The following is a 57,020-nucleotide window of genomic DNA, read 5'->3' on the forward strand; positions in this document are numbered from 1 at the left end:
TACACTAGCCTCTTTAGGAGCCGCCATTGTTGTGAACGAACAGTCGCTTCTCGCTGTCGTCACACCTAAGCCCCGCCCCCAGCTGCCCTCATTGGACACCGATTGGTCCAAACCACTGTGGTTTGGCCACAAACGCAGAACCTGGATTCTCGCGTGATCGTGAACGTGAACGTGATCTCGCGAATCCAGCTGCCTCGCAAGGTAACATACATGAACCATATCATGATATATATTGATATCGAGAAAAATCCTTATGATTATCATGACATTGATTTCAACCACATCGCCCAGCCCTATGTGAAAACTATTTCCATTTAGCGGTTTGTTTGCAGATCCCCCTCGAATTTCACTCGAATGTAAACAAGACGTGTGTTTTATGTCCGTTCACGTGCCACCATCTGATTGGTTTAGCCGTCAGCTCATGCCGCACACTCTTAAAAAAGTAAAGGGGCAGTCATAATGTTGTGAATTAAGTTTAAATAAAAATCTGATTATTGAGTTACCACAACATCGGCTAATGTACAAACTGACCGGTGCATTTGTTACGTTTCACCACATCAACCGTGACATAAACTCACTCCCAGCCTCCATCTTCTCCAGTCATGTCAGCCTTCCTCTCCACGGCTGTTAAAGTGATGGATGCCTTTCCCTCCCTGCATGTCACTGCTGAAGCTATTACAGCTAATAGGGCCACACACGTGCAGGGATCAGGTGATAGATTCCTAACATAGATTAAGAGGAAACTGATGTGGGGATTTAACCTCTTTTTTAAAACCCATAGAAATGAAAAACTGGACGAGGCTGACGAGATGCACGACAGTTTTCAGTCGTGATTCAGAATTGATCGAGCCGGATGTGTAGCTTTGCTCCGTCTCGGCTTGGGGCGGCAAAAGATAACTGAGATGACGCTCGCTGAACTTCACTGAACTCCAGAAATCTTCAACCGCCCCATTTGTCACGGCATTATGACGGGGCAGCAGCCGCCTGGAAGGGAGAGCCGGGGGGGGCGGGGTTAGACTGGAAGATCAGCGGCTGGACTCTGCAGAGCGGCTGGGAAACTGCATGAGTAACCCCGCCCCCCCCCCCCACTCTTGATAAATGGCATTCAGAGCAGAAGGCAAAGGAAGAATTTCATTGTACGGGGAAACTTGTTTTTAACTATGCATATGACAATAAACGCTTTGACTTGACTTGACTGAATCTAATGAACAGAGGTTCTATAGAGCAGATGTTCTCAACCTTTTTGGCTCATGACACCTTAAAACAAAACGATACCTACCTGCCCCCCCATCACAGGCTGCATATGCAGAGCCGTGAACAGTCCAACCTGAGAATGATTTTCCCTTTTCAGGTTTTTCATTTGATTGATCAGAGGAGGCAGAGAGGCTGAAAACTATTCAGGATTTCATTTTTTTTTTCCTATCACATGAATCATCATGGAAGCCCCCCACAATTATCTCGCGACCCCCTGGGGGGCCCCGAGAACCACTGCTACAGTCAGACAGGACTGGAGGATTATACTTAATGAGGGAAGCACCATCTTTACATTGCTAAAGATTCAGGATGATTGTATTTCTCACATTGTACAGAGAAAGATGTAACAATGTGGTATTCTACATTTGTATAAATCTGGTGTCTTTTTTTTTTACTTTGCATGTTATTTTGTTTTATTTCCCCCTTAATATTTATTTATTTCGGGTTTTTTAATGTATTTTGTCTCACTTCTTTTTCCTTGTTTAATGTACTGAATCCTGGGTTATATTATTGTATGTATGACTGTCCAAAACTGGAAACCTCAATAAACTTTAAATTATATCAAAAGAAAAGGTGCATGTATCAGAATATTGAATATAGTTGAAGATGTCCAGACTCTCATCCTCATGACAGAAGGTGTGGTTTCAACTCTTCTCCTGACACTGCAGCATCACTTCCTGTGTTCCTCTCGGCTCCTTCAGGTTTCACCCTGAGCAGCACCAGGGGAAACACCGGGTCCCTGTGTGCCGCTGAAGGACAGGAGGAGGAGGAGGAGGAGGAGGAAGAGGAAGAGGAGTGCTGTTTTTTCACACTCCTCCTGCCGCAGTCGGCCCTGTGTGTGTGCTCACACACTCTCTCGTCTCGCTGCAGCTGTGAGGCGGAGGTCCAGACTGCGGAGGCGGGTGGAGAGGGAGAGTGGGCGTCAGATGACTGTGGAGAGCGCTGGGCTGAAGAGTCACACTGACACACTTTTATCTTCTGTTATGAAACAGAACAATAAAAAAAATGGATGTGTTGATGTGCAGACAGAAGATTTTGAGCCATTATTTTTTCATTACGGAGGAGTAGAGAGTTCTAGACACTTCTACTCCAAGCAGCAGAGAGTCTATGGTTCTGTTTTTAGTGACGGAGCGCGGAGCGTGACGGGGATCTGCACCGCCTTTTTCGTTGCTTGGTAGTTTGGTGGCTTGTTGTGAACTGAAGTGGGAGGAGAGGGGCAGTAGTGGGGGGGTCAAGGATCACCAGGATTTGCGCTTGTACCACCTGCCTGCTCAGACCGGAGCCTCTCGAAGTGCCTGCACTGATCTGAAACCACTGATCACTTCACATTCACTCAGTATGGTCTTGAAGGATAAACTGACCCCGGATCAGCAGCCCCGCTCTGAGATGCTTGATAACTAGCCGCTCAGGTGAAAAGTGCATGGAGCGTGGAGCAGCTGTGTTCTGTGTTACTCTCATGGCTTCACCCAGCGATGTGGTGCATGAACAGATCCGATTCAAAAGCTTCACATCCCTCTGAGCAAAAGACGTGATTTCAATGTCTTGTCTATGCTTTAGCTCTCATATAGCCCAGGATCATTACGGCTATGTATAGACCTATTTTAGACCAAGCAGTAAATACATTATTACAATGAATAAACATCTGTAAATACCAAAAATATGCACCAGAGAAGTCCTGTAGACTAGCCTACAAGATAATTATCTGAGCACAAGAAGTAATTTCAACATTGCGTCTATGCGTAGCTCTCATATAGTCCAGGATAATATTGTCTATGTATAGACATCTAATAAACTTTCACTTTTCAACCCCATTTAAACTTAATTTAGCCTAGACGGCTATGGGCCATTTAGACGTGTTTTAAACGTCTAATCATCGTAAAAATTGCTCAGTGGGAACCCTCTCTGTGGGTGAGATGTTGCCAATTTGACTTTGATATAAAGAAAAATATAGAAAGAAAGAAAAAAATAAGATCCAACCTTTTTCATTCACTCCAACTATATACACACATGGTAGAGGTTGAATGATTGTCATCCAGCACAGAACTATCAGCACTTTTGAAAAGTGCTGTTTTCAACACTTTGTTACAGTGGATTTTCTCGACAGATGATTCTTACACTGTGTAGCTGGTAAACCGAGGTGAGGCAGAGACACACACACCTAGACCAAAGGCTTTCTCAAAGAAACGTCAGTAAAGCTGAGATGGAGGGGGAAAAAAACGTGGTGATTGAAAAGCAAGAGGCTGGCAGAAAGTGGCAACAATTAGAACAATAACTATCATCAGTGTGTGGAGATGAAGAGCGCAGCCTGTCCTGACCCGGGCCAGACCGCAGAGGCGGGGCGGAGAGGAGGAGTGGGCGGCTTCTGCCTCTTGTATTACAGTGTATTACAGTGGAGAGGACGCTGCCAAAGAGCTGCTCTTGTGCTGCAGAGTCATCTCATTTACAGTCAAAAGCATAAGTACTGGACTATGAGCTGAAACTGGTCTTTTTGCTCGTGTCATGGATTACAAGGAAGGCCAGAAAAGACCCAGAACAAAGCTGAAAGTCTGTTCCTTTGACGTTTTCCATTACTTTTTTTTCTCTTCTCTCTTCATGTTACATTGTGAAAATCCAAAATTGTATTACACTCCAGACCAGTAACAGAAAAATAGTGCTGCCCTTATATGATGTGCAGTGGCAGCCTGTTTGTCTCTATGAAACCAAATACAAAGCCTCTAATGCAGCTTATTGGTTACTTCACATACTTATTAGTTATACAGTGCAAAGATACATCCATAGTGAAGTCATGCATACTGGCTTCATCACAGTTATCATTAAGGCAACTTTGGGATCAATAGATGTAATAAGAAGAAAAGAGGAAGGTGCCTCAGTGACATCAAGGAGCCGCCACACATCTCAATGCGGTTTCAGAATCAATAGTTTGGACCCTGACGGCAGAATTTGAACAAAATGTCTATTTAGCAAACACTTTCAAGTCACTCGCTTCTTTGCCATCATACCATTATGATTATTGCTGAGAAGCTTCCTTAATTGTGTCAGAGTGTGTCAATACCTGGTGTGTCTGAAAGGAAGCTGAGAGCTTTTCCTGTAACTGCTGCAGTTTTCCGAACGACGACCTGTCAGTCATCTGTAGCTGTTCCGGTACCCAGAGGGAGCAGCTGGGGGTTAAGTGCCCGACTCAAGGGAACACCGACTGTCGGTATGAAGGGGGGGGGGGGGGGGGGGGGGCGATGCGGCTTCACTTCCCATACCCGGATTTCCCCAGCCGAATCGGGGAATCAAACTGCCGACCTTTCCATCACAAGCCTGCGTGTTGAACCCACAGCAGAGGGAAGCTAAGAGCAGAGCGAGGCCCAGAGGAGCCTGCTGTAAACACATACACAGAAAACACACTGATACACATACAACACACTGATACACACACAACACACTGATACACACACAACATACTGGTACACACACAACACACCGATACACACACACAACAGCAAACCAAGCCAAACCAGCAGCAGCAGCAGCATGGCAAAATTCCCACAACTCCTCCTCTGTTTGCCTGGTGTCAATACTGACTGCAGGGCTAAAAACAACAAACACTGTTCCAATACACCTGACAACACTCCATCTATCTATCTATCTATCTGTCTATCTATCTATCTATCTATCTATCCATCTATCTAAAGGCATTTCTGTTTTAATAGTGTAAATGTGAGAGTGACAGGCAGGAAATCAAAGCCTGTCAGTTGATTGCAGTAGTTTAGCCGCTGACACCCGGCCGCCTCACATTATCGTAGCGTTCATCAGTCCCCCCCCCCCCCCCATTAGATCGCCTCCATGGTTCAGTCCCAAATTGTCCATTTGGACACTCGGCTCTCGACCGAGTGCTCTCTGTGCTGGAGCGGTGCTAAATGGTCAGTGGAGTGCTTTGGTTTTTTGGTTAAAATGAGAATTGAGGCCGCGGACACATTTCCAACTGTCATCTGCCAGCCCTCCAAAACGGTCAGTAATAACACTCAATTATGCATTCTGAATGGCGTTGCTAGGCTACGGAGCGGGCTAAGTGGCTGATGGGACGTCCAGTGGTCAGTCAGTGCTGTGGGCTGATGGGAGTCCAGCGGGCCACTCAGCCACTTGGCTTCAGGCCTTTGAAACACGCTCCCAAATCCACAGCTGCTGATTAGGATTCGCTAATCAAGTCCTGGAGCGACAGTTCCTCAGCTCAGCCTGGGACCAGGCAGTTACTCTGCCTTCCAGATTCAGGAAAACATAATGCTGTTTTTGATATGACCCAACATATTTAATGATATGTGCTTCTAGAGATAACTGAAAATGTTATGCTGCTCATTTCTTCCCCCAACACAGGCATTGATAAGCTATTTATGGTTAAAGAGAGAAAGATCTACTATTAATGTATCTGTGTATCTGCATCTGTGTATCTGAGAAAGATGTATGTATGTATATATATGTACTGTATGTATTTATCTTTCGTTCTTATCGTTCTTTGTCTCTCTCATTTGCATTGCTGCACGTTTTATACATATTGCTGTAAATTCACATACATGCTACATCAGTTTTCACACATTGCTATACACATATATAATGACATTTAACTGTTATAAGAGTTCCACTAGTTCATACTGTTTTCCTATTGATATCTTTTACATTTTACAATATTGTGTTTATGCATACCTTCATTTATATTTACATCTATACCTTACATCTACGTATATCTAATCTATATTCTATATATCATATATCTATACTTGTATACTTTACTTTTTACTGGACACTTTACTATACGCTGCACACTTTTAATGTCTATTTGCTGCATTGTTTTTGTCCCTCTGGACAAATTTCTACATATTCTCCTTCTGCCTGAAATTGCTGAAATTGTCAACAGCATATCTGCTCAATTGCTTATATTCCATTTTGCTTCTTTGTTGTTATCAATTTATTATTTTGACTAATCTTATTGTATCTATTGTTTTTTATTGCCCACTTTGTATTCTATTTTCAAAACTCTTCACACTGTTGTCTGTACCAACACGCAGCTTGGCACAACAGTTCATTTCACAAACAAAATACACCAAAACTACCAAACACCAAACTACCAAAACACTGCATACTTGTGTCAAAATCAAATAATTCTACCAAAACACCGGCACTAGTTTTCTTCAACAGCAACACTTTGTCACTCATAACACAATTACCTAAAAAACACTAACAACAGGTAGCATTACAGTAGATGTGTCATTTTATGGCAATCTTTGATGTAGTAAATCGTTTTGTGCTCTCTAGTTTTTTGTTGTGTGAAAATATATTTTTTGTTGTTATTGTTAATTGTATAAGAAATGTGTACATTGTCTTATTTTACAGTAAACAAAGTTCCCATTACAATATACAGTAAGAATGGTTCCTCTTTATAGAATGTACTACAGTATACTACAGGAACAAGTCATAGGAATGCAACAGGAAAACAGGAAAAGCTTCAATGTGCTTTTTTTTTTTTTTTTTTGCCATAAAGTACTTAAAAAATAAAGTAGAGTAAATGCAAATTGTTGTAAGGAAAACAAAAGTCAATACTGTAATAGTTTGCTCAAAAAAACAAAACAAAAAAACAAAACATACAAATCTCCACCCGGTCTCCTGCGTTTGGCCACATGTTTTCCTCCACATCACACCTGCTGTATTGGTGGTAATGAGATGGGACTGAGATGGGAATCACCTGTGGTTGGTCTCATTTACATAATTTCAATCAATAATTTTTCACTATTTGTCTCCATAACCATCTTTTTTTTAGGATTTTGAATGTATTTCAATGGAATGGGATGGCAAATTGCTGTCCACTTGAATGTATATTAGGTTTTGAACTTGTAAATTTAAGTTTTGAAAAGAGTATGTAAGCATGTGCAGAATGGGCTGTAGATACACATGGTTCTGCTGGTGGTTGACTTTGAGTGAGAAAAGAATTCAAGTATTTTGAAAGCTGTGGTCATTGAATGTCTTTTGTATTAAACCAATGCATTTTGTGTTAAAGCAAGGCAAGAGTCAGTCACAGTTTGGTCAGCATAGACTTCTGTTGTGCTAACAGTGTGAAGAGTTATGAAAAAGTGAGTCTAGCATTGAGACACGCTCGTAACCAATTGTAAAAAAAACTGTAAGTGCTTATATTGTAGTTTTCTTTTTCCCTGCTGAATCTCACCACTTCCGCTGCTGCAGAGACCTGATTTCCCGCGGGGATCGATGCAGCTTCACCTTATCTCCTCTTATCTTAGTACCGTTCCTCTGTCTGAACCTGTCCGACGCCTCCGGCCCCTCCCTGAGGTCTTCACGGCCCTCCTGGGGGTCCCGACCCGCCTCTCTTCCCATGCCCGTGCTGGGCCTGCAGCTCCAGTCAGTGTGATCGATACCCTCCATGTACAGTGGAACAGCAACGAGACAGAGACAGAGACCGAGCGGCATGGCGGAGGTGAGGACGTTACTCAGCTCCGGGACAACCACATCACCACAGTGTAGAAATCCACTGTTCATAGCGCTGGATCCCAAAAAAAGAATCCAACCCATGAATTATTAAAGGAAAACTCCCCCTCTGATACTGTTACACTGTTAGATATCATCAATCTCCGATGTTCAATATATTCTGGGAGTAATTTTGCGATGAAGTGTTGCAATTTATCGTTTTTGTGAACCCACTTTCCGTCAACCTGCCTCGTCTACTTCTACTGCGGTTGATGATTTCCTACGGTTCCCAGAATACCTTTCAACAACCCCCAGAGAAAAGCGTGTCAGCTGGTTGCAGCTGTGGGTTACATGTGTAGGTGGAGAGAGAGATAGTGTTGGGGATGCTAAGGGCAAGAGAGCAAGAGTTTTTCCAGGCAAGAAAAAGTCATAGTCGCGGCCCTTACTGAAACCCCCAACCTGTCTCTCTGCTGCAGTGCATTCTGGTCTCTCTCCTGCTCCTGTGGGTGGAGAAACTGGTCTCTCTCCTCTTCTACGATGGATCTCTCCCTGTGTGATTGTTGAGCGTCTCTCGGTGCAAAATGGCGGCTCTAGAAAGAAGAAGCCCTCGCTCTTTGATTCTGAGGGACTGACACCAAAACCTGACGTTTACCGCTGAGGTTTTACATCCTGAAACATTTTCTCATATCAAACTCCATTGGAGCTGCTGGAGATACAGTGTCAACATTACCATGTTTTTCAAGGATTTTTGTGAGCTCAGCAAACAACAACAACCTCAACAACGTAAATTAAAGTAGCTGTTGTGTTCTAGTCTGCTAGTCCCATGCCACCTCATTGAGCTGTTCACTTCCAAAAACCTGAACAGCCTCCTACATGAGGAAGACCTTGGTGATAACTACCCACACAGGGATGGTGTGTGTTTCTGACATATGGAGCAGAGACAGACAGACACACACACACACCCACAGACACAAGCGCACTGACCCACACACACACACCCACTCTCACTAGCTTGTATCGTGGAAGGAGCTTTTTCTGTATCTGATATGTACAAACACACAAACACACAGTGAAACACACAGACATCCAACCAACCTGCCAAGAAGACAGAAGGACAGGTGGGCAGATACACACACACACACACACACACACACACACACACACACATACAAACTGAATGTCTCATCTGCCAGTAGAATTACTAAATAGAATCTGGTAGCCTACACACACACAGACAGACATTGTATGTCACTTGGCCACATGGCTGTTATGCATCTCCTGCAGCTGAATATATTTAAATCTGTCTGCCTTACTTTTTCCCTTGGTCCCCCTCCATCTCTCTACATCAGGCTACTTGTGTGTGTATTGTGGCTGGATTCTGTCCAGACTCTGTAGAGGCTTTGTAGCTGTGTCACAAATCTCCCAGCAACCACAGCTGGTGCCGAGTCAGCTTGTTGTGGTGTGGCTGTAGATCCATTCAGTAACGTTCTCAGTAAAAGTGAATAGTGTGATAAGGTGGATTTGTGAGGTTACCGTGACACAGTAAACTGTCTTGTCTTTAGCCCTAGTCTCTACTCCAAAACATGAAGAGTTGTAGCTTGAGAAGAGTCAGCTCAGTTAACCTGAACAAACTGTTAGCTAGCTAACTAGCCAGCAAACACACTGATGTTAATGTGAACATGCTAACGCTAGCTGCTACTCGCTACATTAGCTAGTGTGCTAATCAGATGTGTTAACAACAAGACAGTGATGGTTAGCTGACCAGATACTATGGTTAGCTAGCTAACAAGCTGACATTATCTAAACACTAAATCAATCAGATGGATCAGTGATGAAATGATCAGTTCAGTCACAAACAGACAGAAATTAACCGTCTGTTCAGTTCAAGTTGTACGTTTAGACACAATCAGCTGTTCACAGCCACTGTTGCCCAGGAACCTCCAATATGGCCGCCACAAGGTGTGTTACCTCACCTGAAAGCCCTCTATTCAACTCACAATGCCAGGCTGATATCTGGTTTTCAGATGTAGAAGATTTCTTTTGTGCGTCAAGACCTTTCACTTAATGCATCCTGGAAGATGATAAGTTGCATCAAAATGACAAATGTAACCGTAACTATGCAAACACACACTCTATCTCCCCGCCGCCACCCCACCGCCACACACACACACACGCACAGAGCATGTTTCTTACCTGTATATGAGTATATCATCAGTGGAGCTATTGTATTGGATCTGGTACATGCGAACCCCTGGTATGTGGTTCTGCGGAGGCCATCTGATGGTGGCAGAGCTGGAGGTCAGGTCCGACACGCTGACCCTCTGCTGGTCGGACCGGGCCTGGCCCCCGCTCACGTTGGACTTGATGGAGGTGGGGATGTCCGAGGGCCCCGGGTCGGGGTCCAGCTTGGGGTCAAAGTGCGGCGAAGGGTTGACGACTAACTCGACGGGAGCGGTGGCTTCCCCCGCCGCGTTGGACGCTATGCAGGTGAACTTTCCAGAATCCTAGATGTCATCAGAATAGATTCAGCTTTTATTCTCCATTTTGTGCATGTCAATCAATCAATCAATCAATCAATCAATCAATCAATCAATCAATCAGTAAGTATGAATCACATTATAAAGTACATTCTAAAAAGTTCAGTACACTGATACATGGCTCTTCAGGGTTTCTTTGTTCTCTGTTTGTATCATAGGGACATTTTTCAGTTCTTTATAAAACTATCTATTGGACTAGAAAAGTTCAATAGATTATTAGAATGAAAACTTAAAAGTTACAAAAATTATTCCCATGTTTGCCATTTTGAAGTTTCGTTGCACTCGGGGTAGGGACATGTCAGAGCAAGTACAGTCCAGCTATGACATACTGCCGTGTACCAAGATGTGCATCATACAAACAGGGGGAATTGGACAAACATTTATCATTTCACAGATTCTCTACTGAAAAACGTATTAAAAATGAATGGATCTCAAGAATCTGAAGATCCCAGGTAGCTAACTTAGCTAATATGCTAGGTTCCCTGCGTTGTAGTTGTTGTAGATTGCTAGCTTATTTGATAACTGTTAGTTTTATCTGAAGTCCTCACTTAGTTTTGTATGCCAATCTTCCAGATGGAGTGATGTAAATTCAAAATGGCCACTGTGGGAATAAGGTCAATAAACCAGTTTGTAGTGCTATATACAAAATGTATGTAGGTTCTATATAACAAAAAGTTTCTAAGATCACAGCCAACGAACCATTCACTGCTGCTATACAGAACCATTTGGTATTTGATGAAAACCCAGTGTTCAAGTTGACCAATAACTTCAAACTAGAAGAAGAACACACTCATATTACAGCCACATTCCCAGAACATTCATGACCCCACAGCTCATCCGCCCTCTACCTTGACGGAGGCCTTGAGGATATCCAGCGAGCCGTTCTCGTAGCAGACGGTTCTGGAGGTGTTTCCGATCAGCTTCCCGTCGGGGCTCACCCAGTGGGTGGAGGGCTCCGGGTCTCCGATGGACTTGCAGCGCAGGCTGACCTCCTGGCCCTCCATCACAAACATCTTGGAGGTGTGACGAGTTATCATAGGTGGCTCGCAAACAAACTCCTCCTATAATAGGAGATAAGTCGACAAAATAGGAGTCAACGTAATGTAATCATGACAGTTGAAGTATAGGCTGACTCAACAATACAAAACAGATCAAACTTGGATATGTGGCAGGTTATTATAGATGGTTCACACACAATCGCCTCATATAATGAAACGCATTGATACACTATTGGTGAAATATTAATATTAACTACAGGAGAGTTCAGAGTTTATTCACGGCATTTCAAAGCCGTTCAAATTTGCACTCTGAAAAAATCTTTTTCTGTTCACATGGGTTCTGAATGGTTTCTAGTGGTCTTTCCCTCACTGGAGTTTCATAATGGACTCCAATCATCTTGTTTTCACATGGAGGTCTCTGTGTGGAGAGTTTTCAGCCCCTGCATCTCCATGTAAACCTCCTCACTGGCCCTGAAACCTGTGTAAAGCCAGGTAAAGCCCTGGTGAAGTGATATGCAGGGCCAAACAGGGCCGACCGAGGCTTAGCAGGGCTTACTCCTCCTCTGGGCCACTCAGCGTCCCCCACACTTTGTGGTTCCTCTTAGCTCTTGTTACCAGCTGAGATGATTGCTGACTTGATGACCGCTGGACTGCAGCTTCAAATAAAACGTATTGCTTTCAATCTCGTGTTACATTCTAACCCGCAATTGCTCCAGTGGAGCCGCTCTGTGAGCGTAAAAGATTGTAGTTGAGCTGGGCAGCTCCCAGGTGAGACTGTAACTGAATATGTGTGAATGTGAAGTTGGATATGGAAGGAAAAGAGCATCAGTACTCAGTCAATATTCCTTGGATTAATACATATTTGGTTTGTTTTGCCCTGATAATCCTCAAATTCTATTTGCTGCTCCAAAGAGTGCATTGTTCTGAAAGAATAACAGAGGGAGAAAACACCTGGAACATATTCATCAATATGTATAAGTATGGCTTTGGTATTCACAAATGCAAACAACATCTGAATTGAAACAAACTACAATAAGCCACACACTGACACCAGACATTTTAGTAGGTTACAGTTATCTGCTTTTGGAAAGTTTGTCTCTTTGAAAAATGTATAGAAAAATGTTTTTAATTGAACTTAATAACCTTTGCGGATTGCCATTCATTTTATGATTTTTGACATACGTCAATACAGCAGAAAACAACCAATACCAACTTTTCATCCTCAATGCACTATATGAGGATTAATGTGTGAATTTGGACTCTTCCATCAGACAACAGCAGCACAACACAGCAGTGAAGCAGCTTCCATTGATTTCACAGGAGTCTTTCCCTCGGTGGCTGATGGCTGATGGTGACTGCGATGCCCGACACCTGCTGGCTGTACTGGAGCTCCAGTTAGCTCCACTCGTCCTCGCTGTGGGGAAGAGGCTATTATGCTCCCTGGTTGTACCTCTCTAAGTATTAATGTGCTCAGACAGGTGTTCAGGTGACACAAAGGTCTGTAGATCGACCTCTTTTACGAGGTTAATCCTCTTATAGAGATCCTACAGCACCTCTCTGAAGGAGGTCCAGGACTATTACTCAGCCTCATCTTGAGGTGAGGCAAAGGTCTCTACACCATCCTCTCTAAGCTGATAACAATTAATCCCATCTTTATCTCATAGCGCACCTCCACTTATCATACCGGCTCTCAAACGGCCCGGCGGTATTGGCTTTAGCCCTCCAGATCGCCCTCTTTATGTTAACGTGTTGAACCGCACCATTTAATTCTGTTATTATCTCTCCCAGTATCAGCTGTGTTATGGTGCAGAGGTATTATCCCAGCAGGTCTCTAGATGAAGTGCAGATCTCTAAGTGGTTCCTTCCACCTCTTGACCCACACCAGCTGACTGTAGTGTTCAGCAGTAAGCCGCTTGGGGCCGTTTCACATCATGCCTAACGCCTCTTAGCTGGTCTAACACTGTAACGCATGGCCTCCTGTGGCTTTTTGCTTTAATACAGTGGCAGTAACATACCACTGCAATAAAAAAACATACACTACCAGTCCAAAGTCTGGACACCTGACTGAATGTTCTCTGTTTCTCATTCTCTTAAAGCCATTTTGATCTAAAGGCTTCTGCTTAAATGCTTGAAATGTGTTTCTTTGACAAATATAAATAGTGAAGTTGATCCTATGTATGAATTTCTTTCCAAAGCCTTTTTGCCTTTCCATCAAGGCAAAGAGCGGCTACTTTAAAGAATGTAAAATATAACATAGTTTTGATTTGTTTAACACTTTTTTGGTCACTGCATGATTCCATTTGTGTTATTTCATAGTTTTGATGTCTTTACTGTTATTCTAAAATGTGAGAAAATAGTAAAAATAAAGAAAAATGTGGTATGTCCAGTCCACACTTTTGACTGGTACTGTAAATATTCAATATTTTTTAAATTAACAATAACACAATTGTACTGTACTTTATTATACTGCACTGCCACAGAACAGTATAAGCAGTATAATCACTGACCTTCCCCTCTGATGGTTCAGAAAGATTTCCCAGTGAGATCTTGAGGCGATTCGCAGGTTTCAAAATGATTCTTTTACAACATACCATTATGATACTATGACTGTTATCTTACTGTATTGTAGACTTAAAGGAATAGTTCACCCAAAAATGTCATCAATTCTGTCATCATCTACTCCCCCTCATGCCAAATGAAACACAGGTGAAATGTGTTAGTCCATATAACACACAGGGAGGCTGCAGCACAACTTGGTAGCAGCCTTCTCCAAAACAACTGAAGTCAATGGGGACCAAAACAAAAACAAAAACAGCCAAACAATCACACTGTGAATAGAAAGACCTATACACCATTATTTGTTGCAAATCAATCAGCTGTAGTTCAGATTTGCACTAAATGATGGTGTAAATATACTGTAGGTCTTTGTGGAACTCTGAAGAACTGGTCCCCACTGACTTCAGTTGTTTTGGAGAAGGCTGCTATGGAGTTGTGCTGTGTGTTATATGGACAAACTTCACCTGTGTTTCAACTGGCATGAGGGGGAGGAGATGATGACCGAATTTTCATTTTTGGGTGAACTATTCCTTTAATGCAGTAAAATCATGGACTGACCTCTCTGATGGTCCAGAAGTATTTCCCAGCCAGGTCTCTGGGCGAGGCGCAGGTCTCCAGGTCGTCCTCCCTGGTCAGCCTGCGGAGCCACACCAGCTCACAGTTACAGTGCAGAGGGTTTCCGCCGAAGCTCAGCACCAGCGCGGTGAGAGGGGAACCCTTCATCTTGGCATAGACCGGGATCCGCAGGAACAGAGGGTCCGGAGGAATCTTCTTCAGCTTGTTGGATGTCATGTCCAGTCTGGAGACGGGGAGAGACAGGGAGGAGGATCAGACATTTTAATTCCATGTAGCTGACGCAGAGGGAAGGAGAGGGCGGGGACACATTCAAAGATTTTTACAATCATAACTGACAATGAAAAGATTGAGCAGCACAACATTTAACAACTTAAATTTATAGATTTTCAGTCTTTAGGGACGCACACATAACGACATCCCACAAATCGAGGAGCACAAATCTAAAGACCATATCTGTATAAAAAAGACAGAGAATAAGTGGACACAGTTCTCTTGTGAGAATGTGATGTTTTGTGGTAAACCTGCACTCACAAGAATACATTTTTTTTAATTTCTTATATTTTTTTTGATACCAAAACAAACATGGAGCCCATATGGCTTGCAGCAGTCGTGGTTTATGCTGCGGTTTGCACAGAAAAAATGAGGGAGAAGACGTTCAAGTTTCTTTTTCTTTCCCAGTTCATAAAGTAATTAAAGGAAATTTTGCACACCTAAAAGTCTTTGAGTGACAGGGTTAGGGTCAACCACTGCTCACATTGGATCTTGTGTTTCCCCTCTTCCTTGCTCTGTAGCAAACTCAGTTTTCATCGGCTGTTCCCGTTTAGATTTGAGTCTGTGACGAACACACGCCACAGGATTACGCAAAGACTGGCCCCGATAAAATCAAACATGCTTGAATTATTTGTGACGTTGCTGTTTGGGATCGTCCGAGAGAGACTTTAACACGTATAATGATTACAGGCATCGAATGAATGATCGATCAATCAACCAACCAACCATTCAATCATTCAATCAGCCATTCAGGCAGTAAGTCAGAATTGTCTTCAGGTTGTTGGATGCCATGGCTGCGGTCGAATTGTCTTTTTTGCTTAGGAAGGTTCCTAACTGAGTGAAATGACCTGGAAGTATCTAAGTGTCAGCCATGATAAGAGCTGTTTGAATTCTCTAAATGCTAAGGAAAGGTGCTTCAATGCTTCCTTACTTAGCTCCTTTAGCATAGGATACACTGGACCATCCTTTACGAAAGGAAAGGAGATAATGCCGTCCCACAATTCCTTGCGGCAGCAACATTCGGCCGTTCACGAAAAACAAACGATCAACATGACCGACAAGGGATGCAGATCATCATGCAAGTTACTGTTGCTTATCAAGCATTTTCCATCTTATGCCATAACTTGCTAATATGCTTATATGTTTTGAACAACATGTTAAACCCAGAGGCGAACTATGAACATTATACTGCTGTTGTAAAATGATCAAAGTGAAGTTAACGTTGTAGCGTAACCTCTGCTCAGTTTGCATTAGTTATTTCATTCTGAGCGTTGTTGTATTGCAGCCTTTAGGAATATCATTCATTCATTTGACTTCAGTCACAGATGCTGAAGCCCTTGCCTTAATAAAGGCCTGGATCAGCCAGAACTACTTCAAAGCATGAAGTCAACATTTCAAGGTGTTTACTGAGTCGTGTGGTGGTTCTTAAGATATTATATGCATATAGGCTTATAATCAGATCATAATCAGCATATTAACCATAACACAGATCACACTAATTGGGATTCATGTGGATAAGCAGACCCACGTCATTAACATCTGACCTCATGACCTTTTCCATCGAGGTCAAGGAAAAGTGGTTAGGAAAAGACATAGGACGTATTTTTTTTGACTATTCGACCGCAGCCCATGTCCAACCCAGAGAAACACAGAGGGAGGGACATGAGCCAGTGCAGCAGTTGGTCGATTAGTGAGTCAATCAATCATCCTGAACCTTCAGCCCGGGTGTCGTGTTTCTGTCCGAGGGCAGGTGATGTTTCTGAGTCACCGAATTAGTCGACCGGTCCGGTCCAGAGGGAGAGCGAGGGACTCAGAGGGAGAGAGAGAGAGAGAGAGAGAGCGGTTAATCAGTCAGTAAATAAGCCCGTCGGTCAGAGAATCAATCAGTCTAAATCTTCTGCGGCTTGTTGGCGGCCATGTCCCGTCTGGACGGAGAGGGAGGTGAGAGGAGGCGGGGCCTTTCAGTTAGCGGACCGATCGATCTGAAGTCTGAGGGTGGGACGCTGTGTTTAGAGTGGAGACAGAGGGAGAGAGAGAAGGAGACGATTGTCCTGCATCCTTCTTCCACTCTCACTCTGCTGCTCGCTGCTCCCACTGGTTTCAAGGTGCAGATTAGAGCTAAGTGAATTATAAATGTCAAGGTGTATAAATTTGAAAAGTGTTTCCATTAGCCACCAGTCACTTTTTTAAATGAACTCACCGAAAGGTCTGAAAAGTTCCTATTAAGTAAACCTCCATGCTCTCTCTCTCTCTCTCCTCTAAATTCAGTAAATGCAGATGGATCGATGACTTCTTAGCCAGCCTCCCCTCAGGCTTTTCAGTGCCACACAAACACGAATGTCCTGTCCTTTCTTAAAAAAGGAGATGAGGCATTTTCTCCATTAGCTGCGTATGGAGAATTACCTTCTTAACCCGGTCACTCAGGTAACCTTTTTTGGTTCGAGGCATGTGAACATCATCGCTAAAATGACCACGCTTCATCCTAAAATAACTCCTGGAATGTTTTACAGGCTGAAGATATATAAACAGTGTAAGAGAATCTAAGGGTGGAGTTTTCCCTCCGCCGCTACACCATCTCTGGGAATTGAGCAGTAATTTCCTGGCTGAAACACTGGACCTGATGTCTGGTAATAATGTGGTGGATTCAAGCATTCACTGCTGTCAGCAACAAACCCAGGAAAGCCTATTTTCCCCGAAGCCCCTCCAGAGCCGTTCAACAACAACGATGACTTAACAAGAAGTTAATAGCTGTTGAGAGAAAGCGAGCATGCTGCACTTTACAAATTTCAATTATGTTATTTCATGGGCAGCAGCCTTGTGGCAGATTAATTTGTGAGTGTATGAACGTGTGTGTGTGTGTGTGTGTGTGTGTGTGTGTGTGTGCACATGGACAAATGAGGAGTTGCGAGAATAAGTTGCTCCGTAACTTTTTTGGCCCCAGGGCAAAGGAATCTGCTGCAACCCATTATACATTTTCATAAATGCATGTCTGCTTATCAGAAAATAGAGCTGTTTCTTCTTAATTCAATGATTGTTGCTCTTCGGGACGGAAATTGATATTGATTACTGTTAATGGGGTTATTCAAACATCATTTTGCACCAGTAGAGTGAAATCACTGAGCACACACACTCTCACACACGCACACACACACACACACACTGTCTATGAGCATGTCTCAGCCCAGAGCAGCAGTGGCAGTCGGCGGAGCAGCAGTCTGAGGTTTAGAGAAGCGAGCCTGAGCCTGGAAGGTCGCTGTTTCAAATCCCCCTTCAGTCTGGAAGGCAATGAGATCAGTAACCTTTCCCATCACCTCCCATCAGCTCGGCCCGGGGCGAGACGCTGCCCCCCCCCCCCCCCCCCCGCGCGCGCTCGCCGCCCGACAGAGGAGGACCTCGGTTGTACCTAGTGTGTTTAACTGTGTAAGTGTGAAGCAAGGTGCTGCTGCAGGAGCGAGCGTGCTCAGTGAACTGAAGCTCAGCCTCCCTGCAGCAGGGTCTGCCATCCGGTCTGTGATTTCATGTCAGCCGTGTCCCGCGTCAGGCTTCACTTTTATGACTAATTGGTTGGAAAATCAATTAAATGCAAAAGCAGCTCATCGGGGGAACAAAACATAACCTGAAACTGTTTAAACCTCCTTATTACAGCTGCATCAAAGTGTTTTACTCTTGAGCCACACAAACATGTCTGGCAACCTGAAATATGGAGTTTGTGTTCTTTAAATGTTCATCCAGTAATGATTAATTGCTATATTCCAAACGGTGTAATTCTTTGTTTGTTTCATCACACATCTCTCTCTGGTAGACTCACAGCATTACAGGCTTCAGTTTCTTGCTCAAGAGCGCTTCAGCAGGGATAACACTTTGGCCATCGTGGGGTTCAAACCTGTGACTGTCTGGTTATGGCAGTGATTCTCAACCTTTTTCACACCAAGGACCCTAGTAAAGTCCACATTAGACCCACAGACCCCCATTTGATGAGATTTTGTCTCTCGGACACAAATCTGAGAATATTTTTATTGTTAGATATGATTTTGTCCAGAACTCCATCACTGTCTGTATTGTAGGTAGAGAGATAACAGAGAAACTATGATCAGAACAGTCATTCTTCTACATTCTCTAATTCTGTTAACGTCTTATAAACTAAGTAATGGTAAAGTTTAATTCATCAGTTTGTGGGGATCCCCTGGAACCTTTTCAAGGACCCCTGGTGGTCCCCGGACCCCACTTTGAGAACCACTGGGTTACGGGACGGTCACTCAAAGCACCAGGTCACCGTCCTGCTGGCTGAAAATACCTTCAGAATACTCTAATACTGTAATTACATCATGTATTATTGAGCTTTTCATCAAGTGCTTACACAGTACTATGATAATACAGAGGTTCATAGGTTCATGCAGTAGAATAAGGCCGTTATAAAGTGTCATATAATGTTAACATGATTCATATGTTGTATTGATGCACTCTGCTGTAACAACCTGATCTCAGAAAGTTGTGAAATGAGAACAAGTTTAGGAACTGAAACAGCTTGGTTAAGGTTTGGGAAAGGCTTTGGTCGGGTAAATAAGAAAAACTTTTGCTAAAAATTTGAAATTGACTCACGGTAGAAATTTCCCTCATACAAGCTGGGAATTGAACTCCGGTCGGCGGCATTGAAGTCAAACTCCTCCGCTGATCCACGACACCCTGACTGTCCACTGAGACTCTACTGCCTGTTACACTGAACTACACTGAACACTTTAGGTGCCACCAACACATAATTTAGTGTTAACAAGTCGTGTTCACTTCATGTATTTGTATGGCCAGTTTCTGTTTTGTGTCGGTTCAGTACAGAGACACTGGACAACATGCTGGTAAGATATCTAAATATATTTGGTGCTGCTGCGCTAAACTTTACACTATAAGTACCAAAGAGTGATTGATAGTGTGCCACAGCATTTATAGGCAGTACAGGCACAACAAAGTCCATTTGCAATGGAAAGAAGCCTTTTGGTAACAGTGCACCAGATTTAATTTGCAGGTATGTCAGCCAGCAGGTGCTGCAGTATGTGGTCCAGAGCAGAAACACTCCGGCTCGGTTTTCCAGTGGAAACCAAAGTTTATTAGTGCTCTGGCATGGTGAGCGTTTCTCTCACTTCCATCCCTCCTTCCCTGGAGGGAAACTGAAACTGGCAACCCTCTGCTCACTGGCCTGCTCCTCTGCTTCTCTCCTCCAGGACAGTCGGTCTCAAACATTTTCATATCACCGACTCCCAGATAGACACATATTAGGGCCATGGACCCCTGTTTAATAAGATGTTGCCCCAGAGGCAAATGATTTAGTATTGAATTGTGTAACTGTCTAGCTTACTTTAGTTTAGTTTCTTAAAGAAAATAACAACAAATAGACAAAACCTGCCGCACAGATAGTGCAGGTGAGAAAAAAAAGGGCTTATAGTATCTCACCTAATTACCATAAAATGAAAACAATATACTATAACAATGATATAAGATGATAAAAAAACTGCACATGGGGAGATAACAAGGTGAGAGTGAAACCTCCCACTGAGCAAAAGACGTGATTTCAACGTTGCGTCTATGCTTTAGCTCTCATATAGCCCAGGATCATTACGGTTATGTATAGACCTATTTTAGACCAAGCAGTAAATACATTATTACAATGAATAAACATCTGTAAATACCAAAAATATGCACCAGAGAAGTCCTGTAGACTAGCCTACAAGATAATTATCTGAGCACAAGAAGTAATTTCAACATTGCGTCTATGCGTAGCTCTCATATAGTCCAGGATAATTTTGTCTATTTATAGACATCTAATAAACTTTCACTTTTCAACCCCATTTAAACTTAATTTAGCCTAGACGGCTATGGCCATTTAGACGTGTTTTAAACGTCTAATCATCGTAAAATTGCTCAGTGGGCTGGGACTACAGTAGTGATACTTATACATTCTCCAACTGCGCGAATCCTTAGTGAATTAAATTAGAATGAAATCAAACTGTTCCTCATTTTGCTGTGGACCCTCTGGAACCCCCTCAAGGACCCCTTGGGCGTCCCCCGGACCCCAGTTTGAGACCCCCACCCCCACGGTCCTGACCTGGCCAGCTTGTGCAGGTTGGAGAAGATTCCCTCGGGAACGCTCTCGATGAGGTTGTGGTCGAGGCTGAGCGTGTTGACGCTGACCAGCAGGGCGATGGTCTCCCAGGGGATATCTACCAGGTTATTGTAACTCAGGTCCAGGTCCTCCAGGGTCTCCAGGAAGTCCTACGGGGGGGGGGAGAGAAAGAGAGAGAGAGAGATCAAAGGTTGAGCTTTCACCTCGATGTTTTGGCAACACTGTTCTCAACTTTCATGCCAGTAAAGCCCGTTGGATTGAGCTGCATCGAAGATTTACAAAGAAAGAAAGGATGGGTGGGAGGTGGAGGAGGGATAAAGAGATAGACAGAGAAAGGAGGGAGGAGAAGGACAGAGAAAAGGAGGAAATAAGAAAGAGGAACAAAGGAGAGAAGAAGAGGAGGGAGGAGGGAGGCAGCGATAGCAAGGGGGAAGGGAAGGAGAGAGAAGGAAGGAACGAAGGAGAGGTAGGGGAATGGAAGGAAAGAGGGAGGCAAGGAAGGAAGGAAAGAAGGAGGGAGGGAGAGAAGGAAGGAAATAAGGAGGAGGGAGGGAAGGAAGGAGGGAGGAAGGGAGGGAGGGAGAGAACAAAGGAAATGAGGAAAGGAAGGAATGAGGGAGGCAGATAAGGAGGGAAATAAGGAGCAGGGAAGGAAGGAGTGAGGGTGGGAGAGAAGGAAGGAAATAAGATGGAGGGAGGGAAGGAAGAAAGGAGGGAGAGAAGGGAGGAAATAAGATAGATGGAGGAAAGGAAGAAAGGGAGGAAAAAAGGAGGAAAAGAAGGAACGAGAGAGAGAGAAGGAAGGCAGTAAGCAAGAGTTTATGCGTGCACATCATGTTTTAGAGAGAAAGAGAGAAACGGAGAGAGATTTGGGAGAGGGAGAGAGACATTAAGGATGGAGAGCGAGAAAGGGGGGGGGGGGGCAAAAAGAGAGTGGGGGAAAGAAAGAGAGAGAAATGGATATCAATTACCCGGTGAACGCAGCAAACACCCAAAGCACGTTGCTTTTCTCTAATTGCCTCCATACAATTCTCATAATCAGAACACCATTCAAATGCCACGAGTCAACGCACATTACAATGAGCAAAAACACAAAGACAGGAGAGAGGGAGAGAGGCAGGAAGGGAGAGAGAGGGAGAAGGAAAGGAGGGATGAGGGGAAGGGAGGATGGGAGATCAGGGTGTCGATCGCCCGCAGCACGGTGTTTTTTCTGAGCGTTCTCACGCAATTCTCACAATCAGCACACAGTCTGATCGTCACAATGCCTCAATTCACATCACAATAATCGCCGCTTTATTGCCAAAATGAACAAAGGAGATTTGATTTCTGAACGACAATTACAGAAAGAACTTCCCTGGAGCCGTGGAGAGAGAGAGAGAGGGAGAAAGAGAGAGAGAGAGAGAGAGACAGACACAGAGAGAGAGAGAGAGAGACACAGAGAGAGAGAGAGACAGACAGAGAGAGAGAGAGAGAAAGAGAGAGAGAGACACACAGAGAGAGAGACAGAGAGAGAGAGAGAGAAACAGACAGAGAGACAGACAGACAGAGAGAGAGAGAGACAGACAGAGAAAGAGAGAGAGACAGAGAGAGAGCGAGAGAGAGAGAGAGTGAGAGAGAGTGAGAGAGAGAAGTTCAGAGAGAAGATCAGACAGGGAAGGGAATTAAATTCAGAGAGAGAGAGAGAGAGAGAGAGAGAGAGAGAGACAGACAGAGAGACAGAGAGAGACAGAGAGAGAAAGAGAGAGAGACAGAGAGAGAGAGAGACAGACAGAGAGAGAGACAGACAGAGAGAGAGACAGAGAGAGAGAGAAGGAGAGTTACTGTGTGCCAACAAAATGTTCATTTACAGCTGAATTATACTGATTTGGAAAGCTGGATTTTCATTTACAGTTTGTGTATATATGACTTTGTTTGTTTAAGCAAAGTTCTGTGTTATATAATCTGCATAGAGAAATATTTTTTTATCCTTTAGCAATGTGAAAGATCTTTTCATGCCAATTTTACTTGAAAATTGAAGGAAAAAGAGGTGAGAAAGTTGCCTGGGGTCCAGCTTCCATGAATCTCAGTCTTTAGCACTTTTTGGACCAAGACTATCCACCAGCAGTTATTTCGAACAGATACTGTCCGACAAAATACTAATGGATTTCTTTTTTTTAGAGTCTTCAAATATACAACAAATTGGCAATGACAGTTCTTTCTATATCAGTAAGCTGAGTACAGTACATATGTGTCAAAGACAATAATCAAAAAGGAAATAGAGAAAACAAAAACAAAACAAAGAGAAAAGAAATAGTAAATTAAAGGGAAAAGAAAAAAAAAGAAAAAAAAAAACAGAGAACAATGTATACATTCCAGGGGTTAAATTACTTTATACTATGCAAATACTAAGTGTAATTTTTGGGCATTCATGCTTTTCATACATTTTAGAGATTTGGAAAATGTTTCTAACTTGTTTTTAAAGGCAGCGTTGTGTTTTGCAATATTTACATTTGTGTATAAAATATTTAGCCAAAATAATTCAATTATTCATTAAAGATTCTATATTTCTATCTTCTATAAACATTCCAAATTTGACATTTTCTAGTAGAAATGGTGGTAGAACCTCAACGCTAGATTGAATCCCTAAATTCAAATTAGACCAAAAATTATGAGTAATATTACAGTGAAAAAATAAATGATCTGTTGTCTCTACCTCTAAAAGACCTAAAATTGACAAGAATTACAGTCTATATTAAATTTTAATCTTAGAAATTCACTAGAGGGGTAAATTTAATTAATTATCTTGAAGTGTACCTCTTTAGCCTTGGGGGGGATAGGGAATGAAATATATCTTTTCTCTAATTTTTAACAGGAACAATCAGCTGTTTAAAAGCTGGAAAGTGAACGCTGCCATGACTGAGGTGATGATGTCAGATTATGTCAATCTACTTTGACTGACAACTAACATCAACCAATCGGGGAGAAATTCAGTCAGTGATATAGGCTTGACCAGACCGCTACGAATCACCATGCAAAATTCAAAAAGTGCTAAAGACTGAGACTCATGTAAGCTGAACACCAGGCGAGGGAGAAAGAGTGAATGACGAGAAAGGATGAAGGGACACAGGGAGGAGAGAGAGCATGGGAGGGAAGGAGAGGGAGAGAGAGAGAGAGAGAGTGGGCGAGAGAGAGAGAGAAAGAGTGAAGTTCAGGTTGAAGTTCAGAAGGTCCGGTCCATCAGCGTTGTTAAAAGTTCGAGTCCTCCTGCTCTTTCTTGTGGAAAACTCTCAGTACAGGTCTGCGAGGCGGTCCGGAGGGGACGCTCCGGAGCGGCGCTGCTCTTTTAATGAGCAGGGAAAGGACAGTTTCACTTAATGAGGCGCGGAAAACAGTTTATTTTAAGGCAGGGTTATTAAAAAGGTGTCCAGCTGAGCCGCGGAAACAGAGAGGGCCGGACCGTGCTGCCGGACTTCAGAGCCGGAGCCAGAAATCTGGAGTCGTGTTCACAAAGCACTTGACCCTTAGTCCCCCGATTTAGTTCTGAAGAGCTTCAGATGACTTTGCCATGACTTTTTCAGAGCCGTGACAACGCCAGACTATTTTTGAAGGTTTGGATGATGAATCATAAGGTTGCTGGCAGCGCTAGTGTAAATGTTTTGGGTTTAAAATAGTTTGTGTGAGGGAATAGTGACTGGAGCCGTCCCAGTGGAGCGGGACAGTCAGCTCCTCCTCACCTCACACAACAACCTGCTGCTTCACCTCCACTCAGGACAGACCAGCTGCTGCTCAGACAGCACAGGTAGACACACCTCAGGTTTACATTAATACAAAACAAAGTCCTACTTGTAAATTATACTGTAGTGCTCCAGATTACTAAAAATATACTGGATTAGCATAGTATTACACTCAGTACCTGAGAATCTCCCTCTGATGCACTAGGCAGCAAGTCATTAACCACTATCAGATGCTTTGGGTTGAAAGGTTCAGTGTATTACACTATACTGTAACAACAATAGCAGTAGTAGTAGTAGTAGTAGTAGTAGCAGTAGCAGTAGCAGTAGTAGTACTAGTAGTAGTAGTAGTACTTGTTTTCACTTGAAAAGATCTCCCTGATATACGAAATAGCTGCTTATTAGCCAGTGTCAGATGTTTTAAGTGGACTAATATAGTTTATTAGGAAGTAGTAACAATATCGTGGCAATACTACTATACAGTACTAATAGTTTTGCCGTTGGTAGCAGTAGAGGGAGTAGCAATAACACTACTAACACTAGCAAGCAACTAATACTACTAGTAGCCCAGTAGTGGTAGTAGTGCTATAGCTACTAGTAGTGGTGGTGGTAGTATTAGTAGTAGTAGTTTTATTGAACAATAGTAATAGTAATATTAATAGCAGTAGTAGTAACACTAGTAGTAGTAGCAGTAGAAACAGTAGTACTAGTAGATGCAGTAGTAGATGCAGTAGTAGTAGCAGTAGCAGTAGTAGTAGTAGTAGCAGTAGCAGTAGTAGTAGTAGTAGTAGTAGTAGTAGTAGTAGTAGTAGCAGTAGTAGTAGTAGTAGCAGTAGCAGTAGTAGTAGTAGTAGTAGTAGCAGTAGTAGTAGTAGTAGTAGTAGTAATAGCAGTAGTAGTAGTAGCAGCAGTAGTAGCAGTAGTAGTAGTAGTAGTAGTAGTAGTAGTAGTAGTAGTAGCAGTAGTAGTAGTAGTAGTAGTAGTAGTAGTAGCAGTAGTAGTAGAAGTAGTAGTAGTAGCAGCAGTAGTAGCAGTAGTAGTAGGAGTAGCAGTAGTAGTAGTAGTAGTAGTAGCAGTAGTAGTAGTAGCAGTAGTAGTAGAAGTAGTAGTAGTAGCAGCAGTAGTAGCAGTAGTAGTAGGAGTAGCAGTAGTAGTAGTAGTAGTAGTACTGGTAGTAGCAGTAGTATGAGTTTCTGTGCCAGTTACCTGGAAGGCTCCCTCTGAGATGCTGTGCAGCTGGTTGTTGGCCAGGATCAGGTGCCTCAGGTTGACCAGGCCCTGGAAGTGGGAGTCGTCCAGCGTGGTGAGGCGGTTGGCGTCCAGGTGGAGCGCGTGCAGATCCTGCAGGTCGGCGAAGGCGTACGGCCTGATCTGACTGATGGTGTTTCTGCTCAGGGTCAGGTGGATCTGGACACACACACACACACACACACACACACACACACAAACTTATTATCATTATTATACTCAGCTGGCACCCATTGGGAGATCCCTCTTTCGGTCCGCCCAAGGTTTCTTCTATTTTCTTTTCCTAACAAGGTTTTCTTGGAGGTTTTCCTTATATGCAGTGAGGGTCTAAGGCTGGTGGAGCCAGTAGGCTAGGATATATAGAATATGTAGGCTGTTTGTCTTGCTAAAATCTGCTTCTGGTCTTCCTGATGTTTGTTCTATATCATTCTGTTCTATGGTTGATTGTTGATCAGTTAGATCTAGTCAGGCTCATTCTCTGTACAGTCCTTTGAGACATTAATGTGATTAAGGGCTGTAGAAATAAACAAAACAAAATGAAAAGTTCTACCCATCTACTTTTTATACAATTTGGGGGGGAAAAGTATTATCTGAAGTTTGTCATTCAAAGTCTGTAAACTATAGAGGATTCAATCTGTAAAACATTTTGTCAGCCAAGAGCTTCCTACTATCCTTTAAAAAGCACCATCAATTGTTTTCATTTTGTGCCAGTAATCGGTTTATTAGACTAGGTTTCACTTTTCTCAAAGTTAGATATCGATATCACGTTTTAGAATTAAACACTTCTAATTCATCGTTTTGCCTTCCCTCCTCCACAGGGAGGTCAGAGGTCAGAGGTCAGTGTGCCCTGGAGCAGGTGGGGATTCAGTGATTTGCTCTGGGACACTTCAGCTGGATGGACACTCATGGGGCTCAAACCGGCTTTCAGGTGACGGGACGGCCTCCCACCACCAAGCCGACCTGTTGCCCGTGTTCGTTAAAAGTTAATAATAATATTAGTAATTAATTCAAATCCTTGAAATCGAGTCTTGCGGGTCAGCTGAGGCATAGAAGTAGAGACAAAATAGTAAAAAAAAATGAGGTCAGGGCTTAATTAATAGATAATAATACTATGATAAATTAATTAAAGTCCGGCAGTTCAGCTTCTGATCAAAGAGACAGTGTTTCTGGACGGGGTCGCATGGCGGTGAGCCGATTCCCTCTGAAACGTGAAGATGCAGAAACTAATTTTTTATTAATACGCGGCAAAAGTCAATCAACACCCCACACATTTCAAAAAGCCATTTTGGAGACGCGCCGTCTGTCTTCACTGGAGACATCTGCGGCGTTCTGCCACGCTCGCCGTCGAACGATTCGAATCTCATTTCCCACGTTTCCTTGTCTGTGAGCAAACACGGTTTGTGTTGTTGTGATCACACTGGAGAGGAAACTTATTTTTCAGATGAGTGACGGCTACAAAAGTCGCTAATAGGATGTTGAGGAAGTCTCCAGCTGCGATGAGTGCCTCTATTTAATGTTTAAAGATCCTGATGCGCGCTCGCTCTCTGTGTGCAGTGGAGCCTTAAGAAACCGACCCCTTCGTCTACATCTCCGTTTCATGATTATAGTGGAATTAATTGGTGAAATCAATAAGATATCGCAGATTTCACCTCAGTCTATTTGTGGGAAGGAGCAGATGTTCCTCATGTTTTTGTGTCGATTAAACACGGAGGATCTCTTCACGGTGTCGGATCCTCTGTCTTGTTATTTTCAATCGAAAGGTCACCGTGTTGCGTGTTCTTGACGGCGCTCAGAGCTTAGCGTGTTTTGTTGTGCTCAGAACGCTGAACGCCACAGTAAAGGAAAAATCCCTCTGATCCTTTTCCACTGTTATTTATCACCAGCCTGTGATGGGATGCATTTCAGGAGTTATTTTGTGATGTAAGTGTTGTGATTTACTTTCCCTCAACCTGCTTCTTCTACTTCGATTGCAGATTTCCTACATTTCCCAGAATGCCTTTTGACAACCCTAAGAGAAGAATAGAGAATTTGTTGTACCGTATTTCCTCTAATAGTGGCCGGTAGTCAACTAAAAGCTGGGTCTGCTGGTCGATAATGTCCGGGGTCGTGGTCGACACGAACAAATAAAGGCCGGCCCCAAATACAGGCCGGGGAAAAAAAACAAAGGAAAAAACAACTGTGGATACCGGTAAACTCTTGGTGCCTGTTATATAATGTAACTGTAGTTTGTAGTATCGTACAAGTGCCACAAGATGGCAGTATGCCACAAGACGGCTCGGCCGGCGGAAGTCTCTGGAGCGTGCCGTCGTCGATTACCGTAATTATCGGTAATGCGTCGCAGTAACAAAAAAACGGCTACCTAACGAACCCCAACAGAAGCAGATCAGAAAACAAGGCCTGTCTCTAATATAAGCCTGCTTCCAATAAAGGCCTGGTACCCTCTGCAGTTGAGGTAAATAAAGGCCCGGGCCAATATTAGAGGAAATACGGTATTCAGTTGTTGGTTTTACGTGTCGGTGGAGGGAGAGGTAACGAAAGCATAGTAACAGCAAGAGAGACAATTTTTCCAAGTGAGGAAACTTGAGAATCGCCCTTTACTCAAACCCAACCTGTCTTGATGCTGCATTGCATTCTGGTCTATTTCCTGCTCCTGTGAACTGTGATTATTATATGGCCTCGTTGAATACTCAATCCTGATTGGCTAATAAACCCATTCTAGGTTCTGTTATTTCAGAATAACAAACAGCTGTTTCTCATCTAATCCTGTCACTCTGCAGTCTTACTTGGTTACTGCAGACAAACACCCAGCTAACCAAGGTTATATATGTCATATTTAATTCATTCAGAGAGCACGAAACTTATGATCGCTGGTTAGAGGCTGAATGGCAATCACATTTGTTTACGTTGCTACGGTTACAGTTCTGCTGCAGTGTGGATGCTAGCTACAGATGTTTCTGTAGTCCAGCTGAAGTGTTTCTTTTCAGAAGCTTGTAAATTACTTTCACTTGTAATAAAATGGTAACACTTTACAATAAGGGTACATTAATTAAGGGTTAGTTAATGCTTAATAAGCATTAACTAACCCTTAATTAACAATTAACTAATGTGTCTGGTAATCATTTACTAATGGTGTTCATGTTAACTAAGGTATTAACTTATACATTATTTAATAGTCATCTTTATAAACTATTAAATAATGTATTTAATACCTTAGTTAACATGAACACCATTAGTAAATGATTACCAGACACAACTAAGGTATTAACTTATACATTATTTAATAGTCATCTTTATAAACTATTAAATAATGTATTTAATACCTTAGTTAACATGAACACCATTAGTAAATGATTACCAGACACATTAGTTAACTGTTAATTAAGGGTTAGTTAATGCTTATTAAGCATTAACTAATGACTGGCTCCCTGTACATCATCCCTTATTACAGCAAGGTCATGTAGCGTTTATACTACTTCTGTCTGTCTGAGAAGTTTTCCGCTAAGTAGAATGAAACAAACAAACATGAAAAAAACAGGTAAAAACGAGAAAAATCGCCAACTAGCTGCCTGGCAATCGCAATCAAGCTAGCCGACACAGTTGGAACACATCCTGGACCCATCAGACTGCTTGAAACTACCGGTTTACATCAAAATAAACATAAATATTAAAGAAAAAAAAGAAACAGAATTGACGCTGACCAGGCTGGACATGTTGGCAAAGTCGCGGTGCCGCAGCGTGGTGATGAAGTTGTCCATCAGCCTCAGCTCCGCCGTCTGCCGGTCGATGTTGGGCGGGACGAAGAGGAGGCCCGTCTTGGCGCACAGCACGGTGTAGGAGGGCAGCAGGTTCTGACAGGTGCAGCGCTTCGGACACAGCATGGAGGAGGAGGAGCAAGGGGGGAGGGAGGAGAGCAGGAGCGAGAGGAGGAGGAGGGGGAGGAGAGGGGAGAGCAGCAGGGAGGAGGCATCCATGGCTCCGCTCCTGGAGAGAGAAGAAGGAAGAAGGAGGGAAAGGTAGGAGTCAGTTCGTGTGGCGTGGTGCCGTGGTGTCAAACTGGGTGTTGGGGTCCTCCGGTGGGGTCGCGGGATGACTTCCGGCGGTCCTGCACAGTTTCAAGTTAAACTGCTTTTCCCCAGATCTTGATCTCATGATTTGATCTGAAGATTTCAGTGTGTTTTATGTTTTATGATAGTCATCTTGCCCCAAACTGACTCTGCCATATCTCTCTTTAGATGAAGATTATTTTTCACAGCGACAGAATATGTGAGATAACAAGGCTCTAAAGCCACAGAAAATGTGTATCAGGACAGCAGAACAAGTTTTTTTGTGCAGTTTCCCAACTTATAAAAACATGGAAATGACCCAATTCTTCTTCTGGACTTTTCGAGACTTTCCAGTAGGGCTGAAAGGTATTGACAAAAAAATCTAATTGCGATTATTTAGGAGTAGATGAAAGGTTTTCATCAATATTGTAATTGATTCATGGACGAAAGATCACCTGCAGCTCTAAAACACCTTGTTCAGAAATCCAGTTTGGACGCCCCTCTGTCTTTAGCAATTAATTGCAGCCTCTACAATTTTGACAATGCAGAAGTTCATATTGCGATTTTGATTATTTATTTATTTTTTTTATAATTTTTTCTTTCCAGACCTGAAGCCCTGGGTTTCCAGAATGTGGAATAGAAAAAGCATTTCTAATATACAACAAATATTTGATGACATATTTTATATGAAATGCTTCAAGAGAGAGGGAGGGAAAGAGTGGCAGGGAGAGAGAGAGAGAGATAGAGAGAGAGAGAGAGAGAGAGAGAAGGAGGAGTGGTAGAGGGAGAGAGAGAGATAAAGAAAAAGAGAGATATGGAGAAAGAGAGAATGGGAAAAGAGAGATATAGGGGAAGAGAGAGAGAGACAGAGAGAGATAGACAGAGAGAGAGATAGAGAGACAGACAGAGAAGGAGGAGTGGTAGAGAGGGAGAAAGAGAGAAAGAAAAAGAGAGACACAGAAAGAGAGAATGGGAAGAGAGAGAGACAGGGGAAAAGAGAGAGTGTGAGAGAGAGAGTGTAGAGAGAGAGAGAGAGAGAGAGAGAATGAAAAAAGTTGAGTTAGTTGAAGCAGCCTGTATTTTTCTGCTGAGTCAGTTGTCCTGGGGAAGTAAAAGTAAACAGTGGTTACATCATCAATTAAGCTTGGCACACTCTCATGATTACAATCTGGAGAGAACATTAAAGCACACAAATTACACTGTGTGTGTGTGTGTGTGTGTGTGTGTGTGTCTCACTTCATAAATTTCACAGATGCTTTTGTGCATAAAATTGAGGCTAAACCAACAACTATCCAGCCAAGAACAATAAGAAATACATTTACATCGCTATTGATTTCTCCCCTTTCGATGTTCCTCAATTTGCACGTTCAGCTCAGCACAGCCTTGAAATATTCATACACACACACACACACACACACACACACACACACACACTCTGAAGCAAACACACAAAGTGGCGAATACGCAAAATGGATGCAGGCAAATAGACAGACACACACACACACACACACCCTCAAAAATAACTCAGATTTAGATGCTGATTGACTGGAGGGGAGTCTATTGTAAATACCAGCGGAAAGAGACGCACTCTTTTATTTACAGTGCTGAAATATTCAAACTGTGCAGCAACTCAGCCAGACTGCCACGCTGAATACAGAGCAGGAAGCCTCACATACCGCACATAACAGGAGGAGAGCAGGATGGAGCTAAATAGCAGGGAATAATGGCAGAGATGCAATGGAATGGAATATATTTTCGGTGGAAATTAATAGGAATATATGCCAGACCCAGTCGAGGCTAAATCCAAATGCCAATGGATTATAGAGGAGGGCGACTCCACATACAATATGTGACAGGAATGGCAGCAGAATAGAACTGAATGAGCGGGAAATAATGAGTTATGACGAGAACTGGAATTTAGAAATTTTTCAATGTAACAGAATGGGAATGTTTCAGAGCTGACAGCGGCTCAGTCAGACTGCATGCCAGCAGAAGTCGGAGCAGAGAAGTGAACAGAGGTGTATTTTCAGAGAGTTGCGTCACAAAGTTTCCCAGCAGCGATGTCTAGTGCCATCATGGAAGACCACTGGAGGATTGGCTGTGTTCAAATACAACAACCAGCTAGAAAAAGAAAAATCTGAAAAAGGCCTATGGGTGTAGATCCATCCAGTAATGTAATAAATCAAAGTGAATAGTCTAGATTTGTTTCTAAATATAGATTACTGTGACACAGTAAACTGCCAGCTCAGTTTACCTGAACAAACTGTTGGTTTTTGGCTTTATTAGCTAGCTAACTAGCCAGCAGGCTAATTTAGCAAAGCAACAGATAATAACTAACTACTAGCCAATGCTAACGTTAGCTTCTACTAGATACGTTAGCTAGTTTGCTAATCAGATGTGTTAACAACAAGACAGTGATGGTTAGCTGACCAGATGCTATGGTTAGCTAGCTAACAAGCTGACATTATCTAAACACTAAATCAATCAGATGGATCAGTGATGAAATGATCAGTTCAGTCAGAAACAGACAGAAATTAACCGTCTGTTCAGTTCTGTTGAGGAGAAACACAGTCAGCTGTTCACAGAGCAGAAGACCTCCAAGATGGCCGCCAGAGGGAGTATTATGTCACCTGAAATCCCTCTAGAGTATGATGTTATGTTTTCTTAAAAAGACCACACTTCAGTGTCACTTACAGTGGTCTGATAACAAATCATTTAATCATGTTATTTCTTATGGGTTTTTTATTTTTTATTTTTTTTCATTTCTATAGATTTTACTGTTCCTAAGTCAGCGTAAGTGCTATATCAAAGTTTGTCATGTTTGGGTCACAAGAAAATAGTTTTCAAAAATGTGGGTCCCCTTGAAAACTTTTGAAAAGCATATCTGTTTTATTTCTCTACTCTTTCAGCTCCCGCTAACGCTCCATCTCTCTCTCTCTCTCTGTGTAGAAATATCTGACACCTAATCTCAACAGATCTGTATCCCCCCTCTCTCTCTCTCCATCCCCCAGAAAAAAATGATATATGGGACTTAATACCTCTGTTTTTCTTTCTATCTCTATACACCCTGGTTGTTATTTCTCTATATCCCTCTCTATATCATCTTTCATTCTATCTAAAGATTATTTTCACCCGACCTTTTCTCTAGACACCGATACGTCAGAACTTCTTTCCATTCCCTATCAGTCTATCCATCTATCCTCTCATCATTTTTGCACTTCTAGCAATCTTTTTAAAGCTGCTACATGCATCATTTTAACATCAATAAATCATCCCCACATTAATTTCGAGACATCAGTATAATTACCGTAAACAAAGCAGACCATCAGCATCAGCCTGTCAGCCTCTCTCAGCCTCTACTCTGCATCCTCCATTGTTTCTCCACCTGGTGGATCTGGAGGGAAATCTGCTGGATCGCTTTACGGCACAAAACAGGAAGAGGTTCTGTTCTTCCGGAGCAAACGGAGCTAAAGCTGAAAGAGTTTCTTTAATACGCTGGGAAAGCCGAAACGTCACAAACAGTCATCAAAAAGTGGCTTTGTGGTTCCACTTCGTTAGCATTGAGGCTAGCACGTTTCGATGGGAACATGAATTAGCATCCAGTCATAGTGAGTAGAGCTGCAACGATTTTCTCCTGAGTTTGTATTTTTGCCTTAGTTCTTTATTAAAAGTCTCAACCTCAGTAAGCCTCTGCCTGCCTGTCTGCATTTGGGTCCTCACCTCTGCCCCCATGTAACAATCTTGGGCTTTGGGAAACACTGATCGACATTTTTCACCATTTTCTGACATTTTATAGACCAAACAACTAATCGATTAATCGAGAAAATAATCGACAATGAAAATAATCGTTAGTTGCAGCCCTAATAGTGAGACAGGTGCAGCATTCAGCTCAATCCCAGGTCCATGTCAGGAACGTGCAAGTAGACCTCCATATTTACACAGTGGTCATTTCAAAATGGCAGCAGATTTGAAAAGACCTGCGTACGCTCCCCAGTCACATCCACACTGGGTAAGAATCTCAGTGTTACTTATCATATATATATGCAGCTTGTGTTGTGATACCTGTCTGCTTACTTATTGTTGTTGCCGGGGCTGCTGTGCTGACGTAAAGCGAAACGGTTTGTCTGAGGAAGTGTTGCCACGGAAACAAAGTTGGGCAGGGCGACTCGAAGGACAACAGCTTTTCCGACAACAAAAGCGGGAAACCCGGATGCGTCGCCATGCTAACGCTCCCAGCAGAGGGGCAGACGGTGGAAGGAGAGAGATGCCGATGGAGGAAAAAAAAAAACACTTTCAAAAGCAGCGAGGCTTATTGGAAATGTAGTCTTAATATGGAAAAATACTAGCACTAACAATACTACTGGTGTGAGATAGAGGAGACCAATCAGCTCCACCAGGCTCTCATTGGGTTTACAGCCAAGGTAGAACTGTTAATTTGATGATAATACATTGATGTGTAAAAGTGTGACATGTTGCACCTTTAAAAGATGATTTTCTAGACATTTCTGCAGGAGAAAGCAGGTGAAATCTGATGCTGGGTCTTTAAAGGACAGCGGTGCTGTGAGAACAGTCTGGATTTGTTTAGTCAGGACCGCTCGACGTGAGAAAAATGCAAAGCGGCTCTTTTTCTGACTGCACCTCTCCCTCTCTTCATCCATCCATCCATCCTTCCTTCCCTCCTTGCATCATTCATGCATCCATCCTCATCATTCTTTCTCTGAGTGAGAAAATGCAAAGTAGCTTTTTTTTTTTTTTGACTGCACTACTCGCTCTCTCCGTCTATCCATTCCTCCTTTTCAGCATTCTTTTTTCTTCTCCACTCCCCTCCTCCTCCTCCTTTTATCATTCTTTCTCACCGAGTGAAAATGCAAAGTAGTTCTCTTTTGCAATTGCGTCCCTCCCTTTTCTCTGACTCTCCACTTCTCTCTCATCGCTCTTCCTCTCCACATCACTCCCATCCCTCTCTCTCTCACTCTTTCCCTCTATCGCTCATCGTTCTCTCCCTCTTCGGCTGTATCCTGTCATCCCTCTCTCCGCTCTGACACATTCCCCCTGTTCCTCCCCCTCTCCTCCCTCATCCTCTCATCACTCTTTCCCCTCTCTCTGAATCACTGCCTCCATCCGTCCCTCTGTATCGGTACCTCCATCCCTCTTTCCTGATAAGACCATGTATCCCTCTGTTTCTCCAAGTAACTCCATCTCCATCTCTCTCTCTCCACATCTCTCTGTCTTTCCACTGCAGCCTTCCTCCTCACTACAGAAACCTGAACCCTCTCTCTTTCTGTCTCTCTCTCCATCTCTCATCCATCCATCCTTACTTCCCCCTCTCTTATTTCCTCTCTCTCGTCCTCCTGTCATCTCCCCTCTTAACTTCCATCCTTTCTCTTCCTTTTTTTTTCTTTCCTTTCCTTTCCTCTCCATCTTCCTCCTAAACTCTGCATCCATGTATGCTCTTACAGTAAAAATAGTGTTTAAATAATAAATGATGTGTTATACTGAACTAAACACATACACGTTGGGAAACTGACAGCCGTAATGTGTTGCATGTAAAATGTAATATACATGTTTAATGACGAATCCTTATTTCAACACATGAAATAATAATGGGGTCTAACAGTGTTTATCGCATCTGTCGTGGAATAAGCCGTAACTGCAATTTTGTGTTTTTACCTTTTCGGTAACACTTTCTATGAAGCCAGTATCTATAATACATTATAATCATACTTATAACACATTATAATGCCATCATAATGCATTATAAGTATAGTTATAATCATGCATAGACAGTTATAATGTTTTATAACATTACTCATAATCTGTTATAAAGCTTTTTCATTTAAGTGGTAATGAAAAAGCTTTATATCAGATTGTAAGTAATGTGTTTATAATGTTAGAAAGTGTTACCTCTTTGTCTTACTGGAACTAAAAGTCAACAATTCCAACTTTATCTCTTCCAGGTTTCTAGTCTATTCCATCTAACAGCCACATCTAATACACTTAAAGTCCCCATGACATTAACTCCCATTACCTTTACTTCCTGGAAATCAGTGTATCTTTAATGGTGACCTCATGCAGCACTACTGAATGATCCCTCGCTGCGTTATGTCCCGCCCCAACATCCTGTTTCAACAGGAAATACATCAGATCAAGGAAGTAAAGACGCCGTTTCATGGGGTCTTTAAATCTCATGGACCTTGAACCTCCGGCCCCCGAAACCTGTGACCACGGCACTGTGTGATACACCAACCTACACTGAATACATAAGCATCTATTCCTAATTCTTGAAAAGCCTACTTTTTAAAAAACAACTTTTCCATATAACAGCATAGCATTGACGTAGTACACTTACACCTAGTGTGTGTTCACAGCCAGCAGGTTCTGATCAGTTTATCTGAACTCTGCAGTGTTTCCTCCTTCAGTTCAGTTGGTTTGTCCAGGTGAGAACGATGACCTTCGAACTCTGGTGGCACCAGATAACGGCACAGAGAGTCTCAGTCCTCTAACCAGAGAACTGCGGTGCGGTTCATAAATCCATATTCAGCTATTTCTTCATGTGGTCTTAACTGGTATGAACACCACAGAAGAAGACACAGACAAGGCCATAATGCTGAGCTGAAGTTACAGACACTGTAACTGATTTGTTTTGACTCTCTAACCTGCAGGATGACATGTGACCAAAACTCTGTCCAATAAACAAGCTGCTTGTGAGCAGTGGTGGAAGAAGTACTCAGATCTTTTACTTAAGTAAAAGTAGAAATACCACAGTATAAAAATACTCTGTTACAAGTAAAAGTCCTGCATTTAAAATGTTACTTAAGTAAAAGTACAAAAGTATTAGCATCAAACAGCAGCAACAAAAGTAAAAGTACTCATTATGCAGAAATTTCAGGTCATTATGCAGGTCAATTTCAGAATAATACAGTATATATTATATTATTGAATTATAATTATTGATGCATTAATGTGTAAGCATCACTTTAATGTTGCAGTTGGAAAAGGTGGGGCTGATTTCCACTACTTTATATACTGCTGGGTAGCTTACAGTAATCTATAATAATACATCACAATTTATTAGTTGATTATATTTTGTATTAATAATCTGAATCTGCAAAGTAACTAGTAACTTAAGTTATCAAGTAAAGGTAGTGGAGTAAAAAGTACAATATTTCCCTCTGAAATGTAGTGGAAAAAGTATAAAGTAGCATAAAATGGTAATACTCAAGTAAACTGAGCAGTGTGAACCTAAATGAACCAAAAATGCGACTGGTTCTGGCCAGAGAAAACCAGCTGTAGATGTGATCACACTGAGTCCCCTGGGCCCCTAAAGCCTGTTTAAACCAGACTGTAGAATTTATTTTCTTTATTCCTTTTTTTTCCTTTTTTTTTTTTTTGCATTTCGGTTTGTTTTGTCCGACTACACAGAACGCGCTGCAGCGTTTCCAAGTCGGTGATCTCCCAGCCGAGTCCCCGGTCCGTCTGAGTCCCAGACAAAGCCGAGTGCCGCTGAGCCGTTTATGGAGCTGCAGCTAAAACACACACACACACACACACACACACACACACACACAGCTGACAGAGGGACGAGAGGAGCTACGGGACGGGGCGAGGAGGTCGGCTCTCTGCGGGACAGGACAGATCCAACACATCATACTGTAACTGTCTGTTTCTCTGTCTCACACACACACATAGTCTTACTTATGTCACTTTCGGGGTATTTACATAGACTTACATTCGTTTCCTGGAGACTTACCCTAACCATAACCATTACCACTACTTGCCCAAACCTTAACCTAACCCTAACCCTAACCTTAACCACTGACCCAAAAATCAGCTTTTTACCAATTGGGGACACGGCTTTTGTCCCCAATTGCACAAGCCGTCCCCAGTCAACTGGTCTTAAGTCTGGTGTGTGTCCCTGAAAGTGACTTAAGTCATACCCACACACACACACACACACACACACACGCACACACACGGACCTAGACCTTCACTAACACACAAATACAGATACACACACTAACAAGCAAACACACACACATACAAATGCGCCTACGCTTTGACAAACACAAACCTGCATCTACAGATACCACACACACACACACACACACACACACACACACACACACACACACACACACACACACACACACACACACACACACACACACACACACACGCACAGGGAGTGGAGGTGCCAGCTAATTATTTCAGCTGGCATGTCAGCTTATAGCCTGAGATGAACAACAACAACAAGGAGCTGGCAGAAAGAAGGAGGAGGCGCAATGAAACAGAGAGACTGTCAGACTGGAGGAGGGAGGAGAAGAGAGAGGAGAGAGGCATGAAAAGGAGGGATGGAGAGGAGAGAGGAAGAGGAGGAGGAGACAAGGAGAACAGGGAAAAGGAAGAAGGGAGAAAAGGGAGCTGGACAGAGGAATGGAGGAGGCAGAGGGTGAGAAGGAAAGGAGGAAGGGAAGGGGAAAAGGAGAAAGAGGAGGTCGGATGGAGGGAGGAGGTGGGGGGAGCAAGGTGAGGGGAAGAAAGAAGGGGGAGAAAAGGGAGGATGAGAAGGAGAAAGAGAGAGGAAGAGAAAGAGGAGAGAGAGAGGAAGAGAGAGAGGAGAAGGGGGAAGGAAGTGGAGAGGAGAGGAGCAAATTAAGTTCCTGAAGTTGCCTTTTTCAACCAGTTGGTGGGGATGTTGCTCTGCACTTACACACACATGCGTGAACACACACACACACACACATGCGTGAACACACACACACACACACACACACACACACACACAGACACAAAGCTGAGGGAATAGGAGAGCCACTGTGCTAAAGCGAGTTGTATATTGCTGGACCAGAAACAGACACTGGAATCACAGCGAGAGAGAGAGAGAGGGGGAGAGAGAGAGGGAGGGAGAGAGAGAGAGATGGAAAAGGAGAGCGACAGAGAAGCAAGGCAACAGAAAGAAATGAGAAGAGACAGAGAAAGAGAGAGACAGGGGGAGAGAGAGAGAGAGAGAGAGAGAGGGAGGGAGGGAGAGAAGGCCACTTCATATTTGTCATATTGTAAATATTCTGCACTCATTTCTTCTCTGCCTCAATAAGCCTACTGCTGTTATCTTGTACACCCTATTAATGCTGTAATCCATACGTTCCCCCTGTTATTTCCCATTAAACATCTATTTAACATTCTATTAAACATGCTGAAATTACCCGCTGCATATGTTTATACAGTATAACACCAATTTGCCGTATTCTCGTTTAAATTCTATTCTTCTATTCGCTGCATCCTGTTAACTATTTGCTTCTGCTCCCAATTTGAGATAATTAACGTTTTCTTCTTGTCTTTCATATTCCTAAATAAATAAAGAAAAGGAAGAGAAGTGCATCGCTCTGTCAAACTAAAACGTGTCACTGCTGCTGACACCTTCACTCCTCCAGCAGCAGCTTTGTGTTCGTCACATCGGTCTGTGGCTGTAAGGTGGCAGGCTCGGCCTTCATCAACCCGCCCGCTTTATTCACAGAGAAGACAGAGAAGGCAAGTCACTCCACACTTTCTGTCAGGTGCTGAGAGAAATAAAACCTAGAGAGAGGCAGGGAGGCTGGAGCAACCTTGACCTGAAACCTCCACAGAGTCCCTGCTGCACCGAGCCTCAGACTACAGAGGGAAACGAGCACAAACTGTGGAAGGCAGATCACATGTTGGAGACACGGGTAATGTCAAGATAACCGTGCTGCCCTCGGTATATGTGCCTAATATAACTCGGCAGTCGGATAAACGCCTTCCTAACATCAAGACTCTGAAGACAGTTGTCCATTTGTCCACAGGTTTATTGACATCGCAAGGAAAGGGTGAAACTAAAACACACAGAAAAGCATAATCAACAATATGCTTGCTTTTACTGCTACACTTTTTATGTATTTATTGCATTTTTAACAATAAATGTCCCTATGTAACATCATATTTTAACACATCATCAACTATTTATTCATATTTATTTGTATTCATTCTCTCCTATGAACTTCAGTGGCAGTGTAGTCATTAGTGATAGTAACTCGGCGGACCTGCATCAAACTTCACAAAGACCCAACACTAAAACAAATCAATACATACCAACGATGCTACCAAAAAGCATATGATGTATGCAGATTTCACTGGATTCGGTTCAGATGCAACAAAAACAGCAGGGCTGCGGTCGAATAGTCCACAAAATACGTCCTAACTCCTATTCCTAACCACTTTTCCTTGACCTCGTTGGAAAACGTCATGAGGTCAAGGGAAGATGTGAAGGAGAATTCATAAGGACTTAGGAAAAGACAACCGCGGTGCTCAGAGAATCCGACTGCACTCACACTAGACTACGTGATGATGTGACAGCAGATGTTAATGGCGTGGGTCTGCTGTGTGAAACTACAATGTTCCCAAGATGGACGACTAAAAGCATCTTAGATACTTGGCCCCATGCGTTCTTATCATGTTGTTTCATGCAGGCTGTATAAACCTGGACGACCCGGTGAAAAATATCACTTCATCACCCAAGGTTGGAATTGAAATAAAAAAGGAATATAGGCTACCAGTCACAAAAGTGAAACAAAATGGCTGTCACATTGAGAATGGTTGCTCACGTTCACCCTCCTGTCCACTCATATTTATCCACATGAATCCCAATTAGTATGCTTGTATGAAAATAATTGTTAAATTCATGCAAGATAGGCATAACATGTTAGGCCTACAAATCTACTACTGTACATATCATCATTCTTAAGTTTCAAACATGATGAATTAAAAACATAATCTGGCTAAAAACGTCTCATATCCCTTTTTCTTGAAAGACAGACTTCTGTGTTATGGTTAATATGCTGATTATGATCTGATTATAAGCCTATGCATATAATATCTTAAGAACCACCACACAACTCAGTAAACACCTTGAAATGTTGACTTGATTGTGCTTTGAAGTTGTTCTGGCTGATACAGGCCTTTATTAAGGCAAAGGTTTCAACATCTGTGACTGAAGTCAAATTAATGAATGATATTCCTAAAGGCTGCAATACAACAACGCTCAGAATGAAGAAATAACTAATTCAAACTGAGCAGAGGTTACGCTACAACGTTAACTTCACTTTGATCATTTTACAACAGCAGTATAATGTTCATAGTTCACCTCTGGGTTTAACATGTTGTTCAAAACATATTAGCATATTAGCAAGTTATGGCATAAGATGGAAAATGCTTGATAAGCAACGGTAACTTGCATGATGATCTGCTTCCTGTCGGTCATGATCGTTTGTTTACGTGAACGGCCGCATGGTGCGTCACAAGGAATTGTGGGACGGCATTATCTCCTTTCCTTTCGTAAAGGATGGTCCAGTGTATCCTATGCTAAAGGAGCTAAGTAAGGAAGCATTGAAGCACCTTTCCTTAGCATTTAGAGAATTCAAACAGCTCTTATCATGGCTGCCACTTAGATACTTCCGGGTCATTTCACTCAGTTAGGAACCTTCCTAAGCAAAAAGACAATTCAACCGCAGCCCAGTTCTCTGTGCCATGCGCACTTACTTCCTGATTACTGGTCACATGACAGGTTATAGGTGATTTCTTGTTACTACCTTCCAGAGATTCTTAAAGTGATCACGACGTAATACAGAAACACATGACAATTACTTAGAAAAGATGTAAACAAGACTTCTAGCTCATATTGACTTAACAATTGTGACAAAACAATAACTTACATAACTTTGTTCACGATTGATTTTGTTTAATAGAATAGTTTGTTTTGTCTCGCTAAATCTGCTCTTGCCTACCTGTGTTTTTCTGTTTGCTATGTTTGTCTTGCACAACCTTGTTCACCATTGATTGTGTTTAGTTAGACCTAGCTAGACACACTCTCTGTAAAGTCCTCTGAGACATGCTTGTGACAAAGGGCTATATAAATAAACTTGACTTGACTTGACATTCACACATCATCAGTGTTGGGGTCGTTACTCAAAAAAAGTAATGTATTACACTTTACTCGGTACTTTTAAAAAAAAATAACGCATTACTTAAGTTATTTACTCCCTGTAGGAAACAATTCGTTACACTACTCGTTACATTACTTTTGCGTTACTCCGCAACATCGCCTGAGATGCATTGTCACGTAATTGCCAGTTAACGATATAACGTTAAACCTTACATATGCCCACATATCAGCACAAATCCCTATCTGAATAAGGAGGACATACACAAGATCTTTCTTTCATGCTCTTTAACACCACAAAGCCGACAGCAAAGTCCGTGAAAACCCGCCCAAAGAGCACTTCACAGAGAAATGTCGTGGCGAGAACGAGGCTCGATCGCCTGCCGAGCAGAACTTTACCGTCACATTCTTGTCCTCTCGCGTAACAAATTCGATGTAATTTGCATATCTCCACCCCTCAAAAGTTGTAGACCGCTCTGCCATTTTTGTCCTCTCTCCCGCACGAACTGTCTCTCTAGCCAAAGTCACACGAGAGGTCAGGAGCATGAAAAGGCACGTTTGATGATTTTTTTCTATCCGCCCAGATAATCCTGCAGATTCCAGATCCTGCAGATAATTGAAGAATTTATGTAACGCAAGTAACGACATAATTGTTTGATTAGTAACTGTAATGTGATTACTGAATTTAGGAACTGCGTTACAGACAAATGTTCTTTGATCTCACACCCAATCTGATCAAAAAAGCTGTTAAACAGTATTTACTTCACAATCATCATGTTTATTGAGGTGATCATACTGCAGTCCCTTTTTTTTTGGTATAATTAATTACTTCATGTTAACTACTCTTTTCTTTTCATCTTGTTTTCTTTCAATATTCCTTTACTTATTTTCTACTTTTCCCCCCGATTTATTTAATAGTATTAATTTATCTATTGAATGGTTTGTATTGTTTTGTTTTTTCAAATTTTTTGGGGGGTTTTATTACACTATATTTTAATTATGTATGATTGTCATTAAGGGAGACACTCCATAAGCCCCTCGGGGTTTCTTTGGTCTTCCTTGCACATGCTCTTTATGATGTCGGTATACATTATGGATATTTTGTTTGAACTACTCTTTTGTGCTAAATAAATAAATAAAATAAAAAAATGGATTGGACAAACCACCAAAAGGCTGGTGACAGTTAAGTTTAGGCTACTAAAACAGTTTGGTTCAGGTTAGGTGGAGGCAGGGACCAACCGTGTGTCATGGAGGTTGAGAGTCTGCAGGTTTTCATCCCAACCAAACACTGCAGCAGCTGATGTCACTGATGAGCACAACTTTAACCAGAGAGGAGGAACTAATCTGTGAAATCACCTGGGTCACGTTCAAGAGCCCCAACATGAAGCAAACAGGACATTTACAAGGAAACAGTGGTGCGTTTAAAGCCCTGTTTCAAAGAGTTTATTACTGGTTGTTATTATGGCGGCTGAGAAGAAATATTTATCATTTTTCCTAAATAAAATGACTTACGATAAACTTCTTTATGTCATCAATTGCTGCATACAAGCACTTGCACAGTAAATGTGATTGTGAAGCCATGGAGCTGATGACTGCCTCATATCAGCTGTTTCTATCCGTCTCTGCTGCTTCGGAGCTGCAGCTCCACACACACCAGGCTGGATCAAACGCACCTCAAAGGGCCGGTGCAAAACGTTTCACACTGTTGGGAGCAAACATGACGCTCAACCGGAAAATGTTTTGCACCGTAGCAAAACGGTGCGAGCTTTGAACGTGGCTCTGCTGCAGTGTCTCAGCCCTCCATGGCACATGGTTGCCTATCCATGGGCTTAAGTTTTTGGTCATGGTTAAGTAAGAAAAACTTTCACTGAAAATGAAAACTTCCCTCCCAGTAGAAAACTTACTGTCATGATTTGGGAACCCCCCTCACCTCCACACCCTTACTTTCCACTGTGCCACTTCAATGTCAACCTACTGCATGTTTCCTCTAGATAATCCTTACATGATGGGGAGACAAATCTCTCACTCCTTGTGCATGGAGCATTTTATTTGCATTTAACACATTGTGCTCATTTCACTAAATTTCATGAGACCAGGTTGCTCAGAGCGAGCTCCTTTTTTCTGTTGCTGCCCCGCTGTTTCTGTTAGAAGCAATGCTATATGAATTGAGTTAATATTAAATGACTTGAATTAAAATCAGAAAGTAGCGCAGACAGAATTAAGTTGACAGCAGTGAAGTCACCAGCAGTGGGCAGAGCAGAGATTAGCCCAGATACTGTAGGTGCCACTCTGTTCCTCCTTCAGATGGGACGCGTCTCTTCAAAGTGCATGATGAAATTTGGCAGTCTAGTGTTGCCTTGCTCGCTGGCAGACAGACATATCTTGCATAGTTGTGCTCATTTCAGCGTGCATTTGATCCACCAAGCAGCACTTACAGTATTTCAATAGAATTTCAACTTTTCAAACTGGGTCGCGCTGCTCGCTACCGCCTCCCACGGTGTCGTTTGAAGAAGACAAAGGAAGAACCGGTGAACCAGTTTTAAAGGAGGTGCGCTTCCATGCAAAGAAAGAAATGAAGGTATGAAATGAAACAGAGTAGATCTGACAACTCTAAATACTGTTCTTGACTAACGCCGCTTGACTGCTTGGCCCACTTTGGGTTTTTATGATGCAAAACAAATTCTCTGATTGTGGTCTTTGAAGTTTTTTTAATTGAACCTAATCACAACGACTGTACTGCATGTGTTTTAGATGGCCATGTTACATAAAGCTCCACTCACTGCAGCAATACGAAGCCACAGCTGCTTCAATAATTCTGTTCACACTTGCAAAACGGCTCAGGTGAAAGTAAGCCGTTCGACTAGGATCACTGCTGGGAGCGGTGCTGTGTGATGTCACGTCATATGATGTCATGTCATGTCATATCACGTCATATCATGTCATGTCAAGTCATATCAAGTCATATCATGTCATGCTATAAGATGTCATGTCACACCATATCATATGATGTCATACCATGTCATAAAATGTCATGCCATGTCATATCATGTCATATGATGTCATGTCATACCATGTCATAAAATGTCATATCATATCATGTCATATGTTGTCATGTCATATCATGTCATATCATGCCATATGATGTCATGTCACGTCAAGTCATATCATGTCATGTCATATCATGTCATATGTTGTCATGTCATATCATGTCATGACATATCATGTCATGATATGACATGATATGTCATGACATTTCTTAGCTGTTGCTCACAGCAACAGCTAGTTCTGCAACACTGTGCCACATTACACCTGTCTGTCTGACTCACTTGTCAGCATGCAATGGATGATGCTTGAATGACAGATTTCAAATGGAATTAAAATCAATATTATCTTACATCCAAGGGGCCGACTATTGAAGATGGCGCTGTACTGGTAGAGATGTCTGAGTAGTATTCATTCATATTAATAAGGACCGAGTTACACCATTCATACCAATGACATGGTGATAGAGCTGCAGGCAGAAGGCTTACGCTGCTGAAATCACTGCTGCCACTCTACAGTGTACAGACTGCTGAATGTATAATGATATGTATTGTCTAGTATACATAATACTGTGTGTATTACATTGTCCCTTTACACTGGGACAATAACTAACAGTCGCAGTGTACATTGTCCCTGTACACTGGGACTGTTATTTATTGTCCGTAGACTCAAAAGCAACCAAGATCCGAGGGTTATGATACAGGGGAAACTTTTTGAGGCAATGCAGATGGGCAACATTACATTCAGGTGGTGTGGGTACTGAAAATTAAATGAAAACAAAATACAGTACATGGTGAAAATGCCTCTGTAGATCACTTCAAATGCTCTTTATGACGCTAAGCCCTTTAATCTGGGGATGGTTGAGTGAGTTTGTGTCTCTTTTTCAACACCATCCAGCTCATATCCCAGAACTGACACATCTTCTACTGTCGGCCACTGAGCAGCTCACTGGAGCAGTTGGGGGTTAAAAGGTTTATAATACAAGATTGAAAGCACTAGTGATTTATTTGAAGCTATAGCCCAACTGAGCAACAGAGCAATCATCTCTACAGGTACGTAGAGGGAACTCAGCAGAGTGCAAACCTCCGCCAATGCTGAACAATCCTTCAAAGTGCAAAGCCGCAGCCTCCGTAACACTTTAAATTTATCACTCCTCCGCTGGGTATGATTTTCTGACAAAATAGCAGGCTGTTTCCTGGATGTTGGATTTTCTCACCAGTACATGAACGCAGCATAATAGGCACAGCTAAAAAACAAAAATGGTGATGATGGAAATCCCAGATCCAGATCATCACCAATTGTCAAGTGATCTTTGGGCCAAGAGCGATCTGTCCACCAGATCTCAGCCAAAACCAGCCGTAACTTTTTCAGATATCTTGCTAACAAACAGACAAACAGACAAATAGACAAAAGACAGACAAAAGACGCGGTGCCCCAGTGGCTCACAGAGTAGAACGCATATCACAAGGCTCAGTCCTTCCCACAGCGACCTGGGTTCAAATCTGGCCCGTGGTCCTTTGCTGTATGTCCTCCCCTCGCTCTCCCATGCCTTCCTGTCTCTATCAGATAAAGCACAAAATGCCAAAAAGAATTCTTAAAAAAAAAAAAAAAAAAAAAAAAAAACACAGTCAGAGACTGCTTCACGGGAACCTGTTTAACTCTTCCCGGCCTGTACTTTCAAACCTCTGCAGATGATCCAGAACGCGGCGGCGCGTCTGGTCTTCAACCAGCCCAAAAGAGCACATGTCACTCCGCTATTCATATCCCTCCACTGGCTCCCAGTTGCTGCCCGCATCAAGTTCAAGTCCTTGATGCTCGCCTACAAAACAATAACCAAAACGGCTCCGACCTACCTGAACTCCCTCATTCAGGTCTACGCTCCCTCCCGCTCACTACGCTCTGCCATGGAGCGGCGCCTGGTGCTGCCACCTCAGCAAGGCCCTAAGTCTCTAGCCAGACTCTTCTCTTCTGTGGTTCCCCGGTGGTGGAACGAGTTGCCAAACTCCATTCGATCCGCAGAATCCCTCTCTATCCTTAAGAAAAGGCTAAAGACCCAGCTCTTTAGCGAATACCTCCTTTCATAAAAAAAAAAAAAAAAAAAAAAATTTGATGCACTCTATGCATTACCTCATAGCACTGCCTTGTAGCACTCCCTCGTAGCACCTATGTCCTGTTGGACCAGAACTTAGCTCTATAGCACTTACTCTCGTTCTCTCCTATCTAGAAACTTGCTTGTGTTGTATGCAAATCTCATGTGTAAGTCGCTTTGGATAAAAGCGTCTGCCAAATGTGAAATTGTAATTGTAATTGTAGACAGACAGGGGTGAAAATCTAACCTCCTTCCAGCCTCGTTGGCGGAGTTAACAAGAGCCAAGAGGAGCCACAAAATAGGTGTGGAGGACGCTGAGTGGCACAGATGACGAGTAAGCCCTGGTAAGCCTTGGTTGGCCCTGTAGTAACACTCCAGCAGGGCGGGGGGGGGGGGGGGGGGGGGGGGGGGGGGTTTCCGTGGAGATGCAGGGGCCGAAATCTCTCTCATAACAAGTAAGACCAGTCTGCTGCTGCCTGACCCCGAGCAGCTCCACTGGACCAACGTGGGGTCAACATATCTGACTCAAAGGCTCAGGGACAGCAGCTGTTAGGATTTGAACCAGCAACCTTTGGTTCAGGAACTCACCAGTCAGGCTGCTGCTGCAGTGTGCAGGCTGCTGCATGGCTGCCAGGGGGCGCTATGCGTTAATAGAGCTACAAGTTTACAGCTTAACTGCCACTCAACTCAATGTGATCTAAAAACAAATGATTTGAATGTAACTCTAGCAGAAGAGGATTATGACATTCATATTTGAATGATGTTTGTTTTATGTGACTGTTGTAAAGGCCCTCCCTCTCCCTGCCACTGCTTCGGCTTTGTCTTCCTGTTTGTTTCTGTTGCCGGGCAACAGGCGGGTGGAGCTGGGAGGGACGACGGGACTGATGGGATCCACCTGGGTCCAGCGTCCTTTCCTGTCTCTCTCCCCAGGGACATCTTTTGGTTTGCTGGCTGTTGTCTTTTGTTTAGCATTTTACAACACATTTATTTCTGTTTTAGTTTCTTTGTAGCCTTATGGATAAATTCTTCTTTGTTTAACCTAAGATGGCGTGTGTCTCCCAGTTTTGTCGCAATGTTGAGTCGGTTTGTGAGTGGAAGGTCAAGCTGACGAGTGACAGATGGACAATAGAAGATAATAGAGACGCTGGGTGGTAAAGTTAAACCCTGAAGCTGAAGTCCACTGTCAAACTTATACTATATCTATTCACTACCAGTCGAAAATCTTTGAACGCCTGATTAAATGCATTATGTTTTTCATTCTCTTAAAGCCATTTTGATCTACAGTCTTCTGCTTAAATGTTTGAAATTAATTTCTTAGACAAATATAAACAGTGAAGTTGATCCTATGCATGAATTTCTTTCCAAAGCCATCAAGGCAAAGAATCTAAAATATCAGATAGTTTTGATTTGTTTAACACTTCTTTGGTCGCTGCATAATTCCATTTGTGTTATTTCATAGCTTTGATGTCTTTACTGTTATTCTAAAATGAGGAAAAATTGTAAAAAATAAAGAAAAATGCGGTGTGTCCAAACTAAAACATCAAAACCCACCGGCTGGTAAATCCCAAAAATCACCTGCTGCTTCCACTTGTTTCACCTGCCAATGAGAACAGTCCTCTGACTCCTCCAGGTGTCTCTGTCATCATTGCTCTCCGGCTCAGTTCGGCGTCAGGGTGAACTCCGGTGAGACGGAAAATCCCAAGCCGCACCGAATCATCGATCGCTCGGAACAATACGCACACCGAGAATTTATTTAGGTGCATTTGTTCGGAACGCTGCACACCCCGGATTATCGATCGTTCGGAACACTGAACACGTAATGATCGATCGCTTGGAAGAGCGCGAGGCAAACTGTTGACTCCCCGGAAGAGTTGCATCTGAAAATCCCAGGAAGATTACAGAGGAAGTGAACACCATGAGCCGCTCGGAGAGAGAGGTGTGAGTATAAGTTCATTCACCTGAACAGCGATGAACATGAAGGCTTCACTTGTCCTTATTCCAGTGTATTAACCTGTGTATTAACCTAGGGAAGTATAATGCTGTTTAAGTCCTCAGTGGAAATGAAAGCCCTGTATCTACAAGATGTCAACTCTTCAGAAACTAAGAAAAACAGTCTTGTTTTTAGCTGGACCACCATGCTTTTTTAAAACTGATCTTCCAGTATCTCTCAACAGCTAAAAACACAAATTCCTCTTGGACATGGAGCAAAAATCTGCCGTAGTTCATGCTATAAAATCTACAGTCTACTTCTATACTGGCTACATCTTTACAATATTTTTTCCATTGTTTTATACTGGTTTAATATACTGGAATAAAGCCATTGTTAAGTGTTACTGATTATGATTCAGTATCAGAGAGAGACTAGGGCTGCGTTCACAGCCAGCAGGTTCTGATCAGTTTATCTGAACTCTGCAGTGTTTCCTCCTTCAGTTCGGTCGGTTTGTCCAGGTGAGAGCGATGACCTTTGAACTCTGGTGGCACCAGATAACGGCACAGAGAGTCTCAGTCCTCTAACCGGTGCGCTTCGTTAATCCGACTGACTACTGGAAACCACCCCGAAACACATGGGATTATGGGTAGAAGGAGACGGATGCGGTTCCTCATGCTTGGAAAGCCTGGACTGATGCTCATATTCAGATATTTCTTCATGTGTCCTTAACTGGTATGAACACCACAGAAGAAGAGACAGACAAGTCCATGATGCTGAGATAAAGTTAGAGACTGGAATCAGATTTGTTTAATTTATGTACATTGTGTCGTTACTCCTTTATCAGTCAGTTCTAACACAGTTTTACTGTGTACTTTCAACACCTTTCCATAGTTTAATGCACAGTTAATACACGGTAGTTTTACAAGGCCATAATAAAGGTTTTTATTGATTTACATAACACTTGATAAGACCAACACTTTATAATGGCCACAGCCATAAGTCCACAACAGTATTGTGTAAGTCATTGATTCTCAACCTTTTTCATATCAAGGACCCCTAATTTAGTCCACATTACGGCCACGGACTCCCATTTGATGAGATTTTGTCTCTTGGACCCAATCTGAGAATATTTTTATTAATAGATCTGATTTTGTCCTCAATCCCATGACTGTCTGTATTGTAGGTAGAGAGATAACAGTGAAACTATGATCAGAACAGTCATTCTTCTACATTCTCTAATTTAGTTAACTTGTTGTAAATGAAATAATGATGAAATTTAACAATTCACCAAGTTGCTGGAGGACCCCCTGGAGCCCCCTCAAGGACCCCGGTGGTCCCCGGGACCCCACGTTGAGAACCACTGGTGTAAGTATTAATGAAAAGCTCCCTGATGCAGCACATCATCTACCTACAATGGTGTTGCAAGACAATGGAAGTACAAACCATGACACCCGTGCTTTGTACTTCCATTGTGTCGGCAAACTTTTGTCTATCAATACAAACAAAGCATTATTGTGTACTTACAAATTGTTTCCCATAGCTTAATACTCTGAAATACGGTCATTACATGGATCAGTGTCTCAGGGAGAAGACTGCTAAGAGTCTACAAGGCTGCAGTAAATGTTTTTATTCATCTTGTTGTTCATCTTGCCGACCCTCAGTGTCCGACGCTGGACTCGGCCCGGAGGCTGGAGCATCTGCATCTCCTCCTGTCAGAACAGGTATCTGAGCTCTGCGTTTGCCTTTTGATATCCGTACGAGTGTGGAAACCCTCCGGTGTGTTCTGGATCTACATACACACACACACACACACACACACACACACACACACGGCTCACACACCGCTGAGATCGCTGCTGCTGCTACACTCTTCTATGCGGTGATGAATGTCTGAATACATGTCATTCATATTAATGCCGGTGCAGCCGATATCAATCAGTTGTCGGAGAGCGCGGTGAACGGAGCTCATCAGCGGCGTGGAATCCGGCTCAAAGGCTGCGAAGATCAAAGTCAAACAAAAGTCCGGCGCTCCTTTCATAAAAATTCAATTTAATAAGCCTTTGATCACGCACATCGCACTTCTCCAAATCAATGGGTTTTTTGGCCTTTTGTCCAGAAAGCTCATTGTGTTTTGCTGCTGTTTGATCACAGGATCGGGATGCGATCAATAGTTGGGTGTGTTGTTGAGAGCAGGAGTGACGCATCCTGGAAGTCCGTCCGGGCTCGGCGTTTTTTTTCCAGGGACGGTGGACTGTGTGTGTGTGTGTGTGTGTGTGTGTGTGTGTGTGTGTGTGCTGTTCCTCTGCAGCACCCTGCCTGACACTCACAGTCACACACAGTCACACACTCACAGCTCTGTTGTGTCTGTCCCTGTACGATCTGTTCAATTCTTCCTCTGTGAGAGCTGTCCGGCCGTCTGTCAGGTTTCCATCCGCTCTGACGGACAGGAAGTTCAGCCCAGATGAGCTTTTGTCTGGACGGACGGGTTCGTCAGCGTCCGTTCAGCCAATCGGAGGCGTTCTTATGTTTGTTTTGGGAAAAATAGCGGCAAACACAGAGACGACGGTCCGACCAAAACAAAGGTAAAGTTGGGTATAATGTTGGGATGACTGGAGGTTTTCCAGCTTAGTTTCTTACTGAATTTATACTGTAGAGTCTGTTTCTTCGTTATGAGCAAAGCTTCCTGTTCTTCTGCCTCACCGCCATGTTGACGCTCAGAACAAACCAACACACACACACACACACACACACACACACATCTAGCATCAATAATTCTGTCTGTTTTCTGATGGATCAGTCTGGCCACACCTGGAACCACTGGGGATTCAGTGCCTTGCTCATGGGCAGCTCAACAGGGTTTCTTCCAACATTAGAAAGGCCAAGTGTGGCCAGTTGAAAAGTGAAATATCCATAACTTCTCCTAGACCCACTTTCTGTACAAACCAAGGAAAAAGCAGCCAAAATTTATCTTTATCTTTTCTTTATCTTATTTATCTTTTCAATCAACGGCTTTTTGGTCACTCTCTCTCTTAACCCCAAATCCACTTGGGACTTTCTAGTGTTAAAGGAGGGAAAAGCACTTCTGATTGACTTTCCCCAGTTCCATAAAGGCAAGCAGCACGTTCAGAAAAACTCTCCTTTAGAGTATCTTAAGTTGACAATTTAAAAAAAAAAAAATTGATGGTCCAAGGAAATGGTTTATCAAGAATACACACTCAACCAGTAAAACCAGAGTCTGCTGCCTGGCTCAACGGCACTTCGACTGCCATCTTACCACAAGGATGTCAAATCTCTCAATATGGAGAAAATGGATTATATCTGAAACATTTCTATCTGCTACCTGGTATTTATTTATAGACTCTCCTTTAAATTCAGATCGGTTTTAGTGTAGCGTGTATCGGTACAGTCCCGGTAACGGCGCCTCCTCCCAGCATGCTTCAGGGCCGCTCCGGTGACATTATCGCTCCATTAGCGTTTCCCCCCTCTCCCCTGGGGGACCGGCTCGTCTTCAGGGAAACAGACGCAGCACCGCCCGCCGGTCACCTTCCCGATCACACCGAGCTAAAGTGAGAGATGCTGATCGTTCATTTGTATCAATTGGAGACGCTCCGCTAACTCTGCTGGGCCGGGGAACTCGTCGGGGAACTCGTTCAAACAATGTGATCTGATTTGGTGCCTTTTGCAGACACAGCAGGAGGTTCGATCTTTCTAATGCAGAAAAAGGATTACATCTCAATTTGTTTTATTATTTTTCATGTTTGTCCAATTACCCCAAACTAATGGTGTGTGTCTGTACTGCTCTTTAAAAGTGCTACATCAGATCAATACTCAGTATCAACAGATAGAGATTAGCTCTCAGAATCAATATCAGTATTGAAAAAGTACTGCTGGTATACAGTGTATCAGGTGTATCTTAAAGTGCTAATCTGTTTTTTTTTTTTTTTTCATTCAGTCTCCATCTTTGTCCCTCAGCCTCACTGTGGTGTTTCAGCTCTGCTCTTCCCAGAGATCACCTGTCAATCAAAAAGTGTGGGGGCGGGGCTTGGATTTTCTGTTGATGCAGTTTGAGTTTCTCTCTTCTTTCTCTGTCTGTTCAGCCATGGTGGCTAATCACTGCTCATGCTCACTACCCAGTTCTTCTTCTTCTTCTTCTGTTGATTCCAAACAAACCGGAGACGTAAAACGCATCACTTCCTGTGCGGCGGAGGATTTTTCCCCGGCGGAAAGAGCGACCAGACTCCAGCTAGTTAGAACAGACAAGGGGAGAAGATTTATGAACCTGAGAGTGAGAGTGCGGTGTCGGTGCGGTATCCCAAAGAGCAACGCGACCTCCCAGCATGCTCCAGGTCCCCCGCGGTGACATCATCACCCCATTACTTTAGTTTCCCAAGCTCCACCTGGAAACGGCTCATCTGCAGAAGAACCGCTGCACCATTACCGCCGCCAGTCGCCGTCCCAATCAAACTGAGGTTCAGGTGTGCAGCGGGGGTGCAGGGGACACACACACACACACACACACACACACACACACACCTGTGTCTATTCCAAACCACAGGAGTCAGTTGTTTGCCCTCAGTTTGCCTTGTAAACTAATGACTTGGTTGAAAGGCTCGTTTGAAAGATTTCAGATTGTCGCTGAGGTGACTGGAGGGGGTTTGAATATTCTGTGTGCTCCAACAGGGTGTGAGTGTGTGTGTGTGTGTGTGTGTGTGTGTGTGTGTGTGTGTGTGTGTGTGTGGGTGAGAGAGTGTGTGTATGAGCATGAAAACATGTGGGAATCTCACTGCGTGTGTGTGTGCTCTCTGCAAGATGTGCATGTAGTCTCTACAGGATATGTGTGTATGTGTGTGTAAATGTGTGTGTGTGTGTGTGTGTGTGTGTGTGTGTGTGTCCTCTCTACAGGATGAGTGTGTATATATCTAACTGATTATGAACAGGCGTGCTCTCCGCAGCATGCGTGTGCACGTGTGTGTGTGTGCTCTCAACAGGGTACGCATGTTCATGTGGTTCCTGTGTTGTTTGTGTGTGTGTGTGTGTGTGTGTGTGTGCACGTGTGTGTGTGTGTGTGTCATGGCTGGATGAAGACAATCAGCATCATCAGTCAGTTCGCTTCATCTCATCTCTGTCTCAGCGTGGCTCTGAAGCAGAAGGTACAGTCACATGGCACAGTGTGTGTGTGTGTGTGTGTGTGTGTGAGAGAGAGAGAGAGAGAGAGAGAGAGAGAGAGAGAGAGAGAGAGAGAGAGAGAGAGAGAGAGGGAGTTTTATTGTATGTATATGTGTGTGTGTTCATGATTAAAGGCTGCATAATATTACTTTTGAATGATTTAGTGCATGGTATAATGGTGCAGCATGGTGTGTGTGTGTGTGTGTGTGTGTGTATGTCTATATGTGTAAGAGAGAGTCTAATTATGTGTGTGTGTGTGTGTGTGTGTGTGTGTTTGTTTTTGTGATCCAAGGCTGTGTAATCTGACTTTTGAATGATCAAGAGGATGGCATACTTGTACTGTGTGTGTGTGTGTGTGTGTCTATATGTGAGTGTGTGTGTGTGTGCGTATAGATATATAAACTTGCATTCCAATCGTGTGTGTGTGTGTGTGTGTGTTGTGGTGATTGTGGAGGCTGAATTTAAATAATTTTCCATGTTGGATGTTAGCTGCTGTGTGTCTGATTGTCTTTTGGAGACAATCTGGAATAATTTTACATAAATCCGTGAATGAACACAGCAGAGTGGAAATGGAGCCAATCAAACTGCTGGGAAAAGCCCCTGCTGGCTACTGCTAACTGAATGAGGTGTGTGTGTGTGTGTGTGTGTGTGTGTGTGTGTGTGTGTGTGTGTGTGTGTGTTTGAAGGGTTTCACTCCAAAGTGCTATATATCCCTTTCGCATAAAAAAGCCACCTGCTGATTATTGTAAATCGAGTTCATTTGTATAACCGTTTATTCACTGTTACAGTCAAAGCGGTCTGGCTGCAGACCTCCGCTGTCCGGCCAGCTCCACACTCAGGTTTCTTCTTCTCTCATTTTAATGACGCAGCCCAACGTTCTTCTTCATCGTCGTTTTTTTTAATCGCTCTTTACCTCCGCTGTCAGGACAGTGCCACTGCTCTTCTTTTTTCTGTCGGCTCCTTTTAATGACTCAATCCGACGTTGTTGTAGGTCGGTTTAATCAATGTTTTTTTGTTTGAAATCATGTGTCTAATGGGCTGTTTTTGCATTTTTTTTTGTTCGTGTGAATAATTAAGCGTATGCATGAATGAATGAAAACAAGCAGTAAAAAAATGGAGAAACGGAGGGGAAGGATGAGATATCTCCTGCAACTTCTATTGTTCTGATATTTCATCTCTCCCGGTTAGCACTATCCCCAGATCATAAGACAGTCATGAAACAGCCTTCGTCGTCCCCTTAAACATTTTGCTAAATCATTAATTATTTCATTTAATTATTAATTGCAGCCAGACCCCCCTCGTTACAGTGTTAACAGGACGATGAATGAACACAACCTGAACCTGAGCCTCCCTCAGCTGACACAAGTACATGTGCAGAACAAAGATAATTCCATACAGTCCAAGTTGTTTTCAGTTTGTTTTTCAGCTTGATGATGATGCATGTCTGAGTTTGTCCGATTGGATTTTCAAAGGGTTTCATAAGTCCAAGAGGTCGGAGAATTTTCTCAACCCAGAAGAAGAAGAAGCCTCGTTTCCAGCTTGTTTTTAGCTTGATGACCATGCATCAGTCCAATGCCACTTTGATTACGCTAGCACATCCTGGTACTGTAGTCTTCCCAAGCTGTGGAAGATAAAACTTCAGAGTGGTCCTAGGTCTCGGTCCACGAGAACACATAGGGAGGAACCGGTTCACGCAGCTAAACCGGCTCCCTGTGGAGTCCAGAGTGTCACAGTTAAAACTCTGTCAGGTTCACAAAATTGTAAATGGTGTAGCCCCAAATTAGTTATTCAATTTCTTCAATTTCAGAGAGGCTCACAGACACAACACCAGGTCTAGTGTTAGCAAATCTGACGCTGGTAAGGATCAGGAGCCAGATGGGTAAAAGTTCTTTCAGATACTCGGGTGCCCAGGATTGGAATAAGGTTCCTATAACAGCATTAAACACACTACAAACCCAGTCACGTTTAAGGCAAAACTGAAACACTGGCTTTTAGATAACGAACCCCTGTAAAGACAGTTGTGTAGGCAGGGCTGGACGTAGCTCATTTAATGGACCAGTTTTAGTATAATAGGAAGTGTGTTCTTTAGCCTGTTGTCTGTAACAATGCCTGTTAATGCCCAGTGTGAATATTCTCTGTATATTGATGTTTTTTGTGCTTTTATATGCCGCTAATGCCGTACTCCACTATCTCCACGCACACACACACACACACACACACACACCTCCACGACATCTAACTACAATAAGCACCACAATGGAAATAAGTCCTGTGACTTTTTTGTGTTATCCTTGATGTTCTTTTAATTGTGCATGTACATTGGTGTTGCAACCATGGGATTGTCCTTTTAAAGTGAATTGTCAAATAAATAAATAAACTAAACTAAACTAAAGAAACACTGGTCTGATTTTGACTGGAGGGATGAAGCATTTTGCACCGTTGAGGCCTGATGGTGGTGCTGTAATTAAAGGTCAGAAATTGGGTCAAAAACCTTGACAGGCCATAAGTGACACATCACCGTTCCGGAGTTTATTGAAACCCGGAGGGAGGAGGGACCTCGTCTGATTGGCTCGAGGGGCGCCTGCATCATTCATAAGGGACGACGTGTTTACTGTCTGGAATGAAACTCTTCATTTGTGTTGGTGAGTCTCTGAGTGGACACGCATGACTGGGCAAATATCTGTCTGCATGTGCAAGCACGAGCGTTTGCTTATAGTCTGAGTGCGTTTGGCATGTGCAAGTGTGTGTGTGTGTGTGTGTGTGTGTGTGTGTGTGTGTGCGTGTGTATGCACCTCACTGATGTAATTTGTGACTTTGGTGCTTTGGCTGCATCGGGAACAAAACTGAATTCTGAATAACTGACTGAGTAATAAACTGTATAATTTATACTAGCAGTGTGTTTACAGCAAGGGTCGGGAACAAACATGGGTTATACCAGTAGAACTACAGTTCAGTCACACACACACACGCACGCACGCACACACACACACACACACACACACACACATAAGGATGCACATAATCAAGAACTGCAAAATTACAGTCACTGTCACCGTCTTTCTCTCTCTGTGTGTGTGTGTGTG

The 57,020-nt window shown here is 43.0% G+C and overlaps 1 protein-coding gene across 1 annotated transcript; it reads right to left on the reverse strand.

Annotated features, from left to right (window-relative positions):
* Window positions 1-9,899: 9,899 nt before the first annotated feature.
* On the reverse strand, window positions 9,900-29,688 carry LOC139665396 (leucine-rich repeat and fibronectin type III domain-containing protein 1-like protein). Its single transcript, XM_071544402.1, has 6 exons — window positions 29,416-29,688; window positions 25,676-25,876; window positions 20,742-20,908; window positions 14,360-14,600; window positions 11,096-11,308; window positions 9,900-10,214 (listed from the first exon to the last, which is right to left on the reverse strand). Exons 1-6 carry the CDS (start codon window positions 29,686-29,688, stop codon window positions 9,900-9,902), a joined length of 1,410 nt encoding a protein of 469 aa, XP_071400503.1.
* Between the last annotated feature and the right edge of the window lie 27,332 nt (window positions 29,689-57,020).

The sequence above is a fragment of the Centroberyx affinis genome, unplaced genomic scaffold (genome assembly GCF_046629955.1).
Source record: "Centroberyx affinis isolate AG114_WGS23_722 - 3 ecotype Tasmania unplaced genomic scaffold, CSIRO-AGI_Caff_v1 ptg004557l_1, whole genome shotgun sequence".
Taxonomy (NCBI): Eukaryota; Metazoa; Chordata; class Actinopteri; order Beryciformes; family Berycidae; genus Centroberyx; species Centroberyx affinis.

Excerpts from the sequence above, each read along its gene's own strand:
- LOC139665396 (XM_071544402.1), bottom strand. The coding sequence starts at position 29,688 with ATGGATGCCTCCTCCCTGCTGCTCTCCCCTCTCCTCCCCCTCCTCCTC. Across the intron at positions 20,909-25,675 it reads TCTCAGAGGGAGCCTTCCAG|GACTTCCTGGAGACCCTGGA; the intron begins GTAACTGGCACA and ends CCCCCCCCGTAG. Across the intron at positions 11,309-14,359 it reads ACTTCTGGACCATCAGAGAG|GAGGAGTTTGTTTGCGAGCC; the intron begins GTCAGTCCATGA and ends CTCCTATTATAG.